Source organism: Mytilus galloprovincialis, chromosome 9 (genome assembly GCF_965363235.1).
Source record: "Mytilus galloprovincialis chromosome 9, xbMytGall1.hap1.1, whole genome shotgun sequence".
In the NCBI taxonomy this organism is placed as follows: domain Eukaryota; kingdom Metazoa; phylum Mollusca; class Bivalvia; order Mytilida; family Mytilidae; genus Mytilus; species Mytilus galloprovincialis.
Genome location: NC_134846.1, coordinates 2,197,097 through 2,269,185, shown reverse-complemented (window position 1 = coordinate 2,269,185; position 72,089 = coordinate 2,197,097). Strand labels below are relative to the sequence as shown.

The 72,089-nt window shown below is 32.7% G+C and overlaps 1 protein-coding gene across 1 annotated transcript; it reads right to left on the bottom strand.

Moving 5' to 3' along the window:
* Positions 1 to 18,878: 18,878 nt before the first annotated feature.
* On the bottom strand, positions 18,879 to 63,985 carry LOC143044235 (bone morphogenetic protein 10-like). Its single transcript, XM_076216164.1, has 3 exons — positions 62,637 to 63,985; positions 25,678 to 26,408; positions 18,879 to 19,177 (listed from the first exon to the last, which is right to left on the bottom strand). Exons 1-3 carry the CDS (start codon positions 63,028 to 63,030, stop codon positions 18,944 to 18,946), a joined length of 1,359 nt encoding a protein of 452 aa, XP_076072279.1. The 5' UTR covers positions 63,031 to 63,985; the 3' UTR covers positions 18,879 to 18,943.
* Between the last annotated feature and the right edge of the window lie 8,104 nt (positions 63,986 to 72,089).

The following is a 72,089-nucleotide window of genomic DNA, read 5'->3' as shown; positions in this document are numbered from 1 at the left end:
GGCTGTGTACTACAACATATCACAGACAGTAAACATAGCAACTTATTATCTGAATTTGCTGTGCTCTTATACATCCTATACAGCATAGTAACGACATTAGCTAGGTAAGGGTAATGGTGTCCATTAACAGAAGATCAGATTAAGTTCTAATCTAACGTGGCTGTGTACTTATACATTTCACACAGTATGGTACTGTTAAAAATAGGGCATCAAATCTTCTCAAGGCTCTGTTGGTTAAAAGACATATGGAACTTCTGATTTGAGGTGGCTCTTATACATCCTATACAGCATACTCTCTTAATAATGGGACATTAAGTGTACTATATTCTCAAGGCACTGTTGAATAAAAAACGTAAGGAACTTCTGATTTGAGGTGGCTGTGTACTTAATACATTTTACACAGTGTACTTAATACATTTTACACAGTGTACTTAAACATCTCGCAGACAGTGAGCAAAGCAACTTGTAATCTGACCTGACTGCACTCTTATACGTCCTGCACAGCGTAGTAACGACATTTGTCAAGTAAGGGTAATACTGTCCATTAACAGAAGATCGATTAAGTTCTAATCTAACGTGGCTGTGTACTTATACATTTCACACAGTATGGTACTGTTAAAAATAGGGCATCAAATCTTCTCAAGGCTCTGTTGGATAAAAGACATATGGAACTTCTGATTTGAGGTGGCTCTTATACATCCTATACAGCATAGTAACGACATTTGCCAGGTAAGGGTAATAGTGTCCATTAACAGAAGATCAGATTAAGTTCTAATTTAACGTGGCTGTGTACTTATACATTTCACACAGTATGGTACTCTCTCAAAAATGGGGCATTAAGTGTACCATATTCTCAAGGTACTGTTGGATAAAAAACGTAAGGAACTGCTGATTTGAGGTGGCTGTGTACTTAATATTTAACACAGTGTACTTATACATCTCGCAGGTCTGCGAGATGTATAACTTGAAATCTGACCTGGCTGCACTCGTAAATCCTGCACAGCGTAGTAACGACATTTGTCAAGTAAGGGTAATACTGTCCATTAACAGAAGATCAGATTAAGTTCTAATTTAACGTGGCTGTGTACTTATACATTTCACACAGTATGGTACTGTCTCAAAAATGGGGCATTAAGTGTACCATATTCTCAAGGTACTGTTGGATTAAAAACGTAAGGAACTGCTGATTTGAGGTGGCTGTGTACTTAATATTTAACACAGTGTACCTATACATCTCGCAGACAGTGAGCAAAGTAACTTGAAATCTGACCTGGCTGCACTCATACATCCTGCACAGCGTAGTAACGACATTTGTCAAGTAAGGGTAATACTGTCCATTAATAGAAGATGGATTAAGTTCTAATCTAACGTGGCTGTGTACTTATACATTTCACACAGTATGGTACTGTTAAAAATAGGGCATCAAATCTTCTCAAGGCTCTGTTGGATAAAAGACATAAGGAACTTTGGATTTGAGGTAGCTGTGTATTTAATACATTTCACACAGTGTACATTAACGGAAGATCAGATTAAGTTCCAAACTGACGTGGTAGTGTACTTATACATTTCACATAGTTAGGTACTCTCTAAAACAAGGGGCATTAAATGTACTATATTACCAAGGCACTCAAATTACTGTCTGTTGGAAAAAAGACATGAGGAACTTCTGATTTGAGGTGGCTCTTATACATCCTATACAGCATAGTAACGACATTTGCCAGGTAAGGGTAATAGTGTCCATTAACAGAAGATCAGATGAAGTTATAATCTAACGTGGCTGTGTACTTATACATTTCACACAGTATGGTACTCTCTCAAAAATGGGGCATTAAGTGTACCATATTCTCAAGGTACTATTGGATAAAAAACGTAAGGAACTGCTGATTTGAGGTGGCTGTGTACTTAATATTTAACACAGTGTACTTATACATCTCGCAGACAGTGAGCAAAGTAACTTGAAATCTGACCTGGCTGCACTCATACATCCTGCACAGCGTAGTAACGACATTTGTCAAGTAAGGGTAATACTGTCCATTAACAGAAGATAGATTAAGTTCTATTCTAACGTGGCTGTGTACTATACATTTCACACAGTATGGTACTGTTAAAAATGGGGCATCAAATGTTCTCAAGACTCTGGTGGATAAAAGACATAAGGAACTTTGGATGGCTGTGTACTTAATTCATTTTACACAGTGTACATTAACGGAAGATCAGATTAACTTCCAATCAGACGTGGTAGTGTACTTATACATTTCACATAGTTGGGTACTCTCTAAAACAAGGGGCATTAAATGTACCATATTATCAAGGCACTCATATTACTGTCTGTTGGATAAAAGACATGAGGAACTTCTAATTTGAGGTGGCTGTGAACTTAATATATTTTACACAGTGTTGCACACTCATCAAGTGGCATTTGCATACTATATACTTGGTATTGAAAAAAGATAAAACGATCTTAAATTGGACGTGGCTGTGTACTTCAACATCTTGCAGGCAGTGAACATAGCAACTTGTAATCTGAATTAGCTGCGTTCTAATACATCCGACACAGCGCAGTTACGACATTTGCCAGTCAAGGATAATACTGTCAATTAACAGAAGATGAGATTAAGTTCTTATCTAACGTGGCTGTGTTCTTATACATTTCACACAGAATAGTTCTCTCTAAAACAAGAGGCATCAAATGTACTATACTCAGAAGGAATCGGTTACTGTCTCCTGTCAAAAAGATATGAGGAACTTCTGATGTGAGGTTGCCGTGTACTTAAACATGCTGCTCACAGTTTGGTAAGCTGTTATTGTGAGGAATAGGTCATACAACTTGGCAAGCGTATAACTGTCCATTAAAGCAACTTATAATCTGACTTGGCTGCGCTCTTATACATCCTACACAGCGTTGTAACAATATTTGCCAGGTAAGGATAATACTGTCAACTAACAGAAGATCAGATTAAGTTCTAATCTAACGTGGCTGTGTACTTATAAATACTTATAAAGAGGCATCAAATGTACTATATACACAAAGCACTCATATTACTGTCTGTTTGATAAAAGACGTGAGGAACTTGTTTTCAATAGCAAGGATACTAAATACATTGTACACACTGTTGCACACTCTCATCAAGCATTAGAATGTTTTATACTGGCTTTTGAAAAAAAAGATCTTTGATTGGACATGGCTGTATACTTAAACATTTCACAGGCAGTTAACATAGCAACTTGTAATCTGAGTTTACTGAGCTCTTATACATCCTTCACAGTGTAGTATACTGTCAAGACGAGGCATCAATGTTATATTAGACTTTTGATCAAATACATATCTACGTATTATTAAGATCTTTGGAGTCAACATTACATCTATTGGGTACAATAGGTTGACTGTGAGGAATCGTACACGGGGCTTCTGATTCATGTTCAATCTGTGATTAGAAGGAGCTTTGAACTCTTGCATCCTGCACAGAGCGTGTCGAGCTCTCCACACGAAAAAATGGACTGACAAAATATGCACAAGGCACCCATATTACTATATTTTAGCTACTTATACATATTACAATGTTGTACGCTCTCAACAAGCAGCATCAAATGTAATATACTTTCTGTTGATAAAACAACTTCTTATTAGACGTGGCTGAGTACTTATATATCCTATACACAGTGTGGTACGCTTTCAACACGATGTATTTGAAAATTTGAAACTCAAACATCTTATCTACAGATTGATGCAGTCCTAACCTGTAGAGCGATAATCAGTCATTTGAATTGGTTAAATTAATCCTGTGACAGGATTAAGGACTGCTCTGACCAGTCCTGGGACCAAAATCGAAAAACAGACTTGGTCCTTGAAAAGTTTTAATGTCTGCCAAAAGTTTAACTTGCAGACAGGTCCACTATTGATATAAGTTAACTTCGAACCAGTCCTACCAGAAGTTAACATAAGATTACTGCGAAACTACATTTCGACAGTTTTGAATCTTATCCAACTGCTTCAAATGACCATTACGGTGAATTTTTCATAATTTTTTGGTGGGGGTTAAGAGGGGCATTTATGAAATTTGAAAGTGGACATTCTTATTAGGGGGAGGGGGGTCTTATCTTCCTCTGCCAGTTACCAATACTGTAAATTTTCAGAAAATGTGGAGCATTTCTATCTTTTTTAAATTTTTTTATGTTTACATGGTAACGATAGCTATTCCCAAAATTCAAAAAGCAAACATCAAGACAGTTTCATTGATCTCTATGTAATATTCTTTAAAAAAAAAAAGCAGCTTTTATGTATTTTCCCATAAACTCAGTGATAAACTTTCACCCTGTTTCCATGAGAACGACAGCCATTTCATAATTATTTGTTTTTGCATGCACATCTAGGCACATCAGTTTACACTTCCATAAAGTTTCATCAACTTGGGTCTTATAATGAGGATACATTTACAATTTAGATGTTTTTGTAGTTTTCATGATTCGCATTGCCGCTTCCACACATGACAGTCAATAATATAATGAAGTTTCATTAAATTTGAAGCATTCTTACATTTTTGACCTTTTTGCATTGTTTCCATGGTGACCGCAACCATTTTAAGCATATCATAAAAGTTCACCAAAACCAAGAACTGGATTTTTTTCGGGTTTGTTTCATTTCCATGGTAACGGCAGCCATCTGGAACCATTTTATGCTTCCTGCACAACTTGACATGGGGGTCCTCACTATAGTAGAGTTCCATCAACATTGGTTCATTGGATTTCGAGAAATTGCTTGTAGTGCATCTACAGATGTCTATTTACATTTTTGCAAAGTTTCATTAAGTTTGAAGCATTTTGAAATTTTAGATATTTTTGCTGTTTCCATGGTTACGGTGGCCATTTTGAAAATTCCAAGTTCAAAATGCATCTCTGCCTATGCCAGTTACCATTTCTGTAAAGTTTTGAAGCATTTTGAAATTTTAGATATTTGCTGTTTCCATGGTAACGGCGGCCATTTTCAAAATTTTGAAAATTCCAAGCTCAAAATGCATCTCTGCCTATGCCAGTTACCATTTCTGTAAAGTTTTGAAGCATTTTGAAATTTTACATATTTGCTGTTTCCATGGTAACGGCGGCCATTTTCAAAATTTTGAAAATTCCAAGCTCAAAATGCATCTCTGCCTATGCCAGTTACCATTTCTGTAAAGTTTTGAAGCATTTTGAAATTTTACATATTTGCTGTTTCCATGGTAACGGCGGCCATTTTCAAAATTTTGAAAATTCCAAGCTCAAAATGCATCTCTGCCTATGCCAGTTACCATTTCTGTAAAGTTTTGAAGCATTTTGAAATTTTACATATTTGCTGTTTCCATGGTAACGGCGGCCATTTTAAAAATTCCAACTTCAAAAGTCAACTTTGCTTATGCCAGTGACCATTCCTGTAAAGTTTCATCCAGTTTACAGCATTTTTATTTTTTTTGAAATTTTTGACCTTTTTGCATTGTTTCCATGGTAACAACAGATATTTTGGAAATTCCAACGCCAAATTTCACATCTTCCAATGTTGCTCATCGTTACTGTGAAGTTTCATGAAGTTTGGAGCATTTTGATATTTTTGAAATTTTTGGTAGAGTTTCCATGGCAACATAGTAGTTCCAATGAGTGTCAAAATCATCCAACACCTGTATATGGCCGGCACCTACATTGTATCAAAATATAATGGTTCTGAGTTTAAGCATATCAAAACAGTTCACCAAAACAAAAAACAGGATTTTTTCACATTTGTTTCGTTTCCATGGCAACAGCAGCCATCTTGAACCATTCCATGCTTACTGCAACTCTTCACCTGTGGGTCCTCAATATAGTAGAGTACCATCAACATTTGTCCATTGGAATTCGAGAAATCGCGCGGACAAAAATGTGTGGAAGAAAAATAATAAAAATGTTTGTAATTGCTAGCAATAACGGATGGCACCCTTCCCTATTGCCAGGTGAGCGGCGGCCATTTAGAAAATTCCAAACTCAAAAGTTAAGTATACATAAGCTAGGCAACATTTGTTATAAGTTTCCTTAAATTTGAAGCATTTTGAAGTTTTTGCTGTTTCCATGGTAACGGCGGCCATTTTGAATATTCCAAAGTCAAACCCATGCTGCATTTTTTGCCCTCCATAATAATATACCATTTAATGTCTCTAGACTAAATTTAACATTGATGTTCTGGAATGTTCTGTGAAAATTCAAAGTTTTCACCTTTTTGCATTGTTTCCAAGGTAACAACAGATATTTTGGAAATTCCAACGCCAAATTCCACATCTTCCAATGTTGCTCATCGTTACTGTGAAGTTTCCTGAAGTTTGGAGCATTTTGAGAATTTCGAAATTTTTGGTGTAGTTTCCATGGCAACATAGTAGTTCCAATGATCACCAAAATCATCCAACACCTGTATATAGTGGGCACCTACATTGTATTAAAATATAATGATTCTGAGATAAAGCATATCCAAACAGTTCACCAAAACAAAAAACTGGATTTTTTCACATTTGTTCTGTTTCCATGGTAACGGTAGCCATCTTGAACCATTCCATGCTTCCTGCAACTCTGCACCTGGGGGTCCTTACTATAGTAGAGTTCCATCAACATTGGTCCATTGGATTTCGAGAAATCACCTGGACAAAATTTGTTGCAAGAAAAATAATAATAATAAGAAAAAAAAGAAACGTAGAATAACAATACGTCACCCCAACTCCGTTGAGGGTGCCATAAATCTTGAACCATTCCATGCTTCCTGCAACTCTGCACCTGGGGGTCCTTACTATAGTAGAGTTCCATCAACATTGGTCCATTGGATTTCGAGAAATCACCTGGACAAAATTTGTTGCAAGAAAAATAATAATAATAAGAAAAAAAAGAAACGTAGAATAACAATACGTCACCCCAACTCCGTTGAGGGTGCCATAATAAGAAAAAAAAGAAACGTAGAATAACAATACGTCACCCCAACTCCGTTGAGGGTGCCATAATAATAATATGAAAAAAAGAAACGAACAATAACAATATGTCACCCCAACTCCGTTGAGGGTGCCATAATAAATATTTTACAAAGAAGCACAGTCAAAATGGCACATAGACCAAGCATATTAGCAAAAATTAAAATTAAAGACAAGAATAAACAAATGTACCAGTGCACTATAACACAATGATGGAATGTACAAGTCAAAGCCACGTCTTGTATTGTATTTATTATGTATGTTATCACTTGTATCACAACTACCGATGTAAAGATATCTTTCTATGTTTTGAAGAAAAAGTGTGTTAGTCTTGCCAGTTTATTTTCGACTGATGAGTTCAAATGTCACTTTGGTATCTTTTGCCTCTCTTTTATAAAAAGAAAACAAAAGATCAAAAATAGACAGAGATGGTAATAATGACAGTCCAAAAAAAACATGTTAGTTTTATAACTTGTCTTAACGTGAACAGATGAATGTGCTATACCAGTTTAATCAAAGCGCTGTCTTAAAGTTGAACTTTACTTCCACAATAAATCTCTAATGTTTGTGAAAAAGAAATGACTCAAAGTTTGAACCAATTTATGATATTAATATCTCTGTAATTTTTTTTTGTATAAATGAGATCATGTTTAGATCAATGATACACGTCAACCTCAAATAAATTCACTCAGCAATTAGCACTCAATAAGATTAAAATTATCTATAACCTTGCAGTTTAAAAAAAAAATGTTTTCTTTCAATAAAATCTGAAACATGTGAAATAACACTGAAAACATGCTCATATAAACTTGACTCAGCTATTAGCACTCATCATGCTCGATAAGAAGCAATTTAAATTATTTATAACCTTGCAGTATTTTTTCCCCTAATAAATAATGATATTGAAACAACACTGTAAACAAGCCCATGTCTATGACACATTCCCCGTTTCCATTCTCAACTGTATCATATCAATTGAGTGAGAAATGTTCACTCAAGAAGAAGCAAAGGGTACATCGCCATCAAGAAATTCAAATTAGGAGTAAACTAGTCATCTTGTTTTTAATAAATCATACTTTGAAAATTACACGCGGTAGTTAGGATATCCATGTAAATGAATAAACATAAATTAGTCCGCGTCAGTGTTTTTTCTTTGTGCTATATTTGTTTTCTTTCTTTTTGCGAAAATTGTGTAGAGTGCACATCTTTTGATACTGTAGTAATTCACAGATCTAAAATAATCTGCTAAAGAGTCAAAGCAATTATAGCGATTGTCAAAGTAAATTCAACTATTATTATTACCATCGGTCGAATTATCTTTCATTTACCATCTACCTGTTCATTCTGAGACCCTGTAAATTTTATATCTATTGTGTTTTTCCTTTACAGATTGCATCAAACTTAATAATATGAAGATTACTGTTATCGCGTTGAAGAAAAAAGCATGCGTTTTCTATTTTTTCTTCTTTTAAAGTTCTTAAAGTACTTTGATTGCACGTGATGTAAACATGATTTTTGTGGTTTATTAGGTATTTATTTTTCCAATGCTTATAATTTAATAAAATCAATTTACAACCAATCAGACACCTTCTATAAAAGCATCATTTGTCGTGCCGCATGATATTTCCAGAGATGACGATCGTAGAAAAAGTGATCGGGTAAACCTCGATTGAATCTAGATGTTGTTGTCGAATCAACCGAAGTGGCGAGGATAACAAAATACCAATGAAAGTTAAAATCGGACGACTTTGTTGTTATTCATCTAACATGTTTCATTTTGAAAGGTTTAGTATGTAACGTACGTAGATAAATACTTTCATTACGTCTTTGTTCGTAAGTATTTCTTGAAAAACAGCAACACTATAGATTCGCTCGAGATAATCAGTTATACTGTATCCTAGTCTAAAATATAAAATGCCAGTACAAAAACAAAAAGTGCTTAAAACTAACAGACAAAGCGGAACAATTATCACAATTTTCTTCTAAAAATTCCTGTACCAATTCAGTGATATAACAGTTGTTTTCGACACATTTCGTTCTGTTTGATTTCGTCCGGTTTTATAGACTAACACTTCCCCCTTTTTTGAATTTAGCTCTAAGAATTTGGTAACTTTGTTTTACATTACTGCCGGCCTTAGAAATAAATAACCCGAAACCCCATCATTTGAGAAATATACTTTGTTAGACATCTTATTGAAATTTTATCAGCCCACTCTTTTTGCGCGTTGCAAATGAATTTGTGAACGAATCGATAATTAAAAAAGATGCATCAATCAAAATAGTTCAAATACACGGTGGGTATGGTTGTCCTGCGAGAGAACGTTCTGTGCTGGTGATTCGGTCCTGACGAGTGCTGGTGATCAATGAAAAAATGTAAACAAAGACGAAAATGATGATTTTTGACGTTTTCACTCATAAAAAATGGAAGAAAACAGTTGAGATTTTTCAATTTTGTTTCTTATGGGTTCATATGTAAACCATTAAAAAGTTGACCCTCTAAACTGTTTCAGTAAGCGTAACACAAAAATGCTCACTTTCAGAAAATCTAGAACTGAAAAAATAAAACAAAAATGCTCATAGAGTCCGCTTTCTATACCGCAATCCACACGACAAAACTATTTTGTGAAAAAACATTGCAATTTATTAAAATTTAGCATTTTCTCAATTTATTCATGTCCTGATACTGTGCTGGTGGGTCCTGTCATTGTGTTGGTGGGTCCTGATACGGTGCTGGTGATTTTGGATAAGAAGTTGGTCATATTTGAAACAAATGTTACAAAATCAATAAAATTGGGCAGATAATTGTTGTCAATAGGATCTATGACTCCTATTTTAGCTCTTGTGCATCCATTTGGCTGTTTAATATGTGTTTTCAAATGATCGTAACTTGTATTACATAATTACATAAAAGGACAACATCTTTCGTCCAATATCAGATAACAATATATAGTATCTAAAATAAGAATAGTTTTATTACTTTAGTATGATATTAAATGCCCCTTACATTGATGCTTCAACAATGATCAAAGCATATGCCGCATAGACATGTTTGTTAGCGCTCCGCATATATTTATAGAAGAGCTGTAAATTCTAAAAAAAAAATTCTTGTTGTCGTAGATGGTTAAAATGAATCCTCAACAAAATCTCAATAACTTTGTTGGAACGAATAAAGGCTTTAAATCAAATTTTCGTGGACTTTTTAGCTTCCACCCTGACGAGGCATGTTAGCTGTTCGTATGCTGTTGCACCTGACACACGGAAACTTTCACATTTCCATCTTCTTTTCTGAAATATTTTTCCCAGCTCATATATTACAGGATTGTTATCCTAGTAAAAGGTGTAACCAATAAATTGAACACAAGTTAAAAATTCCACAATACTATATAATTCATTTTATGTGTCAATTTGTTCGAAAAAAGTCGAAAAGAAGAGAGTTTTTTTAATGTCATGATTATCTGTCGCTTTCTAGATCTATGCTTAGCATTTATTTCAGATGACATGGACTCCTCACCCTGGTGACCCTGTTGCCTTTCATAGCTTTATCCGTATACATATATTAATAGATAAACAAAAGGCTGCAACTGGTATTTTTGTATTTAATTTATGTGCCGCATAGACATGTTTGTCATAAAACTATTTGTTGGAACGAATAAACCTGACACACGGATAAACGATTAGCGCTCCGAATATATTTATAGAAGAACTGTAAATTCTAAAATGATTCGTTGTAACGAGAAAATTTTTGGTGAATGGAAACTGTGAGGGTCAAAATCTTAAATTGCTTATAAATGTTGCTGGACCCAGTTTCGTTATCTGATCTGAATTTTCTGAAATGTGCAAGGTAGATAGACATTGGCCTTTTGATTTTTTTTTCTCGGTAGGTTTTGCCCTAATTGCTTGAACTTTTGCAAAATTAAAGCCGATTTCAATGAGTGTGAAGACAAAGGGAATATCTTTGGTTATCTTGCTTGCTGAACTGAAAAGTCATTGTTAGGTTATGTAAACTTTACGAGTAGACTAGTCCGACAAAGGACACATCTTTCTGTATGTAGGACTATGCTACTTCGAAAGGAGGGTAGTATACCTTACCTAACAATAATTTCATGGTTTAGCTTACAAGCAAGCTAACCAAAGATATTACCTTTGTCTACATACTCAATGGAATCGGCTGTAACTAAAAACTCGAATACATTTTAACAGACAGTGGTCATATTTGTTGATGTATATTGTTTTTCCTAGATTCACTCTTGAAAAATCATTTGGTAACATTTGGTCAAGTAATTTCAGAAAAGATCTTTTTGTAATTGCGGACGCCAAGACAATACATGAGCCTCACACAACCCCTCGACACAGGTGAGCTTATATATGCTCTTATAGCGATTCGGGTTGATAACCAGTTGAAAGTAAGCCAGTTTTTTGTGTGTGTAGATTTGTATTGTTTTAAACTGTTATGACCTTTTAAAGTTAAATGTAGGTGTTTAATCTAAGAATTTCTTTTTTTTAAACTTATATACTTGTTTTATACTCAATTGATAGTATGAAGCTACGAGATATTTGAAATATTTGAAATTGAAGGCACAATTAACAAATCAAACGGTAGTTTCAAATACTTTTAAATAGATCTTTATATTAAGGATAATGTACCCTTGTGTTGATCCCATGCTAAACATAACAAAAATCTCTGTACAAAGGTTATCTCGTCTTCATTCTCTGACATATTCTAGTCTGCCCTTTCATAAAATAGTGATTTTTTTTAGTGTTCTATCGAACTGTCGAAAAAAAATACCTGATAACAGTTCAGACAAAAAAATTATGTTGAAAAAATCTTACAGATACAGGAAATGATTCTTAATAGCTATAAGATACATTTTTCTTTTAAAATACAACTTTTAAATCTTACGAGAAATTATTCCAAGCTTAAGACTTTCACTGTAACCTCGCTCTAACGTATCCCCCATCCCCTCCAAAAAAACAAACAAACAAACAAACCCGCAATACTATTGTCATTCTTATAGTCAGCACTAAATTGTTCACAAACAAATGTGTTTTAAGCTGCTAAAGACATATGATTCAAACGCTCAGAAAGTCCTTTGTTCTATATCTTTGCTCTCCATTTTTATGCAAAACCTTTTACATTTTTATTTTATGGGTTATTGTTGAAGGTCGTACGATGACGTATGGTTGTTAACACATACTTCCTTTGGTTTATTATGGAAATTTGTCCATTGACAACAAACATACTACATCATCTACTTTATATAGGTATTGTATAAATTACAACGTATTTTGGTGATCTTGCAAAATGATCGTAATCCCGAAAATCGTAAACATATTTTCTTATCTTAAAAGGGGGCAAGAAGGGTTCCATTAACAGGCCAATAAGTAAGATTACAGTTAATTTTAAAAAAAATAAAAAAATAGGGCTATTTTTTCTCTCATAATAACAGTAAACAGATTCACAACAATGTCAATTTCAAGAAAGCAGACAACAGTTAATTAGTCAATAACAGTATCAATGATCTTGAAAATGTGCCATTTTTAACTAAAATATAAGAGCACAGAACCAGGACATAGGAGCACAGAACCAGGACCGTTTTGCTTATCACCAGCACAGCGTCAGGACAATTCCGTTTAAGGAACTTGCACGACTTTTGCAATGTAATATTGTTGTAATATACTTTGCATGGTACTTATTACGAATCAGAGAAAAATTAAGCAACAAAACAGTCGTTTTATTATCGTCCTGATACAATGTAAACAAACCCACCAGCACAGAATCAGGACCCACCAGCACCTGACAGGACCAAATCACCAGCACAGAACGTTCTCTCGCAGGACAACCATACCCACCGTGAAATATGTCACAATAACCCAGGTTAAAATGGTTTCAAACATCAAAATAATGTTGAATCGTAGTTTTGAACAAGTTGCATTTTTCTAAATCATCGGTTAGTTCGTTTTCATAAAAACTCAGCGGAAACAAAAAAAGTTATCAAGCTAAAAACTTAACATCGTGGTTTTATCAGCAGAAAATTCGGTTATAAGTTAACATTAATTTACACCTCACATAGACACAGTTTCTCTTAGATTTATTGTCAATGCGTTCTAAGGAAATATTGATTTTATATGGTTTTCATTAAAGTTTTCAAAAGCAAAAAACATATTAAATATAATTTTCAATAATCATAAAACAAGTATCATATCTCAAAATAATCAAAAATAGAAGGATATTGGTGTTAATTTTAGCAGCATACCAAAATATTGATAATTCATAACGAACTTTGCTTCTGTTGTCAAAAGACTTTATATTGTAGACGTGATAATTTTAAATTTACGAGAAAACGGACACCGATCAATGATAAATATTATTACTGATATCAGAAATATTTTTGATTATCAATTACATGTACTAGGAATTTAGTAATTAAATAGTTTTATCAGTAATATGCATGCTGTTCGTTTCCAGGTATTGAAATCCGATAGCATCAAAGTGACCATGAAGAGAAATAAAACACTGTTTCAACAGATAGTCGCACAAATGTGCAAATATATATGAAAATTTGAAAGTTAAACCCCACATTCTGTTTATCTCTGATATTATTAATTATCATAACGTTTTTATGTAATTTCTGTGCGGCAAGATATTTGTAAACACGAGGAAAGTAAAATAGTGCATTAATTTTATATAAAATGCGTAGGTAATCTGCAGAATGCCAATGATTATAAAAATGAGTTACACATGTACTATACTCATATCAACTAGATGACTGGTTCTGATTGTGTTCTCAAGTTTGTGTTAAAAAACCATGTATTTATCCAAAGTGAAAGCTGAACAAATCGAAAAGTTGTTGTTTGCTTAGCGTTCAGTGGCAAATATTTCATTTATTTCCGGACGATAAAGCTGAATGGAAGACGTTTAAATCAATACATGACTGTGTTGCGTTATATATTGAAGAGATCTAGTAAATTAAAAAAAAAAGGTATACAAGTTGTCTTACATCCCCATTTGTACGTTGTTTGGTCTCGAGACAGGTGGGTAGTTGTTTCTTTTAAACTGCTTCTAAATAAAATTTAGACGCAACAAAAACAGTCATGGTAAACTCACTGTAACCAAAATTTTTACTAAGTACTTGTTACGGGATGAACAAACCAGACCGGCGGACTCTTAGAAAGGGAAACAATTATAATTGATCACAATATTATAGAAGGTGCAATGAATCTCCTGTTTAGCCTATAATAGGGGAGACAATAATTTTTTATGTTAACCTGTTTTTGCCTTTTTCATGGTGTTGTTAACTGTCATCTGAGATAAATTTAAACTGTTAACTGTATTCAACCAACTGTGTTAACTGTTATCAGCATTTATGCATTTTTGTTAACTGTTTTAGACAAAATCGAGGTGTTGTTAACATGTTAACGGACCCCCTATTGCCCCCTCTGTTATAGCATATCTTTAAAAAAAAATGCATTGGAACAATGGACGATTAACGCTTGCATGGGCCTGACTATAGATATAAGAAGATGTGGTATAAGTGCCAATGAGACAACTCTCCTTCAAAGTCACAATTTATAAAAGTAAACCATTTTTGTAAAAGTGCCGTCTTCAACATGCAGCTTTGGCTCATACAGAAAAGCAAGCTATAAAGGGTCCAAAAAGTACTCGACGTGTAAAACCATTCAAACGGGAAAACCAACGGTCTAATGTACATTCACTTTGGTATTTATCGTGTCGACGACATATCAGAAAAAATCCAAATTCACCTCCTCCCAATACATATGTTTCCCAAGAGACTTATTTTAAGGACTAAGTGTTCATTAATTTTGTTTTTCGCCAGGCCCACTTGTTAATTTTGACAACGACTGACCGAAATTTTAATCGATGTTTCATTCATTAAATTTAAATTATTTTTGTAGTATTGTCCAAATTCCAATTGAAAACTCCTTACTGTACAGTTCACAACTTGACACATTTAGAGTATCAAAGCATCATTGAATTTGGTAATCATTTTCTTTCCAGAGATTCTTCAGTCAGATAATGTATTCTTTACTTCAACAAGGCGGGAATTGTCTTGATGCAACATCATTAAGATATTAAAAACATGCAGAAATTCATCTGATAACTGAGACATAAATATTCTCATCAGCCGTTAGATCTATTGTTATTGTTCTAAGCTAATTCTCCATGCTGCGAACCTTTCATCTATTGTTAGGAGCACATAAAACATGTTTTTTGAAAATTCATCTGGTACTTCAAACTATAAACTGACTCTTATAGTCTTTATTTTTATCCCATTATGTATTTTTTATGTGAAATAAAACACTCATAGGTTATAAGTAGCATAATTATATATAGGTCTAAAAAACGAAACAAACCATGCATTGCCAAGTACTTTTACAAATCTTTTGAATTAACACCAGTTTTTGTATAATAGATTTGTCATGAAATCTTCCGTTTTTGTACATGTAATTTATACGAGGCCTATATAGCAGATCTGAAATATTCTGGACTAGTTCAGGTAGCAAAACAAAATAACTGTTTCATTGTCACCACAAGCACGATGACATATTCGAAAATTATCATTCTTCCATATCGGTTTCTTCCACATCTTTTGTCCTGTTTATTTCTCGGAGATGATTTGAACAATCTTGATGACACTTTACCACAATGATACATGTAACCACCGGTGTGGTTCCGTCTGATTAATCTAATACGGAAAAGCGCAAAATATACAAACATGTATACATATGAAAAAAAAGATGTGGTATGAATGCCAATGAGACACTTTTTTCACAACTGACCAAATGACACAGAAATTGACAACTATAGGCTATGTTACGGTTTTCAACAATGACCATGGTCAGTTATAAAAGGCCCAAGACACGCAGACTAGAAATTACCACTGCATATGAGACAAAGAACCACCCAACATTCAGATTCGACTTGAGAACTACTCTGAATTAATTTATGAAACTTCCTCTCTCACTTCGCAAAATGTTATGAAAAAATAAATCAAAACTTCAAGTTTTCTTAGATACATTTTGTACACACACATATAATTAAATTCCATCAACTTACAGAAAATCTAAAATATCAAAAAGACAAAAAAATATGCTTTGTTAACAAATGAGTTCAGGAGTTTATTTAATTTTACAAATTGCCGTGTTCATCTTTGATCGTTTTTTATACTGGTTTTGATGTTCTTGGTTTATCCTCTGATTATCGATATTTGTTCCCACGTTGTATTTTTCTTCGTTTTTAAAACATTTTCTTTGCAAAGAAATTGAATTTTCGGCTCTCCCTTGACACCATTTGCGAGTATGGTCTTGAGAAACGATGATAGTCCGTCTGAAGGGGACGATAAATCATGGCTGACCCGTGTTAAGAGAGAGCTACAATGTATATCTCTTGCACGTTAAAGACACCCTTGTAGAGTTTGAAAAAGAGCAGGCTAACGCCGCTACAAGGCAGTACTCGCACCTGCAAAGTGGAAAGGGATTAATATAACTTGTTTCCAAATCCACTATAAACAAATATGTTTAATTTAAAGAAACGTCATGATGGCAGAAATTTTATTATCGGTTATAGCCCACATGGAGAAAAATCACTGAACCTGGAGACGTCGTTCGTACCTTGTTTTATATAGTTCATTTTCATTAGAGGAGTAGCAGTTTTTTTTAAGAGCGCAATTATTTGTTTACATTTTACCCCAAGATGGTACTCAAAAAAGATTCTTGTGCGGCTTCTAAAAACAAATTCATTATTTTGGGTTGCCTTTATCAGCTTTTATCCATCTGGTAGCCCACACATACCTTAAATCAAGGTAGTTAAACCTGCAATTAAGGTCATTAACCCTCCACTGTCGAATATCAAGCATTGAAAAAAATTGACGTTTTTCTATGTTTGTCATTTTCAGTTCTTTCATTTGCTATTTCAATCAATTATCACTGATTTTATATCCATATCATTTTACATAATTACTATCATAATAAAGTGCTCGCTGTAGTGTGTGAAAGGTTATTACTAACTAACATACGCCGTAGATTTAGTTCAAGCATATCTGCTGACAACTATATTGTGCACTTTTGCTGTTTGCTCTCAGAACTGAAGAGGTTTAATTAGTTTTGTAAATAGCAATTAATTTCAAGTAGTAAAATTATGTGAAATGATTGATATGATCTTAATGTTCAGAAAAGATAATTATGTTTTATGATAATTGTTTTATTAGTGACATATATGAATATTACGTAACACCGAATTCGTTTTATACATAAAATTACTTTTTTCATTTTTACTTTGAAATTCGTAGTATATTAGATTCAACGTAAACCATGTAATCACTAAATAAAAGCAATTGGTATATACCAGTGGCGGATCCAGAAATTTTCATCAGTGGGGGCCCACTGACTGACCTAAGAGGGGGCCCGCTCTAGTCACGCTTCAGTGATATCCTATATAAGCAACCAAATGTTTTCCCCAAAAAGGGAGGGGGGGCGGGCCCCCTGCCCCCCTAAATCCGCCTCTGTATACCGCTGTACAATAGCACTGAAACAAATTCGGATCACAAACCGAAACCGAGGGATAAATATCAACAACGGCACAACGGAAACACTTAACTGCCACTAAAGCAAACGCCAACATACAGATAAACGGACTATTTGATAACAATTGCAATATTCCTGACTTGAGTGTTACAGAAATTTTTAAGAAAAAAAATGATGATTTGAACCTGGTTATATTGCTAGCCAAACCTGCTGCTTATACGGCAAAGTGTGTAAACCTTCACTTCTATAATGTTCTTATTCTTAACTCCCTGTTAATAAACTAGGAACGACTAAGACACTCGGATTCCAACTCCCTCAGGTAAATTTGACCTTTTGTACGAGTAAGACACTCTGATTCCAACTCCTTCAGGTAAATTTGACCTTTTGTTTGTGTAACTTTTGGTTATATAGCCCCTAATGTTGACTACGTTTCATTCATTCCTGTCTTTCAAATGTTTGGTTTAAGCGTTCCTGATGAAGGTAAATTCAGAAAAACGTATAGAATGCACGAAATGTACAAAGTGTTATTTTCATTAATCATATCTGCAAACGGCCATGTACTTTTGATTGGAACAGATTGTTTGGTATTGTAGGTCTTATGTCAATAGTTGTGCATGTTCAGGACGAGGGCAAATTTAAAGTAGCTTCTACTAAATGGCTCAAACTGGAAGACGGTCTGTGACACTTTAGACTGGCACTGGAAATAGAGGTCAAGACGTACAAATCGGCAGTTTAATTGGGAAGACATTGTTCTTGATTTCCCGCTTAAGATTTAGCGCTTTCACGGAATAAAAATGTGAAACGGGTTTACCTACCAGACCACCAAGAGAAAACACAAAATAAAAACTCATCCATGATGAAATAAATAAAACAGATTGACCTTATTTTACATCAAAATTAATATGTAAAAGGAAATAAGCAGAAAAAGCCACACTATAAAATACTCAATTACACGTAATTCGTATATGTGAGTTCTAAGGACAAACATACTTAGAAGAATTTGGGAAAATGTTGATCTTAGGTGAGATTGCAATTAGTGTAACCTGACCAAAACTGAATTTAAAAGTATAAAGATCTTACGAGGATAGTCAAATCGTGCACAAGAAACATTAAGACAGATTTATTATGTAATGTCAGAATGCTTTAGATGTTGATTCATTTAATTTACTTAAATATTATAAATTACAATTGTACATGTTCCCAATTGTTACATGTAAGCTTTGAAATGCAATATTCTTTAAATTGCTTTCATTTTATCCATTATATGTCTTATCTTAATTGAAAATCGTTTGTTGCGCAAGTCACTGCACATTTTTTGAAATCCTACATTTTCCTCATTTCCGCTTTACCTCCACTCCGAGCAGTATAAATCACTGTCTGGACTGCGATCGTGTTTACAACAACCCGTTACTTATTTACGATAGAAAACATCTACGATCGTGAGGCCAAGGTCACCGACATCCACATTCAGAAACTACCATACCGTCATATTTGTATTTATAAGTAGGAACTCCTTGTTCGTCTATGTATAAAATAGAAATAGGATCAAGCTTTGTTGGAACACAGCACGCTCTGGAATATTCATCAGGATAAGCTGAATGGAGCAATCCTTTAATAATGGCGTATTTGGTAGGAGACAAATGGTCACTCAAAGGGAAATAACAACGCCCTACACATTGGTATGCCTGAAAAATATAATAAATGGGTGGAATTAGATTGTTGTCTTATGAAGGATTTCGTTTGCTTAATATTACATCAATATCATTTATTTTACTTCATACAAAAGCAACCCTATAATAATTAAATATCAAAATATATGTTTTCTATATTTAGCATGTAGGCCTGCGTACTAAGGTCACACGGAACGGTAACATGCAGGAAGAATTGAAAGGGACAATGAGAGGGGAAACACATCAATTTCATCTTTTAACTATCAATTTAAATTAAAAAGGTTTGATACATTTTACAAAAATTGCAAGACTATGAAATGTCCGCCTTTTACCTTCAAATATGATCAAATATGTACATATGAACCTATAGCTAATTAGCGTGAAGGTAAAAGTAAGTCATGGATGTTGGGTTTTTTGCATATGCGAGTAGATCGATGTGAGAAGTAAACATAAACTGAAAACGTCGGTGTTAACTGTAGCTAGTTCTGATTATGCATGAAATATTTGCTACTGGACGTTAATCTATTAATTAATCAATCAACAAACTTGGCACGATAAAAACAAATAATAACAAAAATCTCGAACTCCAAATATCAATATTCTGACATTATAATATTTAATAGGAAAGATCTTACTTATTTTTTCATCCTAAAGGAAAAAAATATATATATTAAAGTACAGTGCGTTACAAATTAGGAATTTTGGAATGCTGAAATCATATAAAAAAAGAAGATGTGGTATGATTGCCAATGAGACAACTCTCCACAGGAGATCAAAATGACACTGGCATTAACAACTATAGGTCACCGTATGGCCTTCAACAACGAGCAAAGCCCATACCACGTAGTCAGGTAATCATGTAAAAACTTGCAAGGGAAAATTGTTTGTATTTGTTGCACACCATGCATGTCATGAAAGTTGTTTCTCGGTTGATTTCTCGACGAACGAAGCTTAATTTTAATTGAATATCAAAAGGGTAAACGAACGACAACTCTGATTCAAGAAATATTCCATAACTCATTACAACGCATTAAGTATGTTAGATAAATTTGATACGTTAATCTTCAGTTGTAGTCAATTCTTTCGACGCCTTTGATATAACCAGCAGATACTATGATAATCAATTGCACTATGTACCTCAAAACATGTGGCAAAGCCAGACATTTCACTGTTTTTTTTTAAATTAATTGTATTTTAGCATAATATATATATATATATATATAATGTGAAGTGTTTGTATCAAAATTCACACATCACTTGAACTAAGAACATTTGAATGGTAGTTGTAGTCATATTTGATAGAACAGGGTCAAGCAACGATAATTATCCGTCCAGATCCTTGTTTAAATCACGATTTCTTAAACTACTCGTCTAGTGTGTCTGGAAAAAGCTTTTTTAAACCATAGTTTAAAACCTATCATATATTAATTGTATATCAACCAATGAAGTTTCAGCCTCCAAATCTTTTCTGGTGGTATGTACATTACGATAAAACATGAAAATCCCAAATGATCGTTCAAACAGAAAACAGAATGGAGCGTTTTCGGGTTCTTGTAAGCAAAGCGTGGACACAAGGATCTGCATTTAAATCAGATTGCTGTAAATAGGATATAACAAAGTCAATTAATATGCAATCCTTGAGTACATACTTCCAAATTCCAGTAGATATCAGCATTGCCATGATTGTAAATATAACAAGTACATTTGACTTTGGTCATACCTCTTCAGCATGATATATGGGAATTTTGCGTAAATATGTCGAAATTATTACCTAAAATATATCGATTTTTAAATATTACAAAAGATAAGAAGCGCACATAGCGCTATAAATCAAGACATGAATTGGCTTCGGAAGGCTTTAAGATTATAGTTTAATTTTCCAAATGGTGCATAAATTGTCCAAAATGACAGAATTATTAAGTTCAATGCATATATCACGTGTCTGCTTTCAACTGCTAATCTATAATGAACGTTTTATGAAAGTATATGATAAGAATTGATATTTATGCATTTGTTATTACGACTTATCGAAGAATTACTGCTTGATAATTGATCCAGTAAGATGTTAAACACCCAAAAACAAAAGTTAAACATCGTAAATTACCAATACGTTATTTTGTTTACAACTTATAAATATTACAGAAACTAGAACGTGCGAAACTTACAAGAAAAGATCTTTCCTGTTGTTTATTCCGGTTTTTTTTATAAACTGTTTATAAACTTATAAACATAACAATGCCACAATTTTCTGTTTACTATAATTATGGTATTAATAGATTAAGATACTTATTTTTTTTTCACAAATAGTTGTTGACAAAAGTGTTGAATAGAACTGGAAATGTTTGGGGATTACTTCTAACGACATACATGTACATAACCAATCGTAGTTTATAATGTAAAGGCAAAAGTTATATTTACTTTTTAAGGAGATATAAGGGAGAAATCATTTAACGGCAAGGAGGAGTATGTTAACAACCCCCCTCCCCCTATTTCAACGAACTTATATTTAGTGGTTCCCTATGGATGTTTCTTATTCTGAAATTGATTGAATTGTGGAAAAGACTTTCTAAATATGTTTTACTTGTGTCTTTTTTTGTTTGGTTTGAGCATGGAAGTATTATATAAAACCTCCGTGGTTTGAGCAAATAAAATATGTTTTAAAAGAAGATATATTGCTGACAAAATGAATATATGAAAAGAGAAATTTGGTAATACAACCACTTACGTCTACTGAAATAACCTAACTAAATTGATAAATCAAAAATATATCGTTAGCAAAACTTCTACAATACGTATAGTTTCTGGTATACAAAAAAATAACATCAAATTAACTGAGGCAAGACAGTTATCTACCCTGTGTTATCTGTGTAGACTCCCTTAAGACTAAGTATAGATAGATATTTTTAGTTGTCGATCTATTTTCGTGAGAAAATAATTTCCAAATTATGGGGTAATAAAGTACAAATACATTGTCTATGAATTAATTAAAGATGTGAATCTGAAAGTTAACAAAATTACTAGACTGAGTAGTAATAGCTTTTTGATTACGGATGACTTAAAAATCTGAGAACTTCAAAATGCTCTTGACACAGTTCGATACTATCATATTTATCTATTATAGTTTTGTTGAGATTCACTAAACGATATTTTTTTCAATATTTTTGGTATTTAAAACTGTTTGATGTTTGCTATTTTCTTTTATTCAAAATGTTTGGAACATACAACTAAGTTTACATGGTTTACATGTGTTTATATTTTTATCCAACATATATATTTTCATGTAGACCATTGTATAAGACCATATATATAGAACTGATTCGAAATGAACGAAAGTGTTCGCATAACACGTGTGTTTATTTAGTTGTGGTGTTTGACTGTGTGTGTCTTTTTTTCTTTTGTTTAATCATAAAGATATTATTAACTAACTGTGTTGTCTTGAAGTTCAAGAGTTAGGTTAAATGTTCCTTCTATATATTTATGAAACAAATCGTAAATTCAAGGTATGAAATAAACTATATTTCTTGTGCCTCTGTTATAGACTCTTGATAGATAGTTCATTTTTGTAATGCCTGTAATCCTGTAAACAGGAGCCCTTAGTAACCCCCCCCCCCCCCCCAAATAAAACATTTAATTTGGAGATCGATTGTTTGATCATTAGATCACTTAAATGTCAAGTAAGTTACACCATGAAAAACTAATTCTATTTTAGTTGTACAAATCAATGTTACAGTATCTTACGTTACCACGAGAGAATACCTAAAACCGGTATTATAGGAGTGCATCCATCGTTCAATAAGATATAACAGAATCATATCGGTGGGTGTGTCCAATAATCGACACGATTTCTCCCTAATTAATTAAATTATGCATAACTTAAAAACGTTATAATTTATAATTAAAATTTCCTTACTGTTAATTTGAAATATCTAAGAAGATATTTTTCTATTTCAAGCCAAACTACTACAGTACAGAAACTTGTATCAGACTTCCACGCCTTAAATAATACACAACAAGTAGATAATTGTTCAATTAAAATAAGTACTTGCGAATGCAAAATCTCGACCTAACGACCTCGACGATATAAAGTGAGATAGTTCTATACATTGAGCAGGCCATCTGCTATTTAACAGCCACTTATTCACGTGTCTGTCTTCAGTCAGGGATGTCGTCAGTGGATGGCTGTGGCATATCTCAAAGTTTTTTCTTATTTACACACTTTTTTGTTTATGCGAGATCTTTGATGATCACTGTTTATTTTATTCTCTATATTTTTCACACTCGACGTAATTCAGAGCTAGCTTGACATATAACATACAAAACCGTCCAATGTATAAGACTTTATGTAAACCATCTGTTATGTTTTGGTTATTTGTGACCCTTTGTTTGTTTATGTTTATGTTTTGATTATTTTTTTTAAATCTTTTATTTTTTTTTTTTTTATAAAGTTTTAGCATAATACCTACAACTCGTTTGCTCTTTACTTATACATCCCATTAGTGTGGGTATATTTTAAAACATGTTTGTATGCTTGTCTTTCATTTTTGCTATGTTTTGAATCTATATGGCTTTTTATGTTTCTTTGATATACATATATGACGTGGCTCTGTACTTTTACATCCCGACATTGTGTTATTGTACTGTCATGGTAATTTGTTTGTGTTTTTTATATTAATTTTTGTTTGCATTTTAGTGATTATTAAGAAAATAACACAATGCTGACTGCTTTGACCTTTTTACGTAATATGTCTGTTTGTTTTATTAACGCATCGTTGTCAATATAATTGAATTTGATGCGACTGTCGTACTATTGAAGAGGTTTAGCTAGTTTTAAAACCAGGTGTAATCCAGCATTTTCTACATAAGAAAATGCCTGTACCAAGTCAGGAATATATCTATTCGTTTAATGTGTTTGAGCTTTTAATTTTGCCATTTGATAAGAGACTTTTAATTTTGAATTTTCCTCGGAGTTCAGTTTTTGTGATTTTATCCTTAATTTAACTATCTATCAAAGGAAAGAAGAACTTTTAAAATTAAAAACCAATTGTTCAGAGAACAATTGAAGGTCTTTCCATATCAAAGAAATTTTGATAAGAAGATAGTTGTTCATACTGATACGATAAATAATGGTTTAATCATATTTTTAAGTGATATAAAGGAGATAATATGCTACTTCCGGTGAAATGAATGTCACTTCCGGTCTAATATGACAGCTTCTTTCACACTGATTCCAAAAATATATAGTTTCTATATACTTTTGTATTTAGAATGGGAGATACATGGTCACTTCCGGTTTGTTGGAAGTCATTTTTAGTCTTCAGTAATCAGTTTATGTATCTATATGACAAAATATATGGATTTTGAGTACTTTTATACGAAAAAATTGCAAAGAAGGTTACTTCCGGTTTTCTCAAGGTCACTTCCGGTAGTCATTTTTCAAGGTCATTTGTCATCCAAACTTTTGCACAAGGTCAAATGCCATTAAAATGGACTTAGTTGAAGTTATAATCAAATAACCTCATATCAAGACATTTCAGGGGCACTAACTCCTATTAGATGCTATTTAATTGTATGAGACCAAATGAAAAATATCTTCATAACTATATAGCAATCATTTTGCACTTGTTCTTTAATATATACCTTTTCAAGGGTTGGAGAAAATGCAAAAACATGGAAAATTCCGAATTTAGAACTTGACCTTGACCTTTGACCTTGACCCCATTTTCTAATAAAGGGCCTAGGGATCTCAAATAAATACATTCCAGGGTTATATGGTTGACGGTTTATTAGTTAATAACACATATTGAGAAAATAATTTTGTAAAGGTAGATAACTCCTATAAAATTTCATCGAATCGCTTCGATCCAAATAAGCCAAATTTTCCTTAGGATGTAACGAACAATTTGTAAAAAGAATTTTGTCGCTATCTTTTTTTGTTACGAAGGAGATGCACTCTGATGATAAACAGTGAATAGGGAGATAACTCTTACAAAGAAAAGTGTTCGGCTTAGCAGGGTGAACTGTAAAAGCGCATAAACTGTACGATACAATATGAGAAATATCTAAGCGACATATTGCGAAACAAACATTTGTCGCAATATCAAAATTAGGCGGAAGAAAAAAAAAAAAAAAAAATAATAATAATAATCAGAAGAAATACAATAGGTCTTTCCACAGAAAGGTGGAAAGACCTAATAAGCCATTTGTTTTACTTTACGGCAGTGTGTATTGTGTATTGCTTTATCCACTTAACAGGTATTGCTAAAGTAATCTTTTTTAAATAGTGACGAGCTCAATTATTTGTTGATAGTATTAAACAAACATATATTACAACCGTTTTACTTAAACTAGACTTACTTAAACACAACAGGGAAATGAATTGCAAAACAAAAGGTTCATTGTTTATACTACCAGTAATAATTGTTACAAATTGCCAAATATAACTTAATATAAAAACAAAATACCCGTTAAAAAAAATAGAACACTTTCGAAAATATAAAGCTAAAAGGTGTACTCACTTGATATCCATGAGGCGCAATAATCCAGTTGTCCCAATTTATATCACTGAACCTAATATACATTGGTCGTCTGTGGCAAGGAATTTGTCTCCTTCCGCGTCGTTTTACTCGACTCAAAATAGGACTATCTAAATTATCTGTTTTATGAGCACTTTTATGGTCATTATTTGAGATATGAATATGTTCGCTACTGTTTGTTAACGATTTACTAGATGAAGATATGACATTTACGGAATCCATTTCCCGTGTAACAAGTTCATGTCTTTCTGTCCGATGGAGTCCGTTAATTTTTGTTTCACTAGAAAATACAACTAAAAGTGGTTCTTTCTTATTTGCATTCTTCACATTTATATCCATATTTCCCATAGAAAAACCATGAAAAACACTTTCTATTCTTATTTCTAAAATTTGAATGATATTTATATCCGTCACCCAATGTCGCACAGCGGAAGTGACGTCAAATGTTTCCCATCCGCTGTGTCGACCATAGATATGTTTTGACTCAATCAGTCGATATCGTTCTGTATTATGGGATAGCACTTCCAAACAAGAAACTTTCCTGTCAACACCAATGTATGTATTACGGTCTTTTTCCACTAATGTAAACAGCCTCAATTCGGCTAGGTCTATAGTTTCATCAGGTGAGACACTAGTTATATTGAATACTAAAGTGTGGACTCGAGTGGCTGTAACGGAACTTTGTATTGAATTTGAATATGCTATTTGGTTATCTGGAAGTAAACAATATGTAAGCATGTATTAATTGAATTGTACTTGTTATAAGTTAGTTAGAATAAGAAATGATCAATTATAAAACATAAAATAACAAAAACACTGAACTCCTGTTACGGCCAGAAATCGCCTTTAAATTGTAGCCAACAAAAGACACAAATCAATAGTAAAATTTAACAATATTTAATATACAAAAGTTTACAAAAGGTATTACACAAATATTACTGTTAACTTAACTGTCAAAATATGAGTCCAATCAGTTATCTTTATCTGTATCCGGAAATCTTTCGGAATCCAATTTGAATATTACGTTCACTACTAATATCACAATCCAGTATGATGTTGTTTGTAGAATAAAAGTGTCAATCCAAATGCTGTGAATACTAATGTCTATCAATGTCTATGTCCAAGTTTAATTATGAGAGTTTAACTTTAGTGTCTGTATATATAGTGTTGTCATGGAAAATTCTAGAACACTCTATAATGGAACATTGTGGAAAATCCTGGAAAGTTACAACGGAAGTTTCTGGAATAACGTAGAAGTTTAAATTACGCATCTTTTATAAGGATCATTCTAGAAAGTTCCAATCATTCTGTGATTGTTCCAGTGATTCCTAAACTGCACAGTTATAAGATTATTTGGTAAACAACTATCAGGCCATACAACACAAATTAGGCCAACATAAATAAACATAATAATTACAATATCATAACACCTCCCCCCTTAAAAGAAGTTTTAGTGTAACAAAAACTTATCATGAATAATATGAACAAAAATACATAATATATACAAAGTGATTTAATAAGCTCCAGATAAAGCATCAGCTATTACATTATCTTTACCCTTAATATGTTTTACAATTACATCATATTCCTGTAACAATAAACTCCACCTAGTCAACCTCTGATTCTTGTTTCTCATTTTATGCATGAAGGTGAGAGGATTATGATCAGTATAAACAAGAATAGGATATACAGTGGGATTCAAATATACATCAAAATGTTGAAGTGCTGACAACATTGCAAAACACTCTTTTTCAATAGTTGAATAATTTTTCTGATGTTTATCTAATTTCTTAGAAAAATATGATATAGGTTTTTTAACATTATCATCTGTCTCTTGATATAAAACAGCTCCAATTCCTACATCGCTTGCATCAACGGCAAGTTTAAATTGTTTTTCAAAGTCTGGAGTAATCAGAACTGGACTATTAATTAAAAGTGATTTGCTATTTTCAAAAGCTTTTTGACAATTTTCACTCCTGATAAATTTAGAATCTTTTCGTAAAAGATGAGTCAATGGTTGAACAACAGTAGCAAAATTTGAACAGAATTTCCTGTAAAATCCTATCATGCCTAAATATCTCATAAGTTGTTTTCTATTTGTAGGAGGTGGAAATTTGGAAATAGCTTCCACTTTAGCCATAATAGGTTTTACTTGACCTTGGCCAACTGTATGCCCTAAATAATCAACAGTGGCCTGACAAAATTCACTTTTACCAAGATTAACAGTCAAATTTGAATGTGACAATCTATCAAAAGTATCATACAAATGTGTTAAATGCTGTTCCCAGCTATCACTACATACAATAAGATCATCAATATAAGCATAACAACAGTCTAAATCTTTTATAACATTATTGATCATTCTTTGAAATGTAGCTGGAGCACTTTTCATGCCAAATGGCATTACAGTATATTGAAATAAGCCATCTGGTGTAACAAAAGCTGATATTTCACGAGCTCTCTGTGTCAATGGAACTTGCCAATAACCTTTCAATAAATCAAATTTGCTCACAAATTTTGCTTGACCAATATTGTCAATACAATCGTCTATCCTTGGAATCGGATAGGAATCAGATTTTGAGACTGAATTTACTTTTCTGAAATCAGTCACGAAACGAAAAGTTTTATCTGGTTTTGGCACAAGGAGACAAGGAGAGCTCCATTCACTGTTACTCGGCTCAATAATATCATTGTCAAGCATATATTTAATTTCTTTTCTCATAACTTCAAGTTTGAGTGGATTGAGCCGATAAGGATGTTGCTTAATTGGAGAAGCATCTCCTACATCAACATCATGACAAACAGCAGTGGTTTTGTTTGGCACATCTGGAAAAAGATTTTTAAAAGAAAATACCAAAGTTTTTATTTCTTCTCTACGATCAAAAGACAGATGTGCAAGTTTTGAATCTAAATTTGACAAAATTTCTGAATTTTTCAATCTAACTGTCTCTTCCATAGTTTTACAACTAAAAGTTGGTTCAATTACATCTGGTTTGTCATGATTGTTCTCAAATTTAACCATGCCTAAAGTGGCAACTGGTTTACTATCACATAGTACATTAGTACGCTCAAAATATGGTTTTAACATATTAATATGACACACTCTATTTTGTTTGCGCCGACCTGGAGTTTTTACAATATAATTCAAATCATTAATTTTACTCTCTATTGTATAAGGACCACAATATTTAGCCTGTAAAGGATGTCCAGGGACTGGCAAAAATACAAGTACCCTATCACCAGGCTCAAAAACTCTGTCCCTGGCATCTTTATCATACCATATTTTCATCTTGTTCTGTACATTTTTTAAGTTTTTCTGAGCAATTTGACAAGCAGTATACAATTTTTCTTTAAATCTAGATACATAGTCTAAAAGATTCAAGTCAGTATGTTCAGTAAGCCACTTTTCCTTAATCAATTTTAACGGTCCCCTTACAGTATGGCCAAATACCAACTCAAAGGGACTAAATCCAAGGGATTCTTGAACAGCCTCTCGGACTGCAAAAAGTAGAAAGTGAACTCCATCATCCCAGTCTCTGTCAAATTGAAGACAAAAAGTTCTAATCATGTTCTTCAATGTTTGATGGAAACGTTCTAAGGCACCTTGAGATTCTGGATGATAAGCACTTGATCTGTACTGAGCAATCCCTAACTGGTATACGACTTGCTGAAATAAACCCGACATGAAATTTGATCCCTGGTCGGACTGTATAGACTTAGGAAGTCCTACTAATGTGAAAAATTTGATCAAAGCTTTGACGATAGTAGGTGTCTTGATATTTCTGAGCGGAATAGCTTCAGGAAAGCGAGTGGATGTACACATGATTGTCAATAAATACGCATTTCCAGTTTTGGTCTTTGGTAAAGGTCCAACGCAGTCAATTAGAACTCTGCTGAAAGGTTCGTCAAAGGCTGGAATAGGCAGAAGTGGTGCTGGTGGTATTTTCTGGTTAGGCTTACCAACAACCTGGCATATATGACAGGATTTGCAGTATTCTGCAACATCATTTCTAAGTCTTGGCCAGTAGAAATGCTGCAAGATCTTAAGGCAAGTCTTTCTTATACCTAAGTGTCCAGCCAAGGGGGTGTCATGGGCAAGACCAATAATTTCTTGCCTATAAACTTTAGGCACCACCACTTGGTACACCACTCTCCATTCCTCCTCTGGGGTAGCATCAGGAGGCCTCCACTTCCTCATTAAAATGCCGTCCTGATGGTAATAGCATTCGGCCACTTTGTCTGCTTCCTCTTGTGGTTGAGCCCGCTGGTTGAGCTGAAGAACCTCAGGGTCTTTATGTTGTTCTTCGAGTAAATTATTTCGGTCTAATGAATGACTGTTTACATCTGGCCATGGCATAATAACATTTTTGTTAACACTAGGTGGTTTTATAATAGCCTTTTCTGAGTTACCAGGATCTTCAATATCAGCTATAAAAGTGTCAGAAAGGTCCATGTAATCAAACTTGTCTTCTTGCAAATTCTCATTTTGTTGTTTTCTAGCCATCGCCCTAGTAACAACACAAGCTGGATACAATTCAGCATCATCTTCAGGTGATTTAACATCCACCACCGGTTCACTGGTAACAATTGGTTCAGCAACCACTTTGTTCCTAGCTAGATCATTTCCTAGCAATAAGGTAACACCCTCAACGGGGAGATTAGGACGAACACCCACAATAACTGGTCCAGTTATCAAATCTGACTTCAGATAAATACGATGGAGAGGAACATCTATACAACCTAACTCTACACCTTGTAACAAAACGGAGGCACCAACAGAAGTCTTCTCGGACAAAGGCAACACACCTTCTAACAATAAAGACTGAGAAGCTCCAGTGTCCCGTAAAATCTTAATAGGCTGAAGAGTGGTATCATCAACAATAGAAACAAACCCATCAGACATAAAGGGTTTGTATTCCTCCATGTAATCACAAAAACTGGACTTAAAAGCCTGACGCGCAGGGCATTCCAATGTACTGGTAATATAAGGTGTCGTACAAGCACTGGTCTTCGGCTTATTATCTCGTTCATTCTTCTTCTGGAGTCTAAAACAATCAGCCATCAGGTGACCAATCTTCTTACAATAAGCACAAGTCAGTGACTTCTTCTCAAAAGTATCAAATTTTGGACTAGACATATTATAACTGGACTGACTCTTATTCTGTGGAACAGGCTTACTATCAGTATGCTCAGTGCTTTGATTTTTGTAATTTCCACTGGAAGTATTAACATTTTGACCCTTGAAACTTCTTTTATGTGAAAGAGTATAATTATCTGAAATTACAGCTGCATCATGTATTGTCCCAACAGTTTTGTCGTCTAAATGTGTTTTTAAGTCTAAATGAACACATTGTTTGAACTCTTCTAATAACATCAATTGTCTTAGGTTATCAAAATTGTTATCTGTTTTCTTTGAAGTAAGCCATTTATCAAATAGATCTTCTTTTTCCCGAGCAAATTCCACATAGGTTTGTGAATCAAACTTTTTATAAGATCTAAATTTCTGTCTATATGCTTCTGGTACTAGCTCATAAGCTTTCAAAACTTCCTGTTTCACCGTGTCATAATCGGAACTTTTTTCTGATGGAAGTGCAGAGTATATTTCAGCGGCTTTACCCTCGAAAACACTTTGTAGCATTGTAGTCCAATACGGCTTTGGCCAATTCAAATTACGAGCAATTTTCTCAAACTGTGGAAAATATTTATCAACTGTTTTTTCACAAAATCTGGGAACCAAACGTATATTTTTTGCTGCATCAAAATAATCTGATTTCGACTGACCTTTAGAGTTGCTTTCTTCTTTAATTATTTCAATTTTCAGTTTTTCCATCTCTAGCCTTTCTCTCATTTCAAGTTCTTTTATTTTCTCCCTCTCCTTCATTTCCAGTTCTTTTAATTTAAATTCGTCTTCTTTTTCTTTCTTTTCCATTTCTAACCTTTCCTTCATTTCCAGTTCTGCTTGTTTTAATTTAAATTCATGTTCTAATTCAAGCTGTTTTAATTTAAAGGCATCTACATTTTCGACCTTAAGTTCAAGAGCCTCTTCACCTAAAATTTCTGCGTCAACTAATTTGTCTATAACCAAATTTTTTATAATTTGTTTTCTCATAGATACTTTAAAATTTAACTGCAGATGTTTAGCAAGCAACACTAATTCGTCTTTCTTTAAATTATCAAAACTCTCCAGGTCTGGCGTTTTCAAAAATTTACCGGCATCAAATGCCATTTTGTAGAATTTTGTTGGCTAGTTATAATAAAAATATTGAAAAAATTTTGAATAATATATTTTCAGTCTCCCGGACGAGCCCCCAATTTCTGTTACGGCCAGAAATCGCCTTTAAATTGTAGCCAACAAAAGACACAAATCAATAGTAAAATTTAACAATATTTAATATACAAAAGTTTACAAAAGGTATTACACAAATATTACTGTTAACTTAACTGTCAAAATATGAGTCCAATCAGTTATCTTTATCTGTATCCGGAAATCTTTCGGAATCCAATTTGAATATTACGTTCACTACTAATGTCACAATCCAGTATGATGTTGTTTGTAGAATAAAAGTGTCAATCCAAATGCTGTGAATACTAATGTCTATCAATGTCTATGTCCAAGTTTAATTATGAGAGTTTAACTTTAGTGTCTGTATATATAGTGTTGTCATGGAAAATTCTAGAACACTCTATAATGGAACATTGTGGAAAATCCTGGAAAGTTACAACGGAAGTTTCTGGAATAACGTAGAAGTTTAAATTACGCATCTTTTATAAGGATCATTCTAGAAAGTTCCAATCATTCTGTGATTGTTCCAGTGATTCCTAAACTGCACAGTTATAAGATTATTTGGTAAACAACTATCAGGCCATACAACACAAATTAGGCCAACATAAATAAACATAATAATTACAATATCATAACACTCCGAGGAAAATTCAAAATGGGAATTCCCTTATAGGCTAACCAAATGACTAAACCAAAAGCTAAAACACATCAAACCAATGGATAACAGCTGTCTTATTCCTGACTTGGTACATGTATTTGTAAATAAATTTTGATTTTTAATGAGATACATGATGCACCAAACAGCCAACAACAACAAAACTATTAAACTATTGGTCCCTGAGGGTATTACCAGCTCAGTACGACTTTGGCATATTCGCCTGAAACTTTGGTGAATTACATATATATATTGCCGTAAGATCCATACATTGTAGCTCTCGATTTTGATATATTTTAGATACCCGTTATGTTATTTTTTTGTAATTAATGAAATAAATGGACACATATATTGTAACCCTGCTTGCATATCATAAAAAGTTTTAAAGATATAAAGGGACGTAAATGAAGAACGCTAAAAGTGAGGTGATAACAGAAACGAAAAAATCAGTCTTTTTTCCATTTGAAAGGGAGCAAAACTCTAGAACAGTAAAAGTGACACCTTAAAAATTCAAACTTGATCTGTATTTCAGTGGTAATAAACATATATTATGTTTTGGTTAAATAACAATCGGTTGAGGTTAAAATATGTTTGAGAGCGAAAACGAAAAATTTAGCAATATTTTTTATTTGTAAAGGCGCATAAATCTTACAGCGACCTATTTACAGCATCATCATTTAGACTCGAGTGGATAGTCGTCTTAAAGGTAATCACATAAAATCATTTTCATAGCAAACTACATACTGTACTAGTTGGTCCAATACCTTTAGAGTTGCATATTGAGACGCGTATTACAAATGGATAAATAGGATGTCGTCACAGCAATGTGGTTGAAGAACCGAATTTAAGCCTATTGTTTACAATCTATTTAAAGTTTTATTATACACAAATACATGCTAAATAATTATCTTTCAGCAATTTTGAAAGAAGAAAAATAACCTTTTTACTGGCGATATATTTGATACAGATGCCCGATAAGACAACAATAAAGCATTTAATTTTGTGAATGCATTTGTTGATAAGGTAATAGCATTATTATAAATAGAAACATATTTAATAATCATTGCATTTGTCATTTATAAAAAAAATGCTAATCACGTTTCAACACAATGAACATTATAGTTACAACCCACATGTATAAACCTACAAAGCAGAAAAATAGACCTGTTTTATAGGGTTAAAAAAACTGTTTACAAATACTGGTATCCCTCAATCTAATGATGTAAGATGTTACAAAGTGATTGTATATTATGTTCTAAATGTTGAACGTCTTGCTAAGTTTATATTGTCGTATTTAATACAGTGATAGAAAATGGAAAACTTGATGATTGTGTTAAAAAAACTAGGTTCATCGTCCTAAGTTTTATTTTTTTCTTCTTCAGGAAAATGTTATGAAAACATGTGAAACAATGAAAACGCTTTTTTTGATCGATTTTTGTTCGTTTGTTTCAAGCAACTACTTCATAGATATAGGAAGATGTGGTGTGAGTGCCAAGGAGACAACTCTCCATCCAAACAACAATTCAAAAATTAAACCATTATAGGTTAAAGTACGGCCTTCAACATATTTGGCAAGAATAATAATAAAGGCAACAGTAGTATACCGCTGTTCAAAAGTCATAAATCGATCGAGACAAAAACAAATCCGGGTTACAAACTAAAACCGAGGGTTATACGGGAATAACACATTGAACACATTATTTAAGCTATAATGATAGAGGTTCTGTATGGTGGATAGACTCGTATGAAGATTGGAAATTCTTCTGCCCCATAGAAAATCTAGAACTTCAAGATTGAGAGAAACAGCTAATTTGCCTTTCGTGAAACAAGTGATCTACGATAACGAATCTCTCAAATGGTTATCGAAGGGTTCTTGTAGTAAACATTGTGGCACCCTACCAGCACAAGACATCGGATTTAACGTCACCATAACGACAGGACGAACCAGTGTGTATAATTATCCAACGCCGACAAATAGACCACTCGCTTTACTTTTTGTTTTATATAGCTGGATAGAAGTTCTTTATATTCTGATTGTCAAAGAGACAACAACCCGACCACAAGGCAGATAACAGCTGAAGGCCAATATTGGGTCTTCAACGCAGGAAGCATATAATTAACTTCCCTTTCCATCGGGTTTGGGATTACAATGTTAAGCCAATAGTCTGTGATAGATTCTTTTATGAATCTATAAGGGCGCAGATATAAGTAAATCAGTGATTTTCAATTGGTAAAATTTTAAAAGAGAAAAATACACGATTATGAAATAGGACACAAAATACCAGTTTGTATCTATATGTGCAATTAATGCATCTAGCTATTACGGAATGCATGATTCGCCTAACAAATAAACAAACTTAAATATAAAGCTTGAAGTGCGCACTACATTAATGTTTGGAATTTTTTAAAGTTTCAAAATAAATTGAAAAAAGGGTTCTCGGATAATAACAACGAAACGAAATTGGTTCTGACTAATTGCCTTAAAACTATCGGGGTTTTGTCTCTTTGACACATCCCCCATTGCCATTCTCACTTTCATATTGTGTGATGCATTTTAAGAATTTTATAGGACGTGAATGTATTTTATGCATGTTTTCAACAACAAAGGGTGTTTCTGATTATCTGATATGTAACAACAGTGGTTATTGGCATTTAAATTTTTATTGCCATGAAAATTAGGAAACTTAAATAAATCGTTACTTTAATCCTAGGTAAAACGTATTAACCATAATAAAACCGATAAGCCATCATAAATTTGAACTAGTTTTGATGCCAGCATTACGTTAATATTTAGAAAAGTTTTTATGTGTTTTTGCCATACCAGGAATTTCATCTCTCTTGATCTCTATCTTGAATCAGTCATTATTCAACATGCCCTTATTGTCTAGTGGTACTCACAATATCCTGATTTTATTCTAACCAAAAACAAACTAACACAAGGACAAAAGACACAAAGTGCCGACAATAGAGTACTTTCAGTTCCTCAAACATAGTTCATAGCCTATAAATACTTTAAACAAATAATGATCTCCCGGACTTACGTATCAATCAGTACACTGGATTTAGCGTAAGGACGTCATAACAAAAGCAGAAAAGCATGACTTTTTGTAATATCTATATTAAGCCATCTTGTTTTGCTCGGCTGATGATCTTAATGACGTTTGTCACATCCGCTGCTTTTCAAACACATGTGTGTACTTGTAGTCATTCCAAAGAATTAAACCTGCTTTAGAACGCACAGTTTCAGTATGGGGGAAACATCGAAAAATAGTTGGGTTGGTATATATATCATTAAACATTTAAAATTTCAATAAAATTGTAACAAGTAGACCAGCCCTGTCTTTGATTTTTATGTTTGATATGAAATATCTATTGATTCATGTTATCACCAGGTGTTTCTTATCTTTTTACAGCAATATATTTGCAAGGCAACGCTTATACCTATATCTATACTTTTGTAAGATCAATAAGTTAATTATTACCTTACTAAATAAAAATATGGAATTGAAATGTTTAGGGCGATTGTATTTGAATGTTATCTGTACTTTTCGTACACATAAGCTAACGTTATCAAAATAGAAGCTTAACTACATAACTTAAATAAACAATAATACAATTAATTCATTACAATAGAAAGTAATTACTTTATCAAAATAATAAGTATAAAATGCATTAGTCTTATATAAAAATTGACAAGTAGACCCATAAAAAGGGCCAACTAAGGTTCATGTCAAATAAAAAAAACAGACATCACAACGCTGTCAAAATTGCGAAAACTGCGAACAGACCATCAACAATATATATAACAAAACTCTACACCGATTTCTTAAGTAATAACCTGCAGCACACCGTTGTTCTAGAAGAATGACAAGTTTATATGGTGGGACCAATTGTTGTAATCAATGACAGTCAAAGTATTGTTTTTATTAAATCACAATCATCAAAAGTAAAAAGAAATCTCTCGTTAGCAATTATTGAATAGTATGTATACTAGTCACATAAAATATACTTCCGTCTGGGTTTTACCTAAATTCTTTGTATGTTTTGTGATTCAAGTGTGACCGAAGATTAATTTAATCTTATACTACAACATAGAAGAGAGACGAAAGATACCAACGGAAAATTCAAACTTCGAAGTCGAAAACAAACTATCAATGTCATGAAGAAATAACCGTAAAACGTCAAAAAGACAAAGAACAGTTAAACAAAGCCGATATATTAATTTGTGTAAAACATTATATATTTGAAATAAACCATCTCTAGTTCATCAACATTCAAATGCAGTGTTTTAGGACTGTTGAAAACACAAGAAAACTGTTTCAAAACGGTATTGCATAACGATAATTGCATTGTTTTGACGTTTAAATTAGAATGGAACGTACGTCATTTACGGGGCTATGGACTGCACGTCGTAATTTACAAGTACAGGAGCTTGCATTCTCAATATGATCTACAAGTAACAAGTTTGACAGATTTCTTACTGAGTCTATAGAAACAGTTAAAAAAAGTCCACACACAAGATAGTGGTATACAAAAATATCAGTACCTTAAAACAGATAATGATTTGAATGCGATCATATTTTTATTCAAGTACCTTTGGTATTCTAAAATACACCTAGGTATGATTAACCCCTCATAAGACGACTGGATATTTCCTATAACAGGTGCTTAAAGTAATAAACTTTTAATTTCCCAGAAAAAATTCAAAAACACATAAGAACAAGATAATGAATTGAACTACTTGTACCCTCGAATGATAAGTTGTACTATTTTCCATTATAGAATCAACTTGCATGGAATTATATCTTTTGATAAAGTTAATAGTAGTTAATATTATTTTACTTCAAAGGAAAGTGCCAACAAGATCTTGATAATTGTAATAATCTACTTATTGAATTTCTGAAAAATGCTTCCAATTTTACTTTACATATGTTTAAAATAGAATATTCGCAGATGTTTTGGATAGGACAAACAATCTTATTGCAAGTTGAGGATTTTTAGAAACCGCAATTTTATCTAGCCACTTATTTGCTGTAATAATAAAGTATTGAAATAAAATAGCTTTCATTGCAAAAAGCGACCGCTGTGATGAATAGAATACTAGTTTATTTCCCATTGGACTTACTAAATTAAAACGTGTTGGCCCTCATTGTCATTTTCTTGATGGAAGTCAAGATATGAGACAGACAAAACTGTACGACAAAAGACTCTTGTTTTAACATTAAATGTCTCTTCAGCAATGTTGAAAGCAAACAAATTGGAAATTGATCAGCTACCTCCAATGTTGAAGAACTGTCAAAATTTTAAAAAAAAACCCAGAAGTTAGGAAAAACCTGGCCAAGAAAGTAGAGCTTTGCATGAGATACACATGAATTGTTTTAATCGTATATACTATAAACTAGCAAACCTAGTTTATAGTATATACGATTAAAACAATTAGTTTATAGTATATACGAGAAAACAATTCATGTGTATCTCATGCAAAGCTCTAATTTCTTGGCCAGGTTTTTCCTAACTTCTGTTTGTTTGTTTTTTTTTTTTAATTTTGACAGCTCTTCAACATTGGAGGTAGCTGATCAATTTCCAATTTGTTTGCTTTCAACAGTGCTGAAGAGACATTTAATGTTAAAACAAGCATCTGGTGCAGTAATATTTGTACCGTTAATGTAATTGATAAGGACATATATATAGTTGGAAAACCCCTCTGTTGAAAATGGCTGGATCCGCCCCTGGTATACGCTTGATATCTGAAAGATATCGTTGGTGAAGTAAACATCTTCACAATACATGAACTTATCATAGATACTAGGATTACTAATTGCATGGACCATCTTATTTCTGAAGGCCTTTTTTTTACTGTAAACACTAACTTCTAATGGTTGCAGTAGATATAATTAGATTACTATTTTTGCTATATATAATTTTCCGGGTTTTATCAATGGTATCGATGTCATTCTGCTCTTATAACACATCAAAAGAAAGAGAGAACATATTTACATTAAAAAATATGTTTTTCTGACGTTAATTACATAGATGAATCCTCATGATTTAACAACAAAGTTAATTCTGTATATGAAAGCAAGATCGTTAAAGGCTTTGTCAGCTGTCATGGCGTTTAAATGTCAGATCATCAACAAATACTTATGAAGTTGTAAGAATATCTGACGTCCATACTGTAATCAGCTTTGAATGAATGATTGAACAACCTTAATGTTATCAAATGAATAAAACGATAATTAAATGATGACTTAATACTGACTTCGCAACCAGTTCATATTCCCACTCTTATAAGTAACCTTGTAAGTGTAATTTAACATTAGATAAAAGTGAGCTTAGATTGGAACATAACATCAACATTTACAACCGATCACGAACACAACATCATCATTTACAACCGATCATGAACATAACATCAACATTTACAACCGATCATGAACATAACATCAACATTTACAACCGATCATGAACATAACATCAACATTTACAACCGATCATGAACATAACGTCAACATTTACAACCGATCATGAACATAACGTCAACATTTACAACCGATCATGAACAATAACTACACTGAAGAGACCGATCCTTGAACTGAAGTTGCGATACAAACTGATACTGACTGGACAATTCCGTAAATAAATAAAAACGTTCATGTGAATTGTTTAACTCTTATTTTGCAGGCGTACGTGTCCTACTGTTTTAAACCAAACAAAAGGTTCATGTTGGATATTTTTTACCAAAGACAAAACTATTTATTCCAGTTTTTAAACACAATGATGAAAATGTCGTATTTTGTATTTGTAAACTAGCTTTAAATAAAGGCAACAATATAGTAAACTGCAGTTCTTAAGTCATTACTCAATTGAGAGAAAACAAATCCGGATTACAAACTAAAAGTTAACGATATGTGGTAGTGTGGATTTTTATCATTTTAATCATTTATATGTTTTATAGGTTTTATAGGTTAGTCCGAGACACCATTATATTCTTTTATTTGCAGAGTAGTTTACTTAATTTTACCTTTATTCTATTGATTGCCTATTGATTGCCTATCCATTGCCTATTGATTGCCTATCCATTGCCTATTGATTGCCTATCCATTGCCTATTATTTGCATATCCATTGCCTACTTAGTATTCATTATTCATTGATCCATAAACTATAAGAGGAAAACAAAGGAACCACACATTTTTTTTAAATGCTGCTGTTTTAATAACAATAAAACAAACTCTTAAGATACTTAAGTAAAACGTCCTCTTGAAACTTGATTCAAAACAAATTGTCGAAATATTTTATTTTTATTTACAATGCTTTCAGTTACACTTACATAATATGCAGCAAATTGCAATGAAATAAGCTAAAGTAATTCTGATAAAACATCAAACTGAATGGAGATTGCACAACATTGTAAATGTTATAAAATTGGATAAGGATAGACTTTTCATAATTCAACTGAAGATAAATTACTACAAGATAAATTTTATGTTTCTACAAATGCTCGCTGCTTGATTGTTTAATCATCTTCAAAGCACATTTGTATCTGTAGTAATTGTTTAATATTGATAGATCAAATTATTGCAAAGTTATTAGAATTATTAAATAGCACAAGCCCTAGTTTTTTTGGCAATAAACTTTAACAAGGCACGTGAAAACACTTCAATTCTGAATTTGGAAAATCCCGCATCCATAGCGGAGATGCCTACTACTTCGATCGTTTCAGAACATAATAACTAGGGAGTCAAACCGGTACAAGTTCAAGTACCGTACAACAAATCCGGCTAATAAACTAAAACATAGGGAAACACATCAACTACAGTGGTATTAGAGGAAAACGTTAAAGTTCCTTATTAAATACGATTTTCATGTGTAACACGCCTGACTTCCAGGCATGGTAGAAACAAAAGAAACGATACACACTTAAGAATAAAATTTATCAAAAAAATTTAAAACTAAAACAAAATGAGATACACCATTTTCAAAAGCTTTCATTTGCAATGTATGCACATATGATAATAAAAATCAAAACCTTTCGGAAAGTAAGTACATTCCGTGTAAACGATCATAGAGTGCAAAATATTTTGCGAAAAGTTGGACACAAAATCGAAACACAATTTTCTAAATACAAAAATGAATTTTCAAATTTGTTTAAAATATTCAATATGTTAATCAAGTTCATGTTGTAACTAAAGGGTTGAAATATTATTTTTAAAATTTTGGGTAAAAATAGTGTATTTTGAAATCTCAAAAAATGCAAAAAAAAAAAAAAATGTTTTCGTCTCAAATCAATGTTTTAGATATGAAAACAACACACTGTAAATTTGGAACCTTTCGGATTAGTTTTAAGATTGTTAACGTTTTTTTTAATTTCACTTTAAACATACTGTCAGTTGTAAATCATTTGGAAATGTTTACTTTTTGACGATTTCTTGTGGGACCAAACTTTGCTTTACAAATAAACAAAGCAACTGTACGATTTTTAAAAAAGAATTCATGGCAAACATTGTCTTTATCTTTAAATGAGAGGTTGGCATCATTAGTTGGAACTTCTGTTTTTAAAATTGTCGTTTTATGTTAATTTTGTCAAAAAACGTCATGAAAGCAAAAACAAATCTTTTTTTAAACGGATTTCCATGATCATTAAATATCACTACCTTCAATATTGGTCCTATAAACGGAAAACTTCATCTTTAATTTGTGAAAAAAGTCGTGTATCGTTTCTTTTGTTGACTAGTATATGTTTTTCGGGGTTTAGAAGAAAACGTTGATTAAACGTACATACTTTCCTATTGTGCAGGTGTACTGAAACAAAATTTTGGTGTGTTTTAAAATATCGCATTGGTAAAGCTCCGTTTTCAAAAAAAATTTTATTTGGAAATGTTGAATTATTCAGAGAATCAAATTACTACTATTTATTTACTAAAATCCCTAAAAATCTGTTTTCATTTTCTCTTAATTTTGAATCATAATTCTAATTTCTAGCACAAAGCAGTGTGTGATGGCTGTATGCCTGAAAAACTCATAATAATTTTTTTTTCATAAAACATCGTGACAGATTTGATTTTTTTTTATCAAACACAGAGATACACAGAAGAAATTAAAACATGTCGATATGTTATTAATGTCGTGTCGAATATATACTAAAGATAACATACTTGTTTGTTGTATATGTTTATCTTTAAAAAAGAAATAAAATACTGTTTAAATGATTTGGACGTTTTGAAATAGAGCAAAATTTAGAGTATAAAAACTTATATTAAGGCGTTAACATTGCTTGAATTGTCTACGAGACAGATTTGTTTAAAAGATTGTCCATTCTAACGATACATTGTACAGTTGTGAATAAGGCTGTTGCAGTTTTCATCCAAAATGTATATTACCTAGAAAAATCGACATGCATATTTCTTACTTTTTCTTACATCTTTTATTTGTATTGTTATTTGATAATGATTTTTCTCAGTGGATTTAATATGCTAGATTCACTCTCCTCAGAAAACGCTCATAGATATAAGAGGCGGGAAAGATACAACAGGGACATCCAAACTCATTGATCGAATATAAACTTACAACGCCATGGCTAAAAAAGAAAAGGCCAACAGAGAAAAAAAGTACACAAGACACAACATAGAAAACTAAAGACTAATCAACACGAACCCCGACAAAAACTGGGGGTGATCTCAGGTGCTCCGGAAGGGTAAGCAGATCCTGGTTCACACGTGGTACCCATCGTGTTACTCATGTTATTAGAAACCCGGTTAGTAAAACGTTAGGCATTTAAACAATTAAAATGGTGAAATGATGATCGGATGACTGTTTAGCAACTAGTGCTAAATTAAATACATACTCAGGACGAGAACTTGTCCATATGATGTGTAGCCTTCGTTGTATTAGACCAACACGTGGAACCTAAATATTTTAGCTTTTTATGTGCTTTACATAGTAAAACATATCCCTCTACCCGGACAAATCAGTTTGACTCCGGCCCAACTAGTTTTTAATTCTACTCTTAATGCCGCGTGTTTAACGGAAAAGCCGCAAATAAAATGTTGACCCATGACACTGATAAGTAAATGCAACGTAAATGACAAGTGTTTATTACGAACTTATATCAATTGTAATCTATTGATCCCTAATTGATTAGTTCTTAGAACTGTGTAATAATAAGTAAAATCACAAAAAAAAACTCCGAGGAAAATTCAAAACGGAAAGTTCCTAATCAAATGATAAAACACATCAAACGCTATGTTATTAATCACAACAGTCAATATTGTGATGACGATTATGTAACTTTTATTGACCGGAATTATACATGCAGCTAGATAAATACACGCGAAAACCCTGCAACTTTAGAATTAAAGTGCATGCAGAGTAATGTGACATGTAAATAAAAGCAACAGTAGTATACCGCTGTTCGAAACCCATAAATCGATAGCCAGAGGAGAAAAATGACACAACATTAAAATGTAACACACACAGAAACGAACTAAGCATTAGACAAAATCCGATGAGAATAACAAATATAACATCAAAACTAAATACATGAATAGAATGAATGGGATAGAAAAATAAGCTAGTAGAATAAAAGGCACTTTCTGTTTAGAAAGTATTGATAAAAGCAAATAAAATGATTTATGATGATGGCTTCATTCTAAAAATCATGTAAAATAAAGTAACATATACAAATATACTAGTTTATGATTTCAGACAGGTGTTTTAACAGCGCTTGTTCATTCCTAAAGGACCAAACTTTCATCATTGAACGATTCTAAAGTCGGAAGATTACAAATAGATTCTATTAAAGATATTCCAGTAATTCCATAAAACTGTTATAAGTAACACCTACATTCATTAAAAACTGTAAATTACATCAATTTGTCTGCTATGTCATGTCGCTAATTCAATTTCAGATAAGATTTATTTATAAATTAATGTTTCCCCTCTTCAAAGAGAGTTCAAGCCTGTCTTGTTATCATTTTCTGAATAATTTGAAAAGCATAAAATGTATTAATAATTGAAATAAGATTTTTTACAAAATAATTTATCCCTTTTGAAATACTTGAAACATACATTCTCGCACGTACGTATATGCTAGCGCAACCGAATTACAAGAAAAAGAAACAAGTGTACCGTAACAAAGTAATACCAACTTCAAAATATTACTATAGAGAGGTTACATTTAATCATAAATGAATAGTTTTATTGCTAATTTTATACATCCCTTGCAAAAAAGAATCGATGTAAAGTAACCCCACTATTGTGTTACTTGTCAATAAAAACTGTTATTCGAATTACTATCTTCAGGCTACGCTACTGACTAAATGTTTGGAAACCTAAAAGTTAAAAACATTCAAGAGTGTAAAATGCAAAAGATGTTTGACTGTTTGGGTGTGTCGTGTTGGTGATTTTACCTGTGTTTTTGCGCCTATTTTATGAGGAGTTGGTGGTTGTGTGTAGTATATTTACTATATAAAGGCAGCCGTGAGTAGTATATAAACTCATCATAGATACCAGGATTGAAATTTTATATTTACGCCAGACGCGCGTTTCGTCTACAAAAGACTCATCATGACGCTCGAAACAAAAAATGTTAAAAGGCCAAATAAAATACGAAGTTGAAGACCATTGAGGACCAAAAATCCTAAAAGTTTTGCCAAATACAGCTAAGATAATCTATTCCTGAGGTAGAAAAGCCATAGTATTTCAAAAATTCAAAAGTTTGTTAACAGTTAATTAATAATTATGAACATATCAATGATAACTCAAGTCAACACAGAAGTGCTGACTACTGGGCTGCTGATACCCTCGGGGAATAAATCTCCACCAACAGTGGCATTGACCCAGTGGTTGTAAATAAACTCATCATACCACTGTTCAAAAGTCACAACTCAATTGAAGAAAAAACACATCCGGGTAACAAACTAAAACTGAGTCCTTTACGATAGTATTGATTATTCGGAACGTTATTCTTTCGGCCTTAATAGAATACTGATGAATAAATTCGAGGTAACAATTCTAGATACGAATGTTCAAATCTCTTAAACCTATTGGTAATATATACATCAAGATTGTTTACTTTATTCGCATGTAATCCAACCGAAGCACCCGTCATAAAACTTGACTTACTAGTCTTTTTACAAATTTAATAGTCGAAACATCAAATCCAGTATTTTGATTGGTTGATTTCTGAGTCTACGATAATCGTACAGTTTTATAGCTACAGTGTACTGGCCGGGAAATTGTCTCCTGCGATGCACGCGACACCTGCCCTGCGTTGCCACACTCAGTTAAAATGTCAAATTTACGCAACAGTACTTTACTAATGATAAAATGTTGGGGGAAATGGGGAGGTCATAAAAAATATTTACCTGTCACAAAGTTCTTATGACTTGATACCTTTTCTGGAATTCTCCAGTCTTAAAATCTTTTACAAAATTCATCCTACAACAGTTTACATATTTTCAACCACGCTCTAACCGCCCGCGCGATATCGCGAGTGTGTTTTCTTGTCTTAATGAAATTGGTATGATTTTAAATGCGCGCGCATATGCATAATATCAACATTAGGCATAATCCCTATAAAGATATATGACGACGTTATATTATCATATTAAAGACCATTTTGTATTTTCCTTAGTTGCATGCACACTCATACTTTATATATATACAGGAATTTAACGAGAAAATCTTCGACTTTTTAATGATCTGCAGGATCCCTATAATGATATTTCAATATTTCAATAAAAAATTGCATTAACTTCATCTGAAGTAGATCTTTCAATCAAAGAGTGATAACATTTTCGGCTATATTAATTTTGAATTTTGGTTTAGATAAAAGTTCGTAGTTATACTTCTTCAAAGAAAGGGCGTAGGTTCGACATTTTTTTTCATCAAAATAATATGGATTTGAAATTTTCCCTTGAATATGCTTGATGTCGGGTCTCGAATCCTCGGATACATCATATGTTTTTTAAATGTGAAATGCATTTGTTATGAACTGCATACGAGACTGTATTAATCGTTTGGTGTAGATGATTTTGTTATTCATATCAATTTATTTACCAACTTCAAAACACAGATAGTATGTGTGCGTGTGTGTATGAGAGAGAGAGAGACAGAGAGACAGAGAGAGGGGGAGGGGTTGCATTAATTCTTTTATGTTAATGCTATTGTTATACATATGTCAATTTATTTATCAACTAAGAAACAGAGAGAGAGAGAGAGAGAGAGAGAGAGAGAGAGAGAGAGAGAGAGAGATGGAGGGGTTGCATGTCAGGAATATGACAGTTGTTATCCATTAGTTTTCTGTGTTTCAGCTTTTGATTTTGCCATTTGATTTGGGACTTTCCGTTGTTAATTTTCCTCGGATTTCAGTATTTTTGTGATTTTACTTTTTACCCTTAGTTCAAATACCAAATCGTTGATCTTCTGGTCGTATTTGATCAGGTATGAGTAATTGTTATTTAACATTTTAAGTAAGAATGTAAACAGTTTATATTTGAATTCGTTTTGCTATTATACGTTGTAAACATTGACCACCTAACAGACACAAAGTGAAAGTTCTTTGTAGTTTGAGAGGAGTATCAAATAGACATCAGTTTTCTGGAAGATTTCTTACAGTTAAATTGAAAAGATTAAATTTATTTCTAGTTTTATCTCTTCTATCTTCAAAGGAAGGACATGGATGCAAATCAGTTAATGAGAGAATAAATCTAGTTTAAATTATTAATACAAGTATCCCAAAGAGAAAACTAGCAGATGTAATATACATTCAGAGCATTTAAAGTACAACGATACATGGGCGTTAAAACGGACAATCTGGTAGCAAATATAATAATGAAGGTGTTCTAGTCAATCAAAAATTAATTTCATAGAAAAATCGTATGCTAGCATATATACAAAGGGTATACAAATACGACAAATGAACAACGCACCTGTCCTATATCAGGAATCTGAGGTTCAGTAGTTGTCGTTTGATGATGCGGTTCATAAGTATTTCTAGTTTCTCGTTTTTCATATAGATAATAGATAAAGGCAGATGTGGTGTGAGTGCCAATGAGACATCTCTCCATCCAAATAACAATTTAAAAAAGTAAACCATTATAGGTTAAAGTACGGCCTTCAACACGGAGCCTTGGCTCACACCGAACAACAAGCTATAAAGGGCCCCAAAATTACTAGTGTAAAAGCATTAAAACGGGAAAACCAACAGTTTAATCTGTATAAAATAAAAAAACGAGAAATGAGAAACACAAATTACATAAACAAACGACATCAGATTCCTGACTTAGGACAGGTGCAAACATTTGCAGCGGGATTAAACGTTTTAATGGTACCAAACCTTAAGACTGTTTGTTTTCCAGTTTGAATGGTTTAACATTAGTAATTTTGGAGCCCTTTATAGCTTTATGATCGTTGTGATTCAATGCTTCGCGTTGAAGACCGTTCTTTGACCTATCCTTTACTGTTTTTTTTTTCTTTTACAAATTGTGACTTGGAGTAAAATAATGAAAACCTAGCACCATGAACTTATATGAAATAAAGAGACGCGAACAAATGCAATAACAAGAACAAAAAATCATATATTTCGATGAAATGAAAGAAGATGATATCATGAAAACCGAACATCCTGATCTTAGATGAAATAAAGAGAAGTGAAGAGATGCAATAATAAAAAAAAAAAACTGAATTTAGACGAATTCATAAGAACTGAATTCAGATAAAATAAGGATCCTCACAGACTAAATTCAGATTAAAAACATCCGGAAAATAATTTGATTAAACATGAAGAAGCAAACGAAGGGAAAGAGAGAGGGAAGCAAACAAATTTATTTACGCAAAAAAAGCAACATAATACAAACTTTACAAAGTAGTACAAAACTTCCTAATATTTTATTAACTGTGTATTTGCATTCAGGTATCGCAGATCAGATTTATTCGTTCATTGTGTAAATTTATGTTTTTTGATTGAGTTAAGCCTTCCAATTGATATTTTATCGTGTGGTTTTCTATGTTTTGATGCATTGCTATTGTTTCAGAAAAAGGGAGAAGGTTTGGTACCATTAAAACGTTTAATCCCGCTGCAAATGTTTGCACCTGTCCTAAGTCAGGAATCTGATGTACAGTAGTTGTCGTTTATTTATGTAATTTATACGTGTTTCTCGTTTCTCGTTTTTTATATAGATTAGACCATTGGTTTTCCCGTTTGAATTGTTTTCACCTCAGTAATTTTGGGGCCCTTTATAGCTTTTTGTTCGGTGTGAGCCAAGGCTCTGTGTTGAAGGCCGTACATTGACCTATAATGGTTTATTTTTTAAATTGTTATTTGGATGGAGAGTTGTCTCATTGGCACTCACACCACATCTTCCTATATATATTCTTGTATCGAAATAGATCTGAAATAGTTGGCGTTAGTTTGCTTTAAACTGAAAGGATGATGGGCGAGCTTGTCTATATTTTCTTATCTTCTTAACATAGACAATTTTTTTATAGATAACATCATTTTTACAATAAACTGATTGTCCGATTAATTTGTATCCTATTACTTTATGTATATGCAGTCCTCTATTATACAAGTTTTCATTCAATGCCGATTTCGATTTATGTTTACACAACGACCAATACATTTTACGTTGAATCCAGATTTCCTTTAATTTTCAATATTTATCTATTCATGCTATTATACGTGTACCATCATTCCTTTGGATAGTTTTTGTTTTCATTTTTTCAGTTTGTTGATTGTTTGTAACCAGTATATCTGTTTTCGTGGTTTTAAATTTCTAAAGTGCAATGAATCGTTTAACATTGATTTACTGAAATCAACAATAGGAATAACGTTAAACAATAAGCTCAAAAACGCACGTCAACATAAACAAACTGATTCTTTCTAGTATTGTTGGCTGCTCAAGAACATACTTTCTCTCATTTGTCCCTGAAAGAAATTATTATTTCTTGTCCTGACGGTCAATTTTCGCTCAAAAATAAAAAGGAAACTAAGGTTCATAAAGTTCGAAATTGAGGTATTTTTTAAGAGTGCAGGTAAAAATTGTGACTTTTGATAGGATGCATTTCTATTTTTGTCATGTACAAGATCTTTGTCCAGATTATGCCCTTAAATCTTCGTAAAATCTCTGGAATTTATTATACCCCCTTCTTGCGTAACAAAGATAAAACCATTCGATGGTTGTAAAAATATTACCCTCCCAGTAGCAATTAAGATAAAACATCATTTTAAAAGTATCGCGGCCTTCTGTTTAGCATCGACAGCTAAGATCATTTAAATCCCAATTGGTTCTGGTCTTCGATGAACTTTGATTAGAAATAAATAAAGAAAAAAAAGTAATTTTAGAAATATTTTGATCATAAAATTGATTGATGATAAAATACGCGTCACAGATTTTTTTTTTAGACTTACCAGTTTTTGTAAATATTATTACGACAGTTTTCTGATTTGATGAAGCATGCATCTCAAAGATCAGAAATTCGGTAAACTGTGACTGTTTTTACTATTTAACAATAATATCGGCTTGTCGATAACTATGCTAGATTGAATATTAAAAATATTTCCGCTAAAGTTGTCTATCATATTTCGTTATAAAATAAACGTTTTTTGTTTTGTTTTGTTTAATCTCGTAGTTGGTTTTAAGATGGTAGGAATTTAGGTACAATACATAGTTTTAACGACACGAAGAATTTAGGTATTTTTTTGTTATCAGGAACTGTCTCGTGTGTGTCTGTCCTTCGTTTACTGTTAAGACTTCCTTGTGATAATTACATGTCAGAAAGAAGTATTACTGCTTTAATAATCACTACAATATGCATAGTTATAAAAAGAAAATATGTCTTTTATTTTTTTTGTGTAAAATTAAGGTTTCTGCTTTTCTATTTTGATATTTGTGTCTTAGGTCAAATATTTTATTTTACGTATTACAATGATGTTTTTAATTGAGACACTAATAAATTTGACCATTATATATAAATCAAATATATTCAACATATATTTAATTTGCACATTACTAATTATCAGAGTAGAACTACAAATATATGAATGCGTAAGGAAACATTAATAAAAATCGTAGATCTAATTTTACTGACTTGCTTTTTTAAATGAGAATACAAGTATAATAGATAATTGACGATTTTCAGTATTTGATAGCTGCAAGACAAAAGCACATGAAAGGTATACTAGATATCAAACAGAAATGAATGCGTATAGCCACTGCAGCTGTTCAATTGAAGATTCGAATTTCAGTTTTTGTCTCTTAATCCACAGCATTATATTGTACAGATGTGTGTTTGAATGCTTAAAAACACACTATAAATTGTCCCAGATTTAGAAAATGCAAAATAGACAATTCAAACGCTACCCTGATAGTTTTACATGTCAAAAAAAAACTTTTGATAATGCAACATATAACTGTAAAAAAATCGTGTTTAATAAATATGTGAAAAACGCCATAATTCATAGTTTAAGCATTAAAGATAGAATGGTATTTAAAATCTCATTCATCATTAGAGGCAGGTATAATGCATGTTTATGAGGGAATTTATTTATGTTACGTTTTGTATGATAGCACAAATAGTAAGCCCTGTGTTCCTAATATAATTGTGATTCATGTTTAAGTGTCTGTATCTTGCCGCTTTAAATTGAAATTTCGAACAAAAGTGCTTAAACCCAATATAATCTGATTTGTTTTAATTTTAGAAATGCTTTAATCTGATTTGCAACAAATTCAGAAAGGACGATCTTTGATAAAAACATGAAATAGCTTAATTCCCCCGATGTAAGAGAGAATTTGTTAGTCTTTGATAGGTTGACTATGACAGGGGCTTTTAACTATCAATTTAGAGAAAGAATTATGACACTGTTAGACTTTTTTATTGCTTTAGCAGCATTAGCAGTAAAGATTAGAAAGAAGTTAAAGCTATTTTTAAATTTAATGTACTACATCTGGACGTTGTTTGACAATCTTTTTGTAGTGTTTTTATTTTTCAGAATGAAAATGCATTATTGCATAAGACAGAGTTTTAGAGACAAATTATAAAAATCAAGTCACACTTGTAAGATTAAAGGATATAAGAACATATATTATAACTGATATGTTTGATTATACGTTGCTGATTACAACTGCCACTTAGTTCAGACGTTATATTAAAAATTCTCGTTTCACAAAAGAAAACATTTAGCTATCCATTTGTGATATTGAACATTGTGGTACAATGTCAGAAAGTTCCATACACTTACACATAAGTTTTTGTCCGGAAACTACCAAAAATGTTTGTGTTGGTCCCTTTTTGGCACGTTATTCCTAAACTGTTGGTATCATAACCCCCCAAAATCAATCCTAACTATCCTTTTGTGTTATCGAACCTTCTTGTAAAAGTTTATAGAGATCCGCTTTCTAAAACACTAGGTATTGTCTGGAAACTAGAAAAATGCTTGTTTTACCCCTTTTCTGTCCCTAATTCCTGCATGTTTGGGACAATATACCCCAAACTCAATCACAGCAATCCCTTTGTGATATGGAACATTATGGTACAATGTCCGTGAGTTCCATACACTGCATTTCCTATCATGATTTTCTTAATAGAGGGTTGCTGCTCACAAGGAAGGTATTAAACCAAGAGTTCCAAATGGTGAAATTAAAATCATCCCTTCGTAAATTTTACAGAAGCCATCACGAGTTGGTTGACCGTTATGGAATAACCGTTTCACAAATGATATCGGATATGTTCATTACGTCGTAACTACAATCCCCTTCCCTTACATGAATGTGACCTACCGAATTAGACTATTTACCGGATTTGTTATCACATAAGCAACACGACGGGTGCCACATGTGGAACAGGATCTGCTTACCCTTCCGGAGCACCTGACATCACCCCTAGTTTTTTGGTGGGGTTCGTGTTGTTTATTCTTTAGTTTTCTATGATGTGTCATGTGTGCTGTTGTATGTTTGTCTTTTTCATTTTTAGCCATGGCGTTGTCAGTTTGTTTAAGATTTACAAAAAAATTTTTACACATAAGGTATTGTCCGGAAACTACAAAAATGCTTGTTTTGATCCCTTTTTGGCACCTTATTCCTAAACTGTTGGTATAATACAAATGTAACCCCCCAAAACAAACCCAACCTTCCTTTAGTGGTATTGAACCTTCTTGTAAAAAAGAGATCCATTCACTTAAACTAAAGTTATTGTCCGGAAATCAAAATTGAAATGTGTCGTCGGACGACGCCGACGACGACGACATCATAGCATTATTATACGAAACCCAAAAATAATTTCGCTCGTATGAAAACCGTAACAAAAAAAAACATCATCTAAGATATTGCCGCTTATACATGAAAGCTTACCAACACTTTCGAGTTATTTTTTATTCTGACATTTTGTTTTAACGCACGAACATTACGTTTCAATCATTACAAGGAAGGATTATTTAATTTTAAGTAAATATTGCCTGGATTTTTGTTTTCCATGCACATTCACAAATACATGAAATACCTCTAGAATATCAAATAGATACTCGTTCCCTTGACATGTCATAACAACATTCCCTTCTAAAAAAGAAATGAATTTATTTATTTTGTTGACATGTATGAATTGTTTTCATGTCTTTTGATTATGAACAGGTATAGCGATATCATACATTGTATATACATTCTTCGTAAATATGTCAAAGAATGATAATATATGAGTTTTCTGATATCTGATTCTACATTGTGTTTAATCAATTCAATTTGATTGTATGGGTTAAAAAAACTCTGTTATAAACGCAAAAAAAAAAGAGCACTCTGAAAAAATCGAAATAATTATGGGACAAGAATGTACATGTAGCAGTTTCCAGGCGAAATTTACTACACGTGTACAAACTTTATTATTTTACTCACGGTCTGACAATATACCATATTAGGTCAATCACGACCCGCATACTGTTACAGTATATACCATATTAGGTCAATCACGACCCGCATACTGTTACAGTGTATACCATATTAGGTCAATCACTACCCGCAAACTGTTACAGTATATACCATATTATGTCAATCACGACCCGCATACTGTTACAGTGTATACCATACTAGGTCAATAACGACCCACATACTGTTACAGTATATACACATGTATCATATTAGGTCAATCACGACACACATACTGTTACAGTATATACCATATTAGGTCAATCACGACCTGCATACTGTTACAGTATATACCATATTAGGTCAATCACGACCCACATACTGTATATACCATATTAGGTCAATCACGACCCGTATACTGTATATACCATATTAGGTCACTCACGGCCCGCATACTGTTTATGCCATATTGGGCCACTCACGACCCGCATGCTGTATTACCATATTAAGTCACTCAAGACCAGCATACTGTATATACCATATTAGGTCAATCTCGATCCGCGTTCCTTATTTACCATTTTAGGTAACACACAACTGGCATATACTGTATGTATCCTTTATTATGTCACTTGTAACATTTATAATCCTTATAATTATCATAAGACTATCTAATTCTTATTTATGATCTTGTTTTTTCTTACTACTTAGAAAAAAATCTGTGTTTCTTTTAAAAAAAAAACCCGTATGTAAACACGTTTTATATTAACAATCTAAAGTAGCGCATCGGAACAATTCTCTGGTGGTACTTATACTCCAGCGACAAAGCTCTGGTTTGTTGATCAAAATGATCACCCTTCTTGATTGACAATTCTAATTGCACTAGGAATGTGACCCATACTGAGATAAGCTGTACCTCTATTGCTGATAACATATGTAACACAAACAATATGTTTATAGTAGCAGACGATGTTTTAATAATTACATTTTCGGTTTTAAAGTGTTACACAGAAAAATAAATCACAATACAAGTCAAATTATGATAAATACACAAAGAAGGATTATGTCCACCGCATTAATTTGTTTCTCAGTTTTAATCTGTAGTCTTCAATTTTCTGAAAATAAAAAATAACCTCTTTATAGATATAAATCAAAATATTAATATTTCTAATTCAACTAATTATTGAATGGTTTCGATAATTACATTCAAATGGTAAATAGGTTAGCAAGTTTATTTAAAGTCTAAAGAAGGAGTGAAATTGTCCCTAGTTTATGGTTCCAAAATAATGAAATTTTCACATTTAACAGCTTCAATATATATCATTTATATATGTTCATATAGCAAAAGACTAATAATCATGAATTTCCTGTTTAAAAGTTCCTTTCCGATGGATTTTACATGAAGTACATATAAAAAATCAAAAACATTTTGCCATTATTTTTACAGTGATAAAAAGCAATATTAATTAGGCATCTACAATTCTTATAATGAGGTTGGCAATTTTTTTAATATCTTTTTTTTATTCAGAATTTTTGAAAAAAAATTATTTGCTTCATAAAACATTTTTTGCTTTCATTATATAGTCCTTGAAAAAACCCATGCCTCCTGAAAAGACAAATGCTTCATGCCTTACTATTAACTTACATTAAATATAACTCCTAATAAATAAATGAATAAATATAATATTGTAATATTTTAGACATGAAATCAAAGTACCTTGGAGTAGATTGTGTCTGTACCCTTTTGCCACTTTTCCCTTTCTGTGGTGTGTCCAGTAACCTCCGTTTTGTTGCTCTGCTCTTTTTGTTGTCGGACTGTTGGCATTGTCTCAGTTTCTCCTTGAGTGAATTTTCTTCTATTGTGATAAGTGATTTTTGATCTTGGATAAATGTGTCCGATCCCAGTTCAATCTGAATAGATCCATCGTCGAGTTTGCTTAAACAACCTTTGGAAATAAAGTTGGGTAAAGATGCCTCATGATGTCCTATTGTTTCAAAGTAATCCAGTTGACATTGTACTAATTTCCCTAATTGCTGTAAGGCTGTCTTTGGTGGCATCCAGTTTTGGGGATGTTTAAAGTCTTTATCGGGAGGTTTTATTGTAAGTTGCCGTATTTCCTCGAGTAATAGTAACTCATTTTTTAGATTTGAGGGACAATACATTCGTTTGTATAGACAGATGTACATGTTTGTGTTGAGAAGGAATCGTTTGCTTAGATGAAGTTGATGTTCGTCTCTAGACACAGTCACTAAGTTGTTGCGCAAGTCTTCATCTTTCAAGACCTCTGATAATAAACTATCATGAGAAATCCCATGAAAGTTTGGCAAAAAGTCATTACCACCCATAGACAGGACGCATGCTATAGTTAGCCCGATATTTCTGTTGTATGTTTTTTCAAAAAGTGTCAACAGTCCAGTAATGTTAAATAACTCTGGTTTCTTCTTCTGAAGTATAAGATACACAGGATATTTAAAAGTGTTGTCTTCATTCCTTGGCCAGAACTGGCTAACTGCTAATATGTGTATGACTACAGTGTCAATGTCAGCTGATGTAACATAGTTAACTACACATTTGCCGTTACCTAAGCTTTTTTGTATGTCAGCATCCAGTAACCAGTCTGCCTGGGCCATTTCAGCCTCTCCTTTTCTTTGTTTTACTTCATCTATAAATCCTTCTTTAACGTATCCGGTCTGTTTGTTATACATCACTCGTACTGGTATTGTGTACCTTGAACAGCTTTCGTCATGTTCTTTTTGGCAGTTGCATTTTGATGTATAGGCTTCGCTATCAACATTAATCTCTAAGTCAGCTTTGATCTTTAAATGTTCCATTTGTGTTGCTAAGTATCGGCTTATTAGAATTTTTCCAGCCATTGTACCAACCACTGCTTGTTTGCTAAAATTTTCTGAACTAACAATTTCTTGGTCTTCTTTTAAGTGGGATATTGTAACCTTCTCTTTCTGCTTACGTTTCTGTCTGGTGTTGGCTTTGAAGTCATTAGGTGTAAATGCATATTTTTCCTCACATATTATTATGCGCTCCAAGTTAGGAAGATAATTCAACAACTTCTTTACAATTCCATTCGAAATATAATTTAAGTATTGTTGTCCAGATGTTGCAAACACTTTGAATTTGGTTCCAGCAAATTCGACGATAGATATAACTCCAGACTGTTGTATTGCAAGTGGAAGTGTAGTGAAATCAGTAAGTATTAAGTTGTTTAGTTCAGTGTTACTACTGTCAAGTTTCGGATTTGTTGCTGTATCACTTTGCAGACATCTTTTTATAAGATTTATTAAGGCTTTCTTTACCCCTGCTGATTTGTTTGTCATATTTTTGGACCCATCTGGTTTCAAAACAGCTTGGCATGTGTTCTTGCTTGAGGACATGCAGTCAATTACTTTAGATAGTTTTTTTACTTTTGCTGTTCGCTGCTTTTCTTCCCGATCTCTGTCTGTTTTTGGTTTGTTTTTTGGTTTACATGTTGTTCTTTTGATAGTTACACTCTGATTCCTTTTTACACGGCTTATCAGCTCTTTAGGTCCATTCATATCCTCCAAGGAAGGATAATCTTCCTGTGTCAAATCCAGATATTTTTTGTCACATGCAAACCTTTTTATTAGGTATCTTCCTACATCATATGTGTTTTTATCCAGTATTACAGTTGATACTTCTGGGAGATTTGAATGGTAGATATTTCTTGGAATTAAGTCTTTTTCAGTATGAAATGCATTTTGTCTTAGCATAAGCTTAATAGTCCTTTCAATGTGTTCTTTGTCAGATGCAGACAGTTTCTTTCCTAAATATTTTGAAGCAGAAGACTTTACTGCCTTGTTATCAACTTTATCGATGTCATCATCTCCGACTGTTTGGCCACATACAATAGATTTCCTGACTGCATGAAGTTGTTTTTGTTTATCAACAGTTGACATTTTTGGCAGTAGGGTTTCAAGTGTTGATCCAGGTCGGATACACTTCTTTGCAGATCTGTGATCAATTTCCCTCAAGGTGTCCAAACCAAAATTTACGTTGCTATCATCGTAGGGCAAAGTGTACATTGATTGCTTAAAATTCTTATGAAACAATCCAGCTTGATAGTGCTCCAGTAATAATCTTGAACAAAAGCCAGCATAGCTCGATGCACCATTCAAAAATGAAAATGGTAGCGATGACTTAACACTTGCTAACAACAAATTATGTCCATCTGTCCCTCCTATTCTCTCAGAGATGCCTATTGCAACTATCTCATCACAATGTATCATAATCTCATGATGCAGGCAAAATGTTGCATTCTGTTCGCATGACACCTTTATAAAATCTTCAATTTTATTTCCAAACTGGTCATCAAATGTCTGTGTGGAAGATGAACTTTCAAACAATCTCAGTAAGGTTTGAGCTTCATTGTTTGGTAAACTCTTCAAAAAAGCAATACAAAGTGTTACATGGATTGCAGTTGAAAGTCTCCATATGTTTCTTGTTGCTGTCTCAATATTTGCAATTGTTAACAGTTTAGCCCAGTCCTTTTCATTTTCGTCATCTTTCATATACTGGAGTATATGAATTAGTCCTGAATCTTTGTAAGCGGATATTAGATTTGTAATTTTTGACTTTCGTAAATGTAGAACAGGAAATTCTGGTAAAAAGGCTTGATATTTTGGGTTGCTGTCCATTAGTTTAAAGAGATTGTTAGCTATTTTGAAATCTGGTGCAAAAAGAACTCTCTCATTTGTCTTTGAAATTTCAAGTTTTAATAGAATGTCATCTAATACACTTCTTAAGACATTAATATCATCATCACGACCTGATGCAGGTGGTGGATGTCTGGTTAATATTGGCCTTGGCAAAAATATTCTAAATGGGCTGTTCCCATCACCATCACCAACAGATGTGGTCTCTACACTTTCATGGTTGTTTTCAGATTCCTCTAATTGGTTATTTTCACCACTAGATGCTTTTTCAGGACGTTGTGTATCATCACTCTCCGTTCCTTTCTGACTATCTGAGTTGTTTACAGCCTTGAGTAACATTTCAATTTCTAGGATATTTTCAGTATCATCTTCAAGTTGTAACTCATAATCTTCCAAACTAATGGTATCCGAATCACTTTCTATCATTGACAAATTTGGAGATGGCATTTCAGGTAGGCTTAACTCCCCATCACTGTCGCTTTCTCCTGTCTCATGTATGATATTTACAAGCTCTTCCTCGTCTTCATTTAAGGATAACGATTCCATACTTTTATCTACAAGCTCTTCCTCATCTTCATTTAAGGATAACGATTCCATACTTTTATCTACATCTGTCAATGGATCAGCCTCAGCCATGTCAATACTTGTCTCTAAGGTCAGTGATTCAAATGTCTTATTCAATTCCTCCCCAGCTGCATTGGCACTGGTTATGTTTCCAGGTTTAGTTGGATCCTTGTCTATAAGATTGATAATTTCCATTTTATTCCAAATATGTCCTATTGTCCATAGCGATTCCCTTTTAAAAGTTTTGTAAATTTTCTTCTCATCATCATTAAGATCCAAAAACACAGTGTTGATATCGGTCTTTGATAATTTATCTTGGTTTTTGCATATGCAGTGTTCAGAACCATCGCAGTCCTCACCATGCCAGCTTTCTACTAAGCATGAGTCTTTAGGGATTCCTTTTATAGTCAGAGGCAAGGTACATATCTGGTTTGTCCTTGACTCCCCAGGTAGCGGATCAGTTTTAATTGTTAGATGAACTAAGTTATCCATTAACAAGGCTAAATGACATTGCTGTAATGAAACATCATGTTTGCATTCAACTGAGTCGTGAACTGCTTTGTAACTAAGGGAATATTGTCTTAAGTATGTTTGGTAATAACAAAGTTCTGGATCTGCATTATACTTCAGACGTCTGTCACCTGTCCTTTGTGACTGTGTTAAGCCAACATGTGATGTAACTTCGAAAACTGATGACACATTGTGATAGTGAATAAGCAATTCATCAGTGTTAACATCTTGTGTGATACCATGGTAATGTTTATTCTTGATGTTAAACAATGCCTCTGTTAGACAATACAATGAAGATAATTTCGAAACTTTTGTCTCATATGTTGTATCCTTTTTTACGAAAATATTTTCAAAGAACAATCGTAACGGCAAAGGCATAAAAATTGTCCATTCCTTAGTAATGTCAAATGAATATACATTCAAAGGGTAATTTAAATGTTTCTCATACTCATTAAAACAAGCTGTGCAAAAAGTGCGATGCAAACAACTTTCTTGTGAACCTAAGCTGTCGTCATTTTCATTACCTTTTGACAGAATAGAGTGTACAATTTTGTCGTTTATTTTTCTGTTCTGAATCAAATCTCTTGTACAAAATCTTGGTGGGAAACCATCTGCTTTTGTTTCTATACTTCCTTCCTTTAGAAAATGCATTTCTCTGACAAATTCAAAATGTGTGCGTTGGATGTAATTTGAAAGCAAAGTCGATATGTCATGTATTATAGAAAGGTCCACATTTGCAGAAAGCTCAAGTATCAAATGAATCCCAGCTTTATGAGAGCAATTCTTGCTACAACCAATGCATAAAACATTTCTTATCAACTCAATACCGAAAGAAGTCTTTACAACATTTCTTACTTCGATTTCTATTAACTCAGGTCTGTGCTTTGAATTTGCAGTTACTAATATTCCATTTAAAGTTACATCAGAGACTGCCTTTCTTGCTAAATTTGTACGTATTGCTTTTTCACACACAGGTTGTAAAGCAACAGCGCTTGCTACAGTTGTCGTACACAACTCATAAAACTTGAACTTCTTTTCTAATAAAGTTTCATATCTTGTTCCATCCCTTACTGAAGTATAGTTCTGAAAATTCCATTCAAACAATTTAATTTGATTCCACTCACTATCTGTGAATAAATCTTTATGGTTAAGTTGGATATATTCTAGCTCGGAATCTTGTATTTTAGCACTTTGCTCATTGTGATATATGATACAACTGGAAATGAGTTCTTGATAGAGGCTTAAGTTGGTTTTAGAGTCTTGTTTTTCCTTTGTCTGATTTCCTGTTGAATGACAGATAATGTCCTGACAAAGTTCCTGACAAATTTCATAATCATCGAAATGTGAAAAAAGGTATCGAAATACAGATGTTACACGAAGTTTCTTAACTCCATCATCTTCAAACAAGCCATTTTTAAATGTTGAAATTTCCCGTAGTATATTTTGTTTCTTTATTATTTTGGAATCTTGATTTGTGCGATTTTGTTTCAAAAATTGAAAGAACTTTTCAGCATCTATATTCAATCCATAGGCATCTACTTCAAATCCCAACTTATTCAAGGCAAGTACAGAAAAGTGAACCTAAGAAAAGAAAAAAAAAGGAGTGAAAACAATAAATTTTGCTTGAGTTTCCCTAATCAGGATCAACTTGGAAGAACAAAAAGTAAAGAATAAAAAATGATTCCCTATTTTTGCGAACATCAAGGAAAAGTGTGTATGCTGTAAAAGCCCCCCCCCCCCCTAAAAAAAATCTATTGCAAATGTATAATCATTAAGTGTCCATAGGTTTTATATTGGTTTGTCTTTGGTAAAAGTGTAAATTGCATTTTGGCCTTGATGCACTTATAAGGCACTCACACGGTCGGTTTTAATACATGATGGAAACTTTTCTGTAAGTAATTGCAGTGGGTCAGGTCTTTATTTAAGCAAGTTGAAGCTAGTTGCATCAACTATTCTTTGGCATAACATGCAGCTATATAATACATGCAAAATTCTTTAGATTGGTATATATAACAGCATTAGAGTAATTCTTTGAAATTGAATTTTATTATGTATTGTAGAAATCCATGTCTTTCAAAGATGGAATTGTTTTCTATTTGAAAGGGTTACAATTCTTGGTTGTTTCAGTTATGATTTACAATATTGTAATTACACTAGAATATTATGGATGTAGCTCTAAACTATTTTCCAAGCAATATTGAACCTTGACTTTGATAAACATTTAATTTAAAAGTTAAAAATAATTAAACCTACCATAGTTGCTGTTTCCCATTGAATTCTTCTTCTTCTTCTTCTTGTTTTTTCATTAATAATCAATCATGACTTATAGACTGTATCACACTGTATAAACTTTCTACATATTATTTGAAATTTTCTATTGTCTTTTATAAATTGCATATTTATATATTGATAAACTCAAACAAAGGAATACATGAAAAACTAGATGACTCATTAACATTGTTGTGAATTGAAAGATTTATTTGAAATATTTAGTGTATACAGATAGTAAAAATACCAACAGTAGCAGAATCTCAAGCTATCAGATTATGGTGACAGATTTATTGTTTTATTTAATTTGTGAAATGAGAGATGCTACATAGGTAACGCCTACAGTTTAAAAACAAGGCAGTTTGTCGCTGGAGTACTTATATCAAGTAGGTTTACAGTGTTGAAACGATCTGGCAGGTGCTAAAACTATCATTAACGTGTAAATCATTTTGGACACCAAATGTGCTTTATATAAACATACGTGTATATAAATACATCAGAGGCACTTGTCTTTAAAAGAAATATCATGACATAACACGTATTAATAAAGTAAATATGATTTTTTTTTCAGGTACAGGTGCCTGTAGTCCATTTTGATATACGTATATTTTTTTTTATAAAAGTCTCGCTATCATTCTTTTTCAGTGCTTGTACAAATAATCACTTATTTCCAAAGAATTCGATATTGCCTAACGTATACCGCAAAGAGGACATCGACACATTAACGGTAGCGTGTCCGCGATTGCCGGATACCATTCAGCAGAATATAGACGACAATAATTGTGCATACTATAATTTGAGACTTTACATTGTCGAATCTTATACGTGAAAATGGATGATACATTTAAAAAAAAAAATGCGGGAAATCGTATGCAATATATATCGGCCTCCATCAACAACAAAAAATGAAAAAAATAATATTGACTTCTTTACTGTTATTGAGGATTTCTTCCTCATATTGCTAAATAAATATTTATAAGCAAAAACATATCTATATAGGAGTACCTCGTATGTGTAGAATTGTTGGTTGATTGCAGTGTATTATATGAGTTTATCGTCTGCTATTTTGTTACACTTGTTAAACCAAAAAGTCATGATTATACACGACTTTTTATGTTATGTCTAATTTTTTTTCGTCGTTTTCCGATTTTTCCAATGATATTGTCAGTGTTTAAGACACACACTTATGAGGGTTTTTTTCTTCTTTTGGTATCTTCCGAATCTTTTTTTTTTCGATGTCAAAAGATTCATCGTCCAGAATTTCGTTGTAAACGATTAATATTTGTTTCACTTTTGCAATTCAAAACATGGTATTTCCCAAACCACATAGAAATACTTATTTGGAAAAGAAATTATCTTGGAACAGTATGTTCCTAGTATTATCACTATGGTATTTTCATGATAACAGATACATTACATGTGTCATGTATCCTTTACATGTCACAGACTTTAGCAATGACGAAAAAAGCACTTAAAACGAAGTAAATTTTACATTGTCGAATTTTTCCGTTACCCTAAATAAATGTAGCTTTGAAATAAAGTCAAAAATACTATTGGAAGTGAATTTGATATTGATTAAAATTGACACTTATTTTTTAACCAGAGACTTCTGCAAAGCAATTTACTTTGGACTCTATATGCACTCCTGTTCGTGTACTGAAAGACATAGGAAACTATTATACACCGTCGTATTCATTGAACAATAGGACGTTTGTTCATTGAGAATGGTCGATCTTCAAAATGTCTAATTGAAACAAAAGTGACAAAAAAAAATTTAAAACACATGCTTATGGTTTGAGGTTTACACTGAAATATTAAAAGATTATAATTGTGTAGTTGTTTTTTTTTTAGCTGTCGGCATCACGTATGGGTGCATTTGTAATTTAGCATTCATTGTGTATATGCTACATGTAGTTTTAAAAAAAACATTTTCAATATCATTCAAAAAAAAATATATAATTAATATCGTTTCGTTTTATAAACACTTCAAATATTTCATATTAAAATTGACAAATTCGGATCCTTTCACGGATCAGGTGAAACCTCAGTCTTGTTTTTAAGTTACGAATAAAGACAAATATAATTTTAATGATATGCTGAAAAAGTTGGAAGTTAATAACTTACCTTTATCATTTATATTCATAAAACTTCTAACTATGTTTGATTTCGGTTGATTCAATTTGTTTTTTGAAAATTTTTCATAAAGTTCCATCATATATTCGGGAGCCGGACTCTTAGTCTCACTTTGGATCTTTAGGGTTTCTTTTGATATACCTAATCCGGGTGGCATCAGTACTGTGTCCAAAATGTTATCGGTTTTACTTTGGACAAATGAATCAAATGGCTCTTCGTAATCATCGTCATATTCGTACTCTTTTCGTAACCCCATTTTCTTTGTATTAGTCTTCTCATTAAAAATGTGGTAAACAGTATCGTTGATTGTCGGTCTTGAAATCGAAATTTCAATTAACGTATTAAAAAGAAATGAAAGATAATAAAGTAACCAAGACAACTCCATTCCGTGTGTACTCGAATACTTGATTGTAACACAAGCAGAACTTTGAATCAGTTCTGAAAGTTTTAAACGCTGTCATTTGTCTTTGGAATTATTTCAGATATAAAATTCAGGATCGCCTCTCTTTTTAATATCACAAAATACATAAAAATGTCTTTCTCAATTATTAACTTATTTTACACGAAGGCTCAAAATTATCGAATAATTGTCAACATTTAATAATGGTGTCTTCCAAATTTGAAATATACATCCTGTTTCCATTATGCAGGTGAAGATAAGAACTATTTTCTGCAATTGAAGGGTAGGGAAATCTTCAAAAGAACACGAAGTCGTAAAACTTTTGCAATCAACGACTCTATAAATCTAAAGCACGCGTCAAAAGAGTTGGTGTGGCACTATAAATAATGCTGAACAACTGATGGTTAAAGGCCAGGTAGCGGCAACACCCATTGTTATCACCCATAGAGTTAAATTTGGATTTTTAGTCGAATTTTCCTGATCCTGTAGTGAAATTATTATCATCCAGATGTACCACCACGTGGTCTGCTGTAAATTAGTACACTTTTACAGTAAATTTCACCTGAATTTTCACACGTACTACAATACAAATTAAATTTGCACTTCAGAACTCACACACGGTATTTTACGCACACGGAGATTTTACAAATCTACTTTCTTCTTCAAATCGAATTCATTGCCGCATTTCATTCATCAAATGTTAATTTTATCAACAACGCAATCTTATAAATAAAATATATTGTTTTATCTTGTCTCTAGACACCGATGCTCTTTAAGACATTATTTTTTTCATACACCTATAAACAGTAGATAACTTTTATCTACAGCTTTATATTGTTAAGAGCAAGTTTACACTGTCAAAGCTTATGTTATCTAAGCTTTAATTGGTAACAACTTGCGCAACAAATATTGTTTTCAAATGAAATCAGAATCCAGTATGATAGTGTTTCTATAACTCCAATTAACCGTATCAGTCATGGCATGCAATTATGCTAACTATAAGCGTGTTATTTTAAATATTCAGATATCTGATAAAAGAATTAGTTTCGTAAGAAAATAAAAAGAGGCGTATAAAAGAGATCTACATGGAACTATTAAAAGCATATCTATTGCCAAATGTTTAACATTACATCATTATTCATAAGAATTTGTGAATGAAATGTACTTAATTAGTGCAACTGTGGGAAAAACTGTTAACCGCGTATGAAACTGTATCGTTATTAATAGTTTAATATGGGTGGTAAAAGTTATGTCTATGGAAAATTAAATTTATGTCTAATATCCTATATTATCTGGTACCTTTGGCCAGATATTACATGTTATCACTGCCCAGACATCCCAGATAATAGATCTAATTATAAACAACAGTCTTTTCCACTTAACTTGTATCATTTTGTTTTGTAAAATTCGTTCGTGTGAACAGGCTTAGAAGTTTCTTACATTTATATCAATTTACACCACTAAATGACGCCTTGTACGCTTTCATATATATAAACACAATACTACAGGCTATTGATCTGAATTTCTATAAATATAAGAATGTTTTTTTTTGTTTGTATGATTCAGTGATAAATTATAGTATAGTTTTGTTTTACATTTTCATTTTTTCATGCCGTCACAATAGGAAATTCAGAGGAAAGCAGTAATATTCGACGTCATAATCGGATTTTAACCAATGAAGAATTGAGATCAAACGAACCACACATTGATTATTTTTTTTATACAATGGGTGCGGAAAGGGATAAATTGCCGAAGAATTAGAGAAAATGGAATAACCCTTAGCCGCATCCCGAATTAAAAGATTTTTTTGGGGGGGTAGACAATTAATTATGTATATTCATCGCTTCTTTCAAGTTTTTTCTCTCTTAGTCTATATACCGAACTGCCAGTCGAAGCGTTTGAGGGGCGATCCGGCTGGGTTATATATAAAATGGGGGCGTACGTAATTGTAAAAAACATTCGAATTAAAACTTATGTATAGTTTTTTTGTTGGTGACCAGAATATATTCATTGATATCCATTTGACGTGACTCGGTACTTGTACATCCCGTCATTGTGTCAATGTCCAGGATAATTCTCGTATTCTTGTCTTTCATTTTGCTAATGTGCTTTGTCTATATGCCTTCTGCTGTTTCTTTGATATTAATGACGTAGCATACATATGGATACATTTGATATACATGACGTGGCTTTATACTTATATATCCCGTTTTTTGTGCTCTTGTAAGACTTTTTGTATATTGCCTTTCATTTTTGATAATGTGCTTTGTCCTAGAACAAAATGTATGTATCTTGACTTTAATACCTATACAAGGTTATCAAAAAAAAAGATGTCTACCGCATTTCAATACGATCATTTTTATTGTGGTCAATTAATTGATGCATAATGTCCAGTGGCAAGTATTACATGTACATGGATATCATTACGAAAATGTTACTATGAATATGAACTTGCTTTGTACTAGAATGATACGCCAAGTTAGATTTTCGTGGTAATTTTCACAGAAAGACATGATACACATTATTCTGACTCTGACGTGACATGCAAGTCTTTATAATTGCTCCGAAGTGCCATATGCTTAGCGGAAAACTAGCAAAAACAAATTTCCAATTGAACCCGATACCTCCAACACACCATCGAGACAAACACGCTTCCACGTGGTTTACCGTATTTCTATATGATTACTATTATGAAATGAATTCATTCACGAAAGAAATCTACAGCTAACATAAATTATATTTCTCTAGGGGGTAACTGTCTCACGTGTAAAAAGATTGATTATGTAGACCAGCATGGAGCTTGATTTTATCTCCTCATTACATATGTCATTTTAACACTATTAGTACTACAGCTGAAGCTGGTTAGTGTTAACATGAAAGTTTCTGATGACAACTCCCTTTCTGCATGTTCCAATATCAAATAAATCAAATATGAAACTTATTAATATACGCATGTCATCTATATAACTTCTAATTTTATCAGAATATCCACATAAATCATATTTTTAATGATGTTTTTTGCATTTGTAGGTTTTATTAATAAAATCGTGGAAGCGTTTTTGACCTCTGTTACTACTTTGATAAATGATCTATGGAAGTCCCATATTCGTTTGTCATTCAGTGTCTCATTTCTAGGTCAGTTGTTTTACCTCTTGTAGTCAATGGGATAATTGTATATCTTTTCTCAGGATAAATTATTGTTTCTGACTTCGAAAAGATTACAAGAATGAAAATATTCAGTGAAATATCTACGATAGTTCTTGATTCAAAAACTAGTCAGTGGGAAATACTTCTCAATAAAGTTAAATTTTCGTAGATTTTGGAAGATTGTTGGAAGCATATGATTATATTAAGACAATGCTTTTATCAGCTGATGTCAATTTTTGATTGGATAACAAATTTTCAACAGCATTTAAACGCGGTTTAAATACAGGCTTACTATGGTAGTTATACCTGATAGTACCATTTCGTAATGTACTAATCCCGTTTAATCCTGCTGCAATTGTTTGCACCTGTGCTAAGTCAGGAATCTGATGTTCAGCAGTTGTCGTTTAATGTAGTTCATAAGTGTTTCTGTTTTTTTTTTTATTATATAGATTAGACCGTTGGTTTTCCCGTTTGAATGGTTTTACACTGTCTAGTAAATTTTTGGGGCCCTTTATAACTTGCTTTTCGGTTTGAGACAAGGCTACGTGTTGAAGACCGTATTATGATCTATAAGGGTTTACTTTTATAAATTGTAACTTGGATGGAGAATTGTCTCATTGACACCCATACATGTACCACATCTTCCTTTATCTATAAGCTATTTGGTACTGATGTGTTAATGTTACATCTTTCATATGCAAGACTTCTTGTCGGAAGGGATACGTTTTCTCCAATACTCCATGTAAGTGAGGTGGCATGCTCTGTTGATTTACAGAGCCGTCGGAACACCTCAATGAGGGTCGGGAGGTGGCTTGTAAGGTTAATTTTTTGGCCCAATCCAACAACCTTCAGTCCAAATTTCCTACCCTTTATCTCATTGTAGAACCTACTGTACCTGTTGTATTTATTGTAGGTTTGTTCTTGACTTGAAGATGCATGAAATATTTGCCATTTGACGTAAAGCAAGCAACGATCAATCAGTTACCTCTAAGCAAGCTTAAAATAATTTTGAATATTAATACAAAAAAGAATATGTGGTATGATTGCCATTGAGACAACTCTCCACAAGAGACCAAATGACACAGAAATTAGAAAGTTTAGGTCACTAAGTTATGCTCATTATTTATTTTTGGTTTGAACGCTTGGAGACGTGTTAGATATTCGTATTTCAAAACTCAAGTGTACGTTAAAATGAAGAATGTGTCAGAAACTCGTGATGTGCATAATTCATGTTGAGTAATACTATCAACACACTCGTATCCAGGATTAAAACATACTATATCGTACTTAATTTGGCCTTTTTAACTTTTTTGTATTCGAGCGTCACTGATGAGATTTTTGTAGACGAAACGCGCGTCTGTCGTATATACTAAATTAAGTCCTGGTATCTATGATGAGTTTATATTAAGGATATCAACTAGAAATTCAGCTGGCTATGGGCCAATCCGAAATTGTGATGACATTAAATTATTTTTGTAGGACTCGTCTGGTTTTTGTGGGAAGACCCGGACGGCCCCAATAAGTCCTTGAAATGCTGTCCGACGGCACAACCATCTAGGATTGTCTACAAACCGTTAAGGTGTGATCGGATCGAGTTAGATATTCACATGGGTTGTGATCCAATAAGACCGTCTGTTTGTTAACAAGGATACGCGTATGATCGGATCATATGAGTATATACACATACGTATGATCCAAATACTCATTTTTTTCGTAGCTTCGTCACAACATAAGTATGCGAAGCTCTATCAATATGTAAGGGTCCTATTTACATGTACATGTATCACAAGCCTATCAATCATCTGCTACAATATACCTATAGCCCATTTCCCTTAAAACTTGAAAAAGAAACCAAAAGGTTAAGAAAAGAAAATAAACTGTTATCACAGAGATATGCCTCGCGTTTTGGTAATTTTGATAATGCAAATGTTGAAATTAAAATGGCAACACTTTAACATTTAAGTTTTGCAAATATTCAAAGTAAATAAACCATGACTGAAAGTACATGGCTAAATAATCTCCATGGAAATGAGATGTGCCAATGCTAATACAACTGCATACCAAATACCATTGACTTATCATAAGTAGTTTTCTTTAAACAAACCTAAACACAAACTAATACATGAAAGTCAATAACCCATAACTTAAAAGGCGGGGCCAAATATTCTCCATGGTAATGAGATATGTGCCAATACTAATACAACTGCATACCAAATTTCTTTGACATACCACTAGTGGTTCACCATTAACTAAAGCTAATCACAGTGTTGACGCCGCCGTCGTCGACGCCGGAAACAGCATACCTATGTCTCGCGGTTTGACTCTGTCAAGCGAGACAAAAACTAGTAAAAGAAAATTAGTATAGACAGATAGATAGATAGATACTTTATTCTCTAAAAACTAGATACAAGTTTACAGAGAAACATACAATATAAATACAGACACAATAGTAAGAAGAAAAAAAAAACAAAAAAAAAACTAAGATATAACTCAAGATAATCTGAATCGAGGTTTTCGACTCGGGGACAGTTATTTTAATGAACATGTGATCAGTTGGTATCATCCCATTAGTCCGACAACCATTATTCCGACAGCCCATTACTCCGACAGCCCTCTATTCCGACAACCCATTACTCCGACAGCCCATTATTCCGACAGCTCATTATTACGACAGCTCATTATTCCGACAATGCATTTTTCTTATATGGATTGATAAATTTTCTCTAAAAAGACCAACTCCTTTCTCTATAATATTTGTGGTTGTCCGTTTTGATTCCAATTATTCTTTCCATGCGGGATATCTGTCTCAGTATATTAGAGTTGATACACATGCTTATTGCAGCTGCTCAGTCCTTACCCTGGTCCCTCTTTCGTTTTACGTCTCTAGGTATTTTATTTGTCTTTATATTTCGTCGTTTGTGTGTCCTGTCAGTCTGTGCTGTTCTAGTTCGCTGTGTTTGTTTTGTGTCTTGATCTACCTTCTTTCGCTAGATCTTCGTTTTCCCGCTTTCGCGTATCAGGGGAGTGAGGTTTCGCCACTATTAACTACATAAATGAATATATCAGAGTTTGATAACACTACCCGCCCTCTTTGGTCGCAACACTTTCTACCCTTTGTATCACTCTTCTGATTTTATTTAAATTAATTTTGTCTAAGAAATAAGGGACTAATGTAGCGTCAGTCAAAATGAGAAAAAAAAAGAGACAAATACATGCCAACACCCTTAAAAATAAGACGACAAATAGGACGAAATATGTGCTCAGAAAAGATGAGTAATACGGTATCATGTTCGGTCGGGAATGTGAATCCACGAAATACGGAGACAGTACACAGCACTTCCAATAGCGATCAATCAAACATATTTGTAGGGATACCGATTTTATATTCCGAGCTTATTTTAAAATCTAGAAAAATATGCCTCTTTTATAATAGTTGGTGGAGATGCAAGAGTCAGCAGGACTGATGATTTACAACAAAACTTAATACAGAAAACAAATATGACGGACATGAACATTTCGGCAACTTCTATCTAAATATTCATAAGGAAAATTGATATCGGGTCAGTGACTGTATATGACAAATAGTGTCAACGCATTTTGACTGCTCAAATAAAACGAGTGCAGTATAAAAACCAATAACAACCAGTAAAAAATCTAAGACTATGTGTGACATTCTTGTCCCACTTGTGTCTTTGTCAAATTGTCTAATTGTAAAAACATAGTACATTATGTGTTTTGTGGCAAACTTGACACCTTTTTTTATTTAAAGATTGCTTTCAAGAAGAAAACTATTTAGATATCATTGATTTTAAGAAAGGTAGTTCATATGTTAATTAAGAATTTGTGCTCACCTATTACATTAAGTATTAAAAATGCCAGATACTCAAAAAATCGTATTGTACAGCTGATAAAGTTGAGGATGAATGTCATTTTTCAATCGAATGCTCACGTCATAATAACTTGAGGGAGGAACTCTTTCAGCATATTTCTAGCACATGTCAGAACTTTAAAAAGTTAGATAAATATGAGAAATCTTCGATGTTAACACAAGAAAACTATTATGGGGGAGGGGGAATAATGATTATATTGTTAGTTCTTTTGAATTATGTAGTACATGTCTTGATACTGACTGTTATTTGATATTAATGTGAAAGTTTTTTTTTTCTATTTTGTTTTGGCTCCGATTGTGACTGAGGGTTATGGTGCTATAAAGATAATTATATCATATTAGTATTGTAATGTCTTAATGTTGACCCTATCATTATACCGCCGCTTCGAAAAGTGGGGTATACTGTTCTACCTCTGTCTGTCGTACCGTCCAACCGTCCATCCGTCAGTGAGTCTGCGTTCTATAATAATAATAATAATAATAATAATAATAATAATAATAATAATAAATTCTTTATTTAAAGAGGGTAACTCAATTAGACATAGTCTAATTTTCATTGAGGCCCTCAAACAAAATACATGCATACAGTTAACATTCATACATTCATACATTAATTTACAATATATATTACTAGTATATACACAATTCAATCATTGAAATATACAAAGGGTAATAAATGACAATATTTGATATAGTTTTGTTAGAGGAAAACAAATTAGTTGACTTGCATATAATTTTCAAGAAAATGATTATAACTATGTTTCTTGAATAATTCCACATTAGGACATTTTTTTTATTTCGAGTGGTAAATTATTCCATACTTTGGTTGCAGAATAATGAAAAGATTTTTTATAAAAATTTGTATTTGGTCTTGGAACAAAAAGATCATTATTAGAGACAGATCGTAAGTTGTGGCGTTGCACATCATCAATATTTAGTATTGCTAAGTAATCAGGTGTTAGCCCATTTACAATTTTATACATTAGAATTGATTGTTGGTATTTTATTCTTTTGGTAAAAGATAGCCATTTTAAAGAAGAAAACATGAAATTAGATGGAATAGAAATATCGCATTCCAGTATAATTCTTGCTACTCTTTTTTGAAGTTTTATGATTCTATCTGAATCTTTTTGTAATAAATTTCCCCAAACTGAACTACAATAGTCTATATATGGTAGAATATATGCATTATAAAATAGTTGCCTTGTGTGTATTGACAAATATACTTTAATTTTATATAAAAGTGATACTTTAGATGAGATAATTTTACATATACGATCAACATGATCTTCCCAGCTTAAATTTTCACCAATGTCTATTCCAAGTAATTTGAAAGAATGGACATTCTCAATACATGTTTCGTTGACGGTAATACATAATTCTGATAGTTGTTTAAGTTTTTGTTTTGAACCCAATTTCATACACTTAGTTTTTTGTGCATTGATTTTCATACTGTTATTGTTACACCAAGATTGTATAGCATTTAAATCATTTTGCAATATGCTGTTTATTTTTTCAATGTTTTTATCATGAAAATGCAATGTTGAATCATCAGCATATAAATCCATATTGGATTGTTTAACATGAAGTGGTAAATCATTTATATATATTAAAAATAACAGCGGACCTAAAATAGAACCTTGAGGCACTCCATACTTTACAAACGATTTATCAGATTTAATGTTAGCGTATTGGACTTCTTGTTGTCTGTTAGACAAATATGATTTTATCCAATCTATTATATGTTTTCCGATATGATAAAATTTTAACTTTTCTAGAAGTATGGCATGGTTAATAAGGTCAAAAGCCTTACTGAAATCTAAAAACACTGTACCAACTATTTCTCCATTATCTAAATATTTTAACCATTCGTCAATTAGTTTAGTTAGCGCTGTTTGGCAGGAATGACCTTGTCTGAAACCTGACTGAGCGATATGTAACAATTTTTTATTGTTAAGGAATTCATATAACTGTGTACATACATGTCTTTCGAAAATTTTAGATATGG

Coding starts and splice junctions, on each gene's coding strand:
- LOC143044235 (XM_076216164.1), bottom strand. CDS start 63,030: ATGGAGTTGTCTTGGTTACTTTATTATCTTTCATTTCTTTTTAATACG. Junction 26,409..62,636: donor TATGAATATAAATGATAAAG/GTAAGTTATTAA, acceptor GTTTACTTCCAG/ATAACCAAATAGCATATTCA. Junction 19,178..25,677: donor TTGCGCCTCATGGATATCAA/GTGAGTACACCT, acceptor TATATTTTTCAG/GCATACCAATGTGTAGGGCG.